Source organism: Scaptodrosophila lebanonensis, unplaced genomic scaffold, assembly GCF_003285725.1.
Source record: "Scaptodrosophila lebanonensis strain 11010-0011.00,11010-0021.00 unplaced genomic scaffold, SlebRS2 tig00001410-arrow-pilon, whole genome shotgun sequence".
Classification (NCBI taxonomy): Eukaryota; Metazoa; Arthropoda; class Insecta; order Diptera; family Drosophilidae; genus Scaptodrosophila; species Scaptodrosophila lebanonensis.
This window is the reverse complement of record NW_022060738.1, coordinates 3,724,424-3,785,371: the sequence shown is the minus strand read 5'-3', so window position 1 is coordinate 3,785,371 and position 60,948 is coordinate 3,724,424. Positions and strand designations below refer to the sequence as shown.

General features: G+C 40.7%; 6 protein-coding genes across 8 annotated transcripts; 3 read left to right on the top strand and 3 right to left on the bottom strand.

Moving 5' to 3' along the window:
• Window positions 1-543: 543 nt before the first annotated feature.
• Window positions 544-7,260, bottom strand: LOC115630564 (transmembrane protein 94). Of its 3 annotated transcripts, XM_030527180.1 has the most exons (10): window positions 6,970-7,260; window positions 6,279-6,912; window positions 5,507-6,218; window positions 5,278-5,437; window positions 3,908-4,004; window positions 3,041-3,854; window positions 1,617-2,824; window positions 1,375-1,534; window positions 1,060-1,306; window positions 544-989 (listed from the first exon to the last, which is right to left on the bottom strand). In XM_030527180.1, exons 1-10 carry the CDS (start codon window positions 7,146-7,148, stop codon window positions 917-919), a joined length of 4,284 nt encoding a protein of 1,427 aa, XP_030383040.1. In that variant the 5' UTR covers window positions 7,149-7,260; the 3' UTR covers window positions 544-916. The 3 variants fall into 3 exon arrangements, with proteins under 3 accessions (XP_030383040.1, XP_030383038.1, XP_030383039.1); XM_030527178.1 differs by having other exon boundaries at window positions 1,617-3,854; XM_030527179.1 differs by having other exon boundaries at window positions 1,617-3,854; window positions 5,320-5,437.
• Window positions 7,261-7,956: 696 nt separating this feature from the next.
• LOC115630663 (protein YIPF6) lies at window positions 7,957-9,075 on the top strand. Its single transcript, XM_030527305.1, has 5 exons — window positions 7,957-8,061; window positions 8,116-8,314; window positions 8,378-8,549; window positions 8,606-8,763; window positions 8,826-9,075. The coding sequence occupies exons 1-5, from the start codon at window positions 8,044-8,046 to the stop codon at window positions 8,936-8,938; spliced, it is 660 nt and encodes a 219-aa protein (XP_030383165.1). The 5' UTR covers window positions 7,957-8,043; the 3' UTR covers window positions 8,939-9,075.
• LOC115630661 (alpha,alpha-trehalose-phosphate synthase [UDP-forming]) lies at window positions 9,056-13,485 on the bottom strand. Its single transcript, XM_030527303.1, has 5 exons — window positions 12,842-13,485; window positions 10,716-11,655; window positions 10,169-10,662; window positions 9,478-10,099; window positions 9,056-9,416 (listed from the first exon to the last, which is right to left on the bottom strand). The coding sequence occupies exons 1-5, from the start codon at window positions 12,973-12,975 to the stop codon at window positions 9,177-9,179; spliced, it is 2,430 nt and encodes an 809-aa protein (XP_030383163.1). The 5' UTR covers window positions 12,976-13,485; the 3' UTR covers window positions 9,056-9,176.
• A 1,280-nt stretch (window positions 13,486-14,765) lies between these two features.
• LOC115630664 (probable DNA replication complex GINS protein PSF2) lies at window positions 14,766-15,973 on the top strand. The gene is made up of 2 exons (XM_030527306.1): window positions 14,766-15,361; window positions 15,417-15,973. Exons 1-2 carry the CDS (start codon window positions 15,117-15,119, stop codon window positions 15,793-15,795), a joined length of 624 nt encoding a protein of 207 aa, XP_030383166.1. The 5' UTR covers window positions 14,766-15,116; the 3' UTR covers window positions 15,796-15,973.
• On the top strand, window positions 15,856-19,288 carry LOC115630660 (vacuolar protein sorting-associated protein 53 homolog). Its single transcript, XM_030527302.1, has 5 exons — window positions 15,856-16,094; window positions 16,158-16,448; window positions 16,692-16,907; window positions 16,969-18,140; window positions 18,198-19,288. The coding sequence occupies exons 1-5, from the start codon at window positions 15,990-15,992 to the stop codon at window positions 19,129-19,131; spliced, it is 2,718 nt and encodes a 905-aa protein (XP_030383162.1). The 5' UTR covers window positions 15,856-15,989; the 3' UTR covers window positions 19,132-19,288.
• Window positions 19,289-19,372: 84 nt separating this feature from the next.
• Window positions 19,373-30,992, bottom strand: LOC115630662 (TNF receptor-associated factor 4). The gene is made up of 2 exons (XM_030527304.1): window positions 30,597-30,992; window positions 19,373-21,131 (listed from the first exon to the last, which is right to left on the bottom strand). The coding sequence occupies exons 1-2, from the start codon at window positions 30,855-30,857 to the stop codon at window positions 19,935-19,937; spliced, it is 1,458 nt and encodes a 485-aa protein (XP_030383164.1). The 5' UTR covers window positions 30,858-30,992; the 3' UTR covers window positions 19,373-19,934.
• Window positions 30,993-60,948: the final 29,956 nt, after the last annotated feature.

Sequence of the window (60,948 nt, the reverse complement as noted above, 5' to 3'; positions counted from 1 at the left end):
GGAAGTTCGGGTTAAGGCCGAAAGCTCTGCAGCTTGCAGGAATTTCCATTTAAGCCACCCATTTATTCATGCATCGTAGAAACCAATGGCGAAGGTGATTCTTTAATTCCCTGCACATTCACGCACCCCGAAAGTGCTAATTGATGGTACTGCGCAGCCCAAATTAATACATTTCTAGTCTAAGATAAAGACATAAATATTTGTCAAGCAACTCGAACGGCTAGGCAAGGTTTAGTAGGTCAAGAAGTACATACCTACGATTAAGTTTGTAGATATTGTCGCATGGTCGTGTTGCAGCGTGTCTGCCTTGATTAACAACCTAAAGTAAGTAAAGCGTGCTATATGATGTAGACGCTGTCCATTATCACATCAAAATCCAACTGTATATTGTAGAGGAATAATATCCAAAGATTAGAGCCAGAGCTAGAACCCGAAACCAAACCTGTTCCACGTTAAATTGGTGCCATCTTGCACACTCGCATTCCTAATAGCTAATAACTTTTACTTATTTACACATCGTAAACAGTGGGTTTGTATATTTATATAGGTATATATATATTTTTTTTACCACAAATATAAGTACATATTTCATATAATAATTGCAAGTCTTTTAAATGTTAGTACATAATGTTGTTGCCATTAAAACAAAGAACACAGAATCGAACGTTTTAAAAACTAGAATAAACCACATTTATGTTGGTGTATACAAAATTCATCAGGCGTGATCGTAAATAATAAAAAATGTGTAAAAAGTAAGTTGTAAACAAAAGCGATTGACAAATTAACTTATTTACAGCCTTGGCACTAAGTACATATATGTAACTCTTATGTATGTCATATGTATTGAATAAGTACTCTTCTCCATCTTCAGTTTGGTATTCAAGTCGCGTGGTGTGCCTTGATCTCAAGAAATGCTTTAAAAGGGAGAATTCATGCCCAGCTTGGTTCCAAAGTCTAGGCGTGCACGTCTCTGATAGCGCGCATTTACCCTGCAAATGTTTAAAGATTCACATTTTAGTAAATTTAGACAAAAATAATTACGTATAAGGGTGTCATTACTTATTCTCCTGGTACTTGGCTAGCTCACACCCAGCTAGACTTAGTAAACTGCCACCAAATACGATAATAATGGCAATGTAAACCTCTGATAGATGCTTAAAAACGGATTCAGGCATAAGATCAAATAGACAGATGCAGAGATGTATGAGCAAAATTCCCAAACAGGTTAACGCCCAAATGCGGTTGCGAAAGGGATTACGCTGCCACAGCGAATGGTCCCGATGCACAAATGTTATGGAGACCAAAACTGTAAGAATACAAGGGGATACTAAAGATTAAGCATGTTGAACACCTCAAATAAATGTTCGGCTTTACCAAAGTGTAGCAATAAGCCCAGCAAAGAGCAGCTGCGTGCTATGTCTATAAATTTATACAATTTTGAATTATCTGGTGCACACAGACCATTTGTCTCGATCTTTTCCCCGAGAATTTGGTCAGAGAAGGATTGTGGTATGAACATCCAGTAGGCCACCAGCTGCGATTAGGAATATAATAATTTAGATTGTAAATAGAATGATAATGTATTGATTGTAACCCTTAATTGGCTTGATCCTCACCAATATCAGCACTGGGAGCAAAAATTTGCAGCCATAGCACCATAGAACAAAGGCGAATGCGCGCGAATCGTAGTCAGTCTGCTTCTTGCTGGTCGCGCGATTCATTATCTTCGGATCGACGTCGATATGCGCTAACGATATCGCAATCAATGGCACGGGCACGCACATCAGATAGATGACCACCAGAGGGGTGAGCAGCGGCGGCAGCGTGAGACATGCACAAAGCACATTTAATATGGATATGGCGCCCGCACAGCAGGCCCAATACTGTATACAGTTCCAGAGGCCCAACGAGAAGCGGCGTGAAAGCTCAATTATGGCCACCAGTGAAAGCGGGTCGTCGCGACAAACGGCAATCGAGCAGGGCAGCGAGTTAAGCAGGCGACTGAGATAAATGGGTGAAATGGTGTGGGCAGGCGACTGCATGGCACGCGCATCGGAAGAAAAGAGGCCGCTCTCGAGCAACTCCTGGCTGGCCCAGGTATCGTCAGGTGGTGCGGCAGTGGGGGGAATTTTGTCAGACTGCTGCATTCGTCGCTGTAGGTGCACCTTGTTGTTGTGTATGTTCTTTTCTGTAAAGGCGGCCACATCTTGGCACACCTGCGGATGCAGTGGTTCCACGGCTATGCTGCAGTCAGCCTGCAGAAAAATCTCTGCATTCGAGCTGTTCGCCGAGGAGCCGAGGCAAACGACAATCTCACCATAAGATTGCATAATATCCAGCATTTGGCGGGTCGCCTCTGCCGAGCAGTCCGTGAAGAGCGACACCTGAAGCGGCACATTATCGACCTGTTCCAGATGCGGGCGTATGTTCTCAATGCCTCGCGGCAACTTGGCCCGATTGGACATATCAAAATTAATAGGTGCACTTTGATCTGTGCTTTCGGTTAGCGTGCTCATCGAACGGCAGTTCTCGTCCATTGCCGAGTCAAGGGAGTGTCGCTGCTTATGGCGATCCGGATCTGGCTCGGCGGGTATTTTTATCTCGCCATTTTCATCGCGTGCAGTGTCGTTCTTATCGACTTCGTCAGAATCAATTCCATTGGATTCCCCGCTGCTTGGTGTCTCATTCAGGGCACTGCATTCGTCGGGATTGGAAATGGCTCCGGGAGCAGAGGAACTGAGTGTTTTTGACGACTCCAGGTTGTTGGGCGGACCCAGTAAATAGTTTAGGTCGGGCCCATCGCCAGCGCCACCAGCTTCGTCACCTACAAAATCGATATGATCGTGATCAGTTGGCTGATCTCCAGCCTTTACTTCCAGGGGCTGTATGTTCATGATTTTGGCACTTGAATTATGAATATTACTAGTGTTATCGAGATGATCGTTTGTATCGGTAATTGTGGTGGTGATTGTGGTTGTCGTGCAGGCAGTGGCTGTATTGATTGTTGAGGTTGTGTTCGGTTGTTGTTGTTGTTGTTTACCCGGACATTTTGGTGATTTGATGCCATCAGATGTTGTATCCTTGCCTTTAGCAGTCGCAATGCTATTCGTCTTCGTCTCCTCAGGTTCGCTGAGCAGCGATATGTGACAGTTCCACCCCGATTCAAGGCCCATTTTCTCTGAGAAAACACGCGAGCGCAGCTCGTTTTCCTTGCTGAAATGTACGAAGCGTATGCAGGCACGTTCCAGTCTCTCCACCAACCGCACAATATCGTTCTGGGCCTGGTACTGCATGGTTACCATGCCAATGAATACTTGATGGCATTGCATCTCAAAACAGCCCTCCACATCGTTGCAATCCTCGTCCTTGCTCTCCGAAAACAACAGCGAATCAGTGCTAATGCTGTGGCTCAGCTTCACATGATGACCCCCCTCGAAGTCGCAGTGTCTTTTATCCACGTGCTGCATGCGTAGCTTCGACTCAGGTGGCAACTCAAGATACGCTATCGGTCCGCCATTGTGCTGTGGATTTGGGCCACTTAGGGCCCCGTGTATACCATGGCGCAATGGTCGATATGCAAAGGCGGTGCAGTAGGAGGTCAAAGCGCTGCGTTGATAAAAATCCAAGGCTCGTTTCCGATCCTGCGGGGAGAGTGGACGTAAGTCCTTTCCATCCCAAAAGTCATCACAGCAGTCCAATATAATGTCCGCAGTACCTTGGGTGAATAGGGACAAGTAACCACCAGGATTTTCCCGCATCACTACCGAAAGAGAGTGTGGGAAAGGCACCTTCACCTTCGATGAAAGCTGCAGCTGGCGAGCAAAGCGAATATCACGCCGCACCACGTCCGGTTGCTAAAAACACAAATAAATACTACAAGACTAATATTTTGTTTATTTATGCTCACCAGATGCCGGTACGATGCAAGTTGTCCCTCCAAGGCGAAACGATCTGTCGCATGATCAGTGAAGCCAATCTGCTTGGCCAGTTCGCACAGACAGCGTCTGGTTAGAAATCGAAATAACCGATTAGTACTGCCTCGAACTGGAGGAGTGGACGAAGTGGTTGTGCGTGAGCATGCAGTCAGGCGTAGCGTTTGCGTGCGCGTAAGACTATGACTATATTTATGTGAACGATCTTCGCAACAAAAGTCTTGTTACTTAAAATAGCATGCCAATTACAAATTTAAAAATACAGGGTGCGTCACGCGTATTTGCTTAATGAATGGATAGTTGGATTTTACGAAAAGGACAGCGCAAGGAATGTTGTTTTAAATTTCTGAATTATTGAATTTTTTATTTTACATATACATATATGATCAGCATGACGAGGTGAATCGTTATGGACAGGTTTGTCTGTCAGTTAGTGCGAGCGTATAAATCGCGAGAGCTTTTTTACACTCCAACTTTGAAACCTATTCTTAAATTACTACGATATTAAATATGGTTTCGCTTAAATTTGGCAATCGTTCACGATCCTCGTTTCTCAATCATCGTACTGGGTACAGACATAAATAGGCATTTAATTAATAATAAGAGCGTACTCTTTTGTGTTGGTTATTTTGTTAGTAATACTTTACAATTATTGGTTACTTTTAAAAAATCGCACTATCAAAATCAAAATATTTTTCTTAAAGGCATAAGGATTGGTGACGCACCCTGTTTTAATGTTCAGTTAAAAGTGCATGGGCGGTGGACACAACAATTATTAGTTGCATATGTATATGAAAGATAACTATATACTATATAGACATATAACAAAGGAAATGCCAATAGCAATTTGCATGGGCGATGTCCTGGATGAAGACATGGATGTCATGAGTTAACAAAAAAAAAAAAAAAAACTCAAATGGAATTACTTTCAAGTTGATTTAAAATAATGATTCGTTATTTTTTTCACAACAAAAAACTTTTAATTGCTGCCTTATATGGTGAAGCTGCGCTTCCAATTGTTGAGAATTACTGAAAATCAAAATAAAAGATAATTTTTTTATAATTTCAAAATGTTTTACCAATAGCTTGTGTGCATGGAGTGTGGTAGGGATCGTCCAATTCGAGAGTCTTATTAAAAATCAAACAGGTACGGAAAAAACTCAACCAATTTCGCATTGGTTGCATATTCTTTGTAATATCTTTGGTAACATACATATGTATGTACTTATGTATACCGTTATTGGGCGAAATCATAAGACATTAGTCTAGATATTTATATACTCGTTTATAAGTTAATATGCAATTAAAGAAATGTTAACGATGAGTATGGCAATGAACTACGTACCCATGCAAAAAGCTTTTCATACTGGATTCAATAATCGCATACCGATTTGTCACGGGTACAAGGTCTTTATCAAGCATGGCTACAGCCGTAACATGACTGCAAAATTGTGCGTAATGCTCGTGTGTCAGTGGGGAGCAGGTATTCAGCAAAATAGCGAGGCCTGTGGGCAAACATAAATTATAATGTAATCTATGGAAGTAGCAATTAAAATTGGAGCATATATATTTACCCAGAGGCTTAAGTGACTTGATGTGCGCCTTCCATTCGTGATCATCAAACTCCAACCGGAATGGGCAGTGCTGATCGTGGGTTAAATCCAAAACTTCCGCAACAATGCCCCGTCCCTTGTGATCTTCGTCAACATCGGGTCCATCCTCGCTTTCCGTTTCCATAGACAACTGGCTATTACTACGCGCACCATCATCGTTCTGTTCATCGTCTGTATTGTGTAGGAAAAAAACCTTTTCGGCCGTCGGATTGGGCCACGATAATATGCCCTTTTTGTCAACACAACAGAGCGCTGAAATAGAGCCCAGAACCTGCACTAAGTTTGCCGAGCGCGGCAACAACTCACAATTGCCCCGCCAAAGATCTATCCAAGTGCGCAGCACATTGGATCGTAGCAGCGATATGTTATCATAGTCATAGGAGGGAGTATCCAGATCCTCCTCAAACGATTTCGTTGCAGTCTTTTCTAGTATGGCTTGCGGTGTCTTTAAAAAACATTGCAAGCGCGCCACGCCCCATAGATTCATGGATATCCACATGAGGGGAAAAATTAATGGCAGCAAAGGAATAACCGCAGCGGCTGGCGATTCAACAAGCACAGAAACCCAATTGCGAGTGGGCAGTCCATATCCGTGCACACGCAGAAGGCCAGCAAACACTGTGATGATCAGCGCGCTAATGAAACCCCATTGTTGTATATACTTGGTGACCAGCTTAAATGTGAAGGAGTTTTATTAAACGTTTACCAAAAATTATGCACTCATTGCACTCACCAGATATCGCTGCTGATTGTAAATAGTAGGTGGGCGTTTTAACGAGTTTCTCAGACAAATACGCAAGTTGTCCAAATACGGAGTGCGCTCTAGACAACAGATGAGATCAGGCAGCGGAGCACGTGCAACCGGCTTTACCGGGGGATCACCCATTTGTGAAGCGCCGTAAATCTCATTGGTGTTGAAAAACTTCTTGGTTTCTACTTCATGACAAGGGCCGGGAGAAATGTGTCCTGGTCGTAAAATAATGTAGTCTCCCCGCACTAGCAATGCCCAGGGCAGATTAACTATAACGCCATCGCGATATGTCCATTGCAGGGACACCGACGGCGACATCGGATTATTAAGATGCGGATAATTTGATGGTTTCCATTCCTCGCAGAGATATTGCTCAGCCATCTGCAGTTCTGTCAAGACATTCCGCGTTTTTCGATATATCTCCGTTCGTCGCAAATTGTTCTCTCTTATTACCATGAACAAGTCTAACAATAAGATAATCAGCAAACAAAGTGATGGTATTCCATATGAAGTGATAAAGAGAGCAAAACTAGTCAGCAATGTAGTTCCAATGGAGAGCCAGCCCAGTGGGCTGTCGTAGCGTTTCACAAATGCGGCACGCAACTTGCGGTAGCAGCTGAGAGGCACATTGTTATTATTTACAAGGTCAACTTTTAGATATTTTGAAAACTACCTTTCGGCGCCATACTGGCCCTCGCACTCAAGCAGCACCTTCTCAATCTCATCGTGGAGGCGAGATAGTGCTACTTTCGTGCTAAGACCGAGCTGTACATTTGCCTCTACCTGTGGGGAGGCAGGGTGCTCCAAGGTCGACTCTCTGTAGCAACCATCGTCGTGCTTATTGGTTGGCATTTTTCGTTGATTTCCTTAATTTAGAGTGCCCGCGAGCATTATACTGAACTGAAAGTAAGTTCGCCGGTCTAATGCATTGTCTTAATTATGAATTTTCACGCTCGTCGACGAGTTTGTCGCGATTCAAATAATGAGATGAGAATGAAAGAGCAACGCTCACAGCTGATAACGGCAAAGAAGTATCATTGGTTTCGATAACTTATCGATACCAGGAGGATTGGTATTAAAACGTATTAATAATTTGATTTTGATTTACAAAACTGCCAATGTTACCAGTAAATCTGGGGAACTATACAAGGGAAACAGGGGTCAGATTTTAAGATATACTCATATATCTAGTTTGGTTGAATCACTACTTTAATTGAAGTACAAAATTTTGCAATTTAACGCTTTTTTTGCATTAAACCGATTGCGAGCTCAATCTTATCGTTGTTATATTTCTCTTCAGCAACGCATGAGCAACTAGACGTAAGAAAGTTTTGTAGTGAGCTGCTTAATCCACCAATTTTCTGTGATTCGCGTTAAGCGATATTTATGTAAATAATAATGTAATTCCAATGCTTTAACATAAATGTGTATTATTATAAATAGATGCATAAATGCGCAATCTGCATTTTACAACGGCGTCTATTAAATCGGTTCGTAAAAGTACATAGAAATCAAATTCCGGTTTAGTATCTCATTTGTTATTTATTTAAAGTTGCCGCCGTGGGGTATTTCAGTTATAAATGAAAAAATAGTATTGGCAAGCCGAATGGTTTCCTCAATACATCGTGTATTTGTTTTTAAATATCGATATATCGATATGTTGCAGTAACCCTCCACTAAACACAAATAAAGTCGACCACGTCCAACTAGCTTTGTTGGGAATTTCTGCCTATTTACTACATTCACGATGGACGCCAGATTGGATGTGAGTAGTCCTTCATTCATTTGCAGCATCTAGGAAATTATGTTTTCTTCACAGATGTTCGATGGCGATATGCTGGAGGGCGACATGTCGATTCCAGGAGCACCCAAACGCACCACTACTCAGAATGGTGTGCCGGATTACAATACGCTGGACGAGCCCATCAAAGAGACCGTACTAAGGGACATGCGGGCCGTAGGCGTTAAGTTCTACCATGTCCTCTATCCCAAAGAGAAGTCAAGCCTGCTCCGCGATTGTGCGTCATTATGCATAAACTTGTAGTCGTAAGCAGTTTTTGATGTCTTTATTTACATTACAGGGGATTTATGGGGGCCTTTAGTTCTGTGTACGTTTATGGCCACCATACTACAGGGCTCCTCGTCGGCGGATAGCATGGCCGACAACGGTCCAGAATTTGCCCAAGTTTTTGTGATTGTTTGGATAGGCGCCGCCATTGTAACGCTCAACTCGAAGCTGCTAGGCGGAAACATGTACGTATACAACATAATAAAAAAAAAACACATATTTATTGCATTTCTCTTTATAGCTCATTTTTTCAATCTGTCTGTGTTTTGGGCTATTGCCTCACGCCAGTTGCACTTGCCTTAATCGTCTGTCGCGTTATATTGCTGGCTACTCAGACACGTTTGCTGTTTTTCCTGCGGTTTGTAACCACAACAATGGGCTTCGCATGGGCTACGTACGGTATGTTGGAGACTTATAGGATATTAACACAACAGATATCTAACTTTATTGTCCACTTGCAGCTTCTTTCATATTTCTTGGCCAAAGTCAGCCGCCACATCGCAAACCGCTCGCCGTTTACCCCATCTTCCTATTCTTCTTCATAATTTCGTGGCTGGTTTTATCGCATAATTAGCCATGTTCGTGACGTTCCGTTAATGTTTAGTGTCGTTCAATAGCATAACCAAAAAATCGGAAATCAAATGTATATTAAGCTTAAAAACTGTGACCGTTCCACATAAAGGCAACCCAATTTGTTTAAGGTACAATTTATTCTTACAGTCATAAAAATTCATTACAAAACTAGGAGTATATTTTGCTGGTTTTCTGCCATTGTCGTCGTCATCCAACGGTCTTTCTGCGAATTTCTTCAGCTACACTTCTAGGTTGTTTGGGGATGAGGCGATTTCTAGCGACATTTGCGATTTCACACCATCACCCTTCGGCGGCCGATACGTCAGCGAATTAGCACGAGCCTTTCGACCCATAAAATGCCGCTCCACCCACTTCAGAAGAGTATAAACCGAGTCGGTTGAAGGCAACCGATGATCGGCAGCAGTTTTCACAATGTCCGAGGAGGTCACACGGAATGTGCGTGCCATACCTTTCAATGCCTATTCAAGAAAAAGCGATAGAGCCGACAAGATAACACCGTAAAGTTTGTTATATACTTACCACCATAGCATCCTCATCCGTCAGATCGTCACCAACGTAGATAATCTTAATGCGTTCGTTCCAATCGACACCAAAAGAAGTTCGCAAAATGTAAATTGAAGCCCGACCCTTGTTCCACTGAACTGGGGGACGTGCTTCCAGCGCACAATTCACCTCCGTCGCCTTAAAGCCGTATTTCACTATAAGACCGCGTGCCTTTTCTACCATCGCTGGACGCAACTGATTGGGCGTCTCGCGATAGTGGAAAGTGAGCAGCGCACCTTTGTTCTCAACCCAGGCACCGTCGCGACAGACTGAATCTTGCAGTGCTTTCAGCAAATGACTGACTTTGTCTTCGTACTCAATTGGCATGGGATGCACAAATTTGCTGCCATCAGGATGCAGAATTTCTAGACCGTGATTACCGGCATAAGTGATGCCCTCGATACCAACCATTTTTTTCACATTGTCCACATTTCGGCCCGAGATAACGGCCACATAGACGTCCGAGTGATTGGACAGCTTGAAGAGCACATTTTTTATCTCTGGCGAGAGTGTGGCAAGATCTGGATGGGGCGCAATAGGTGCCAAGGTACCATCGTAGTCCAAAAGCAGTGCCAATTTGTGGTTGTAGCCGATGTATCTGCGAAAACAAGAATTTCAAAGCTTCAGAATAATGTGTCAGTGGGAGCAACAGGCTACGTCCACTTACTTGAGTAAGTAGTCGTCAAAGTCATCCACACTCACTGGCTGCATTATGGTAGTGCCTACATCGTCCATTTCCAGCGTGCCCATGGCTTTCAGGAAGCACCGCATCCAGTGGCTAACATCGCACTCGGCCTCGCGTCGTCGCAGACGAGCCATTCGAAGTGCACGCTCATCCTCGGGCATAGTCAGAGCGCGATGTATGACCTCGGCAGCCTCGTGGACTTCATATGGATTGCATATCAGTGCCTCGTGCATCATTTCGCCTGCGCCAGCAAACGGTGAAATGACTAAAACGCCGGGCACATCGTTTATTTGACATGCCACGAACTCCTTAGCCACTAAGTTCATGCCATCGCGCAATGGAGTGACCAAGCAAACGGCAGCGTCGCGATACAATGCTGCCAGTTCATCCTGACCCACATAGTCGTAGATGTACCGTATTGGGGCCCAGTTTGCTGTGGTGAAGCGCCCGTTAATACGACCCACTAACTGATCGACCTGCAAACCAAATTAATTCAATGTCTTAATACCAATCAAATGTTTCTTCTTACCTCCTCTTTTAGCTCGCGGTATTCCTTTACATCAGTGCGCGAGGGGACCGAAATTTGTAGCAGACTGACCTTTTCCTTGTGCTGTGGATACTTTAAGAGTAGAGCTTCGAAAGCCATCAGTCGATGGACCAAACCCTTAGTGTAGTCGAGACGATCCACACCCAGAATTATCTGCTGTTTTGTTGTTTTGAGCACCTTGGCCGCGTTGAGCGCCAAATTGACAAAACGCTCGTAGGGAATTCCAATGGGTAGGGGCCTAACACGCACAGTTCGACCGCCGTGCTCCACAAGCAAGTTGTTTCGATCGACACGACAGCCCAAATTGCGCTGACAGCAGTCGATGAAGTTTAAACAATAGTCTTGTATGTGGAAGCCCACGAGGTCGCAGCCCAACATGCCCTGCACTATTTCATCGGACCAGGGGAGCAATCGGAACATATCCCATGGTGGGAAGGGAATGTGTAGAAAGAAGGCCAAACGGCAGGGCAGATTTTTTTCCTCGGCCTGCTCCCTCACCCAGTTGGCAGCCAGCATTAGATGGTAATCGTGTATCCAAATAATGGGAGGGTTCTTGTCATGTCCATTTCCTTTCGACAGACATTTCTTCAGCGCTTCAATGGTGCGCACCGCAAAATGCTTGTTCACCGTCACATAGTCGTTCCAGTGCTCAGCGCCGAAATTGGCGCGACCAGGCATTGAGTGGAACAGGGGCCAGAAGATCTTGTTGCAGCATCCATTGTAGTAGCTGTCAAAGATCTTGGCATCAATGTTCACAGAAACCACCTGCTCAGACTTGAGGCCGGCTGTAGGCGTTTGATCATTGGGGTTCGACTCCGGAATGGGCTCGTTCGGATCCTCCAAGTGTATGCCAGACCAACCAACCCACAGGCCACTACCCTTGATCACCACAGGACACACGGCCGTAACAAGACCACCGGCGCTGAAAGAAGCAATACACACATACATATGTATAGTATAGAACGACCTAGAAATGTTTTTACAGTGTGCTAGGTGTATAACGTGGATTCCAGCCTATTTCACGTACAGTGCATGACACTACAGTGCTGATAATGTAGCCGATAGCACCAACAGCATCAGTGATGCCCATAAAAACAGCGGCCAAAACAACAACCACAATAAGCACAACAAGCCCTGATATGGTAAAGTGTAAACAACCTCGACTCAGGGGCAAAATCACACCAACATACTTGTACTATACATATAGCCGCGATCTCATCTCTCGACAATTCAGAATCATTTTCAACAATTCTACTTTTGGGTAGGTTAAGCATGTAGGCTGAGAGCTATACCAGCACGTGATATTTTCAGTGTCAGGTTCGCTTTCGACGTATCCAAGGCCTCTCCAATTGACCCCTTTTTCAGGACTACTGTGGTCGCCAGCCAACGCAATAGCAAGGGGTCAAGCCGCAAAATGGACCTCGCTGATAACGTTCGCCGCCAGCTATATATGCATTGTGTTTCAATTCGCTTTATTATTCAAAATCTATTCCATTCTGCGCTACCCTACACCTAGAAGCATATAGTTTGCTCATCCCACTGGCTCTGATGTCTGTTTGTCTTTAGCTGATAAGCCGCCCAATCACAATAAATATGTGGAAATGGCTACGAATACAGCTAAGGTAATAGAAAACTATGGAGGGGTGATGAAGGAGGTTGGGCTTATCTTTGTGCTCAAATGCAAATTGTCTTATTTGGTTGATTTTGGATTGGAATAGTGTTAAAGTGTGTCTGATTATAGGCTCAAAGTTTGACTGGGACATTTTCTACTGAGGCTTTGATAAGAATAATGGTATTAAAATATTTATTTTTGAGACTATTTTGTATTGGATTTACAAGTACATTGCCTTCTAGTTTCTTTGTTTGGTTAATTTTGAGATAATACTTTGAGTTTTAGTACAAAACAAAAAACTCCAATTTCTCAGCACAGCACAAGAAAAATTTAATCTTCAAATGATAATATATGTATGTATTTATATCACTACTGACAAATTGTTACTCGATATTCTGTTTGGGCCATTTGTAATGTTTTCCTTTTTTAAATAATAGAGTAAATAAAGCCTTAACTCAGTTACTATCACACCGTTCACTATTCACTTTTGTCTCACCTGGCCTTTCGCTCCAGCTCCTTTGTTACGGGATTACGCGTCAGCACGAATGGTAAACGGTTAGAGACAACTATTAAGCTGGCCTTAGTCGAAGGCTCGCCGGCGTTTGTCACAATAATCTCTGTGTCGGCCATTTCGTATCCTGCTTTTCAGCTATTACGATCTTCTATTAAATGCAAGCTGATAAATGTTTCTTTCAAACCGCAAGATAGGGCTTAGCACATAATTCCGAAAGTTGGAGTGCTTATATAAGAGCTGGTCTTTGGCAGGATACAGACGATGACACGTGCCAAACGCCTGGACCGGGTCTTCACTTGTGATTACTGCGCCGTGCGGTGAGCTACTAAATGCGAAGATGGAATGCACTGAAAGCAATCTTTGTCTGTTGTCTATGCAATATTTATATAGACAGACAAAAACGTGTTCAGATTGGAGAATAGGTTCTAGACATACGATGCAATCGTACCGGTGACTACTTGGCAGGCTGACTGCTTTCTGGCTTATCTGCCAAATGCAATTCGTGTTTTATATGACAATCGTTTCCCAGCGGGTGTGCGGGTTGTGCGTGTGTATTTTAGTTTTAGAGTGTATTTAGTTTTCCTGACTTTATAGACTCTCAGACTTGTCGCGGGAGCAAACACCACCGTACCGTGCCGAAAATAGACAAGCACTAATCGCAAATGTGGGCTCAAGTCGTACTTAATGCTAAAAATTATTGTGGTGGCGGTTCGCTCTCTATAACATCAATATCATCGTCACAGCCACTGCCCCCTGCCCAGACCGAGACACTTGAATTCCACAGTCCACTTGTGCACTAGACTCGGGGCCTTATCTCCCCGAGCACAGAGCGAATTAAGGAGCTTACAAAAATCGACCGACACATGCTCGACTACTATGGGTGCGAATGACGCGCGCTTGAACATAATGGGCCTTAAAGTGAGTTTTCTATGACAGCGGGACAGAGTTCTGTTCTTTTGCACGTGCTCCCGACCCGTGACATGTGAGCGAGAGGTAATTCAAGACTGGGTTAAGGTCATCGAACGCCGATTGTATAGAAACCCCAAGCATACTTGGAGCTTAGTTTCTAGTATTAACTGGCTTAGCCTGGTTTTATCAGCTTGAATCATTCTCGAAAGCAGCTGAATGCTCCATCGTAAAGAAGTACAGTCGTCAATGTTGGTGGTCCTTAGCCATGTTTACGTTTGCGGAAAATCAATTGTAATTTTGCAGATCTTGAAGATCTAAAGAAATCATTCTGGGGGAAAAAAAAATAAGAATGGTATCATTTGAACATAATGAAAACGTTTTTTAGACATCGGTTTTAATAATGTACCTAGTCGATTATAACTATTTAGTATGGAGCTTTGTGCGTTTGAATAACTTAACCCCAGAGCCTTAACCTTGTGTTGACCTCGATACCAACTTATTTCGTTTGTTTTCATAATGCTGTAAGCCGAAGCATTTCTCACTTGTTTTAGTTGGCAGTTAGTTTAGTCAACAAAGACAACTGATAAGGAGGCGGCACACTGTGCAATATCTGCGCTTTGCTGCGACAAACGCTTTTTAGGCGGGCACCTGATTTGGCTAATTGCACTCAAGTGGCGGAGGGATTAAGGGTTTTATCTTGGCTAGCCCCAAAGACCCAACAACAACATCATTCTAATGCCTGTAAGTACATTTGGTGGGCGATGGGAAAGATTGCAATTGTGCATATCTGTGCAGCGTCTTAGAATTGGAAAGCTTTGTTTTTGCTGAACTTGATTGTTAGATCATGTATAGCATTCACGCGGTTATCACGTCGCTTGGTTTACTTTTTACGTGATTGTGATAGTTGGGACATTTATATTAAGTCAACAGTGAAAACCATTTACCAAAACAAAACAACAGCAAATTAGCGAGTACAGCTTAGTCACATGTAACAAATGCACTTTACAGGTTTTGATGCTGATAACGATAACCCACCAAAGGGTCATCCTTTTATTTTTAGCTGCAGCCGTTCAGTTTAATTACCGCGATTTGACGTAAGCCGTCATTTGCTGAGATTGCAAAAATTCGTATTTGTTGGGCGACTAGAGGTTAGCACTTGGCCGCTCCGTGTTACACTATTGGCTGGGAGCCTGGCTTAGTAACGGTTTTGTTTTGTGCTCGGCGTTGCCATATGACGTTTCGTAGCAGTCGGCTTTTAAAGAGCTTCTTGAGCAGCTGATAGGCTATTTTTGGCGCAAAAAATTGCCAATTTTGTGTTTATGTTTGGATTGCAATTTAGTTGCTCGACATGGATCCCTGTATCATCGAGTTCATTGGAGAGAAGTCTATAATAGGCATCATTCCGAACTTTTCTAACGACCCATTACATTTGATATACGGGACAGTAGGACCGTTTCGGGCTGGCCTGCCCGTGCATGTGCCTCTCTGGTTGGGAATACATCTTCGCAAGCAGCAAAAGTGTCGCATAGTCCCGCCGGAATGGATGGACATGGACGTGCTGGAGGAGATCAAGGAGGAGGAGAAAAAGTCCAAGTGAGTGACAAAACATTAAACCTAGAATCGGGTTATAGCTCGCAGAATTTTGCAGGTTCTTTACAAAGATGCCTAGCGAGCATTATATGGTTGTCGCACAATTAGTTATGAGCACTGCACCGGACGATGTGCCGCGCTGTGAGGAGCTCCGTACCATTATCAAAGATATATTTGACATACGCGAGTCCAAGCTGCGCACCTCCATCGACGCCTTCATAAAGGGTGAAGGAACCTATGCTAAGTTGGACAATCTAACTCTGCTAGAGATTCACAGTGTTCGTCCAATCTTGCCCCATTCGCTGGATCACATTGCACGTTATCAGCGCATGGCGGAGGTGACGCAACGCGACACATCAATTCTTGGCCTCAGCCGGACGACTGGAACAGGAACGGGAACGGGAACGATGAGCAACAGCTCTCTTTACACGCAATGATGCGATTTTTAAATTCATATGTATATTATGTATGTATGTAAGTTGAAATGTATGTTATTATTGTGTTGGCGTCGCGCTGTGAATGGCAACAAAGTGTTAAACAGCTGTTTGTGCGTGACGTCGTCTTGCATTTTGAGTGTACCTTAGGATTATAATAAAAAGTATTAATTGCTAGAAATATTAACGCAATCATCATGAGTGAGGTTGGTGTGGCTTTGGAAGTAGACGGCGCGGCCGATAAAACGCTGGGCAGCAACAAAATACACTTTTCAAAAGAGGTGAAGCAGGTTATCGACAAGGTGAGGGTGGAGTCTTAAATTAAACAATATGCGAGCACTTTTACAGGTAATTATCATTTCTAGGTGCTCAAAACGGATGATCCCATGGATGCGACAGACTTCAACACCGTTGACTACATCAACCAGCTGTTTCCCAATGAGCAATCACTGGTCGGTATCGATGAAACTATTCAGCGGATGCAGTGTGAGGTCTCGCTTATTGATGATAACATACGCGCCGTGGTGCGTGGTCAGACGAATACTGGCCAGGACGGACAGCTAGCCTTGTGTGAGGCGCAGAAGGTCATTAGCTCGCTCTATAGCCACATAATCGATGTGAAGGCGCGTGCCGAACGCACCGAAGAAATGGTCAAGGTATTTATAGTGTAATATAAACATTATATTTATATTTATTTGTAAATGAGAGGCAAAACTTAAAGTTACGAAGACAGTTTCATTTTATGAATATGTAGATGATATAGTTTATGTATATACATACATATGTATGTATATGTCATACATACAAAGCTTGAGCCGCATGTTAGAAGCTTTTAATTGAAAACATCATATGTTTCTCAATTTCTACATAATCCTCTATATGTTATATATATTCATTAGGAAATCACCAGAGACATCAAACAGTTGGACTGTGCCAAGCGTAACCTTACTTCGGCCATAACAACGCTAAATCATCTGCACATGCTAGTTGGTGGCATTGAGAGCTTAAACAAACTAATTGAGCGACGTTCGTATGGCGAGATTCTAAATCCGCTGCAGGCCATTACCGAAGTGAATCAACATTTCCAGCAGTACTCAGACATAGAAGAAATCAAGGTGAATACCTGGTTAAACACCGTGTTCCTTAGATGTAGTAACAATTGCATTCCCTTCACAGAATCTTTCGCAAAGCGTCGACAAAATTCAAGTTACACTCGCGCAACAAATCACGGAGGACTTCAAAGAAGCCTTTGCCGCGAAGCCTTCTGCCCAACATCATCGGTTAGGACTAAACCAACTATCCGATGCCTGCAAGGTTATGTCAGTGCTGGATCCAAAAGTCAAAAAAGATCTTCTCAAGTGGTTCATAGCTCAACAATTAGAGGAGTATATGCATCTGTTTCACGAAAACCAGGACATTGCCTGGTTGGATAAAATTGATAAAAGATACGCTTGGCTTAAACGCCATTTACTCGACTTCGAAGACAAATACGGAGCCGTGTTTCCACTAGATTGGGAGGTTTCCGAGCGCATAACAGTGGAGTTTTGTCGGCAGACACGTGAACAGCTGGCAAAGATCATGGCCAAGCGGACTAATGAGATAGATGTACGCCTGCTGCTATTTGCCATCAACAAGACGCAAGCATTTGAGCAGCTACTTTCCAAGCGCTTCACTGGCGTCACTCTTGGCGGAACGGTCGCTGAGCAAACACGTGTGCTCACAGACCTGAATATCGCGGATGCGAATGCGGCACCTGGCATTGTCATCTTTCATGACCAAATCGGCCAGTGCTTCAAGGTTCACTTGGACATTTACATACGTAGCATTGATCGCAATTTGTCCGAGCTGATGGAGAAGTTTGTCGAAATGTCCAAGGAGCCGTATAAGTTTGCTGAGGCCAAGACCACTGTCTACCCGAGCTCGGGCGATCTGTTCGTCTTTTACAAAAAATGTATGGTGCAATGCAATCAGTTAAGCAATGAACAGCCCATGTACGATCTGGCCTTGGTCTTCAAGAAGTATCTGCGCGAGTATGCCTCCAAAGTGCTGGAAGGCAGCACTCCCAAGCTAATTACCCCAACTACTTCCATAGGCAAGAGCGTTTCATTACTGACGCGCGACATGCAAAATTTATCGACGGCCGCTGGACAAGTGTTCCACAATTTTCTCAAGGAGGGCGACATCCAGCGTTTCGGTCGAGATGACTTGGTGCGCATCTGCTGTGTACTGACCACCGCCGAGTATTGTCTGGAGACTGTGCAACAGCTTGAGGACAAGCTAAAGGAGAAGGTCACTTCTGCGTATGTAAATAAAATTGATATGTCCGAGGAGAAGGATGTGTTTCATCGGTGAGAAAACTAATGAATACTATATGTATTCTTCATTGCTAACATTTTTATTTCCAGTATCATATCCAACTGCATTCAACTGCTTGTTCAAGATCTAGAAGCAGGCTGCGAACCGTCTTTGCAAGCCATGGCAAAGGTGCAGTGGCAGCAAATCAGCAATGTGGGTGACCAGAGTGCGTTCATCAGCAATATTTGCTCCAATTTCAAACAGACAGTGCCTATAATACGAGACACTTTGGCCTCCTCTCGAAAATATTTCACACAATTCTGCCACAAGTTTGTGGCTGCCTTTATTCCAAAGTTCATCAACGTATTGTACAAATGCAAGCTCACGCTGTCGGATGGATCCAACAATGTGCTGGGCTGTGAGCAGCTGCTTCTCGACACGCACTCACTGAAAACGGCCCTCTTAGATTTGCCCTCGGTGGGCTCGAGTGTTAATCGCAAGGCACCCACCAGTTACACCAAAGTGGTGGTCAAGGACATGACGCGTGCCGAGATGATCATTAAGGTCGTAATGACGCCCGTTCAACCGCCAGCCCACTTTACACAGCAGGTCCTGAAACTACTGCCCGATATTACCATAGCGGAATATCAAAAGATTCTGGACATGAAGGCGGTTAAGCGTGTGGATCAATTGCAACTAATCGATTTGTTTAAGCACACAGCTTCGGCGGCAGCAGTTAGCGGACTCATGGAGGTAACTCGCGAAGAAAGCGACGCACCAGCAGCGTCCATACAAGTGATACCTGATGTTCAAATTGCCAACATCGAAGCCGACACTTCCAACAGCAATAGCCTAGCCACGGGAGCAGCAGGAGAGTCGACAACACCAGCGACGCCGGTAACGGCAGCAGCCACGTCGACACCCAAACGCGCTTTCATTTTTAGTGTGGGAAGCTTTACGGGTAGCGCGGACAAGAACGCTGATGGCAGCTCACAGACAGGCATACGCAAACTGGAGAGTCTGTTAAAGAAGCGCTTCCCCTAGTCACTGAATCCGCAAAATTACTTACAACATTCCTTTACTTAAGCATTATAGCATTAAAAATACAATTGTATTAATTTTTATGGAGTACTTCATTCTAATGTAGACGTAGACATATGATTGACTTCTTACCGTCTGAATACAAACTTATGTGACTATATTGAAAGTGCGATATATGTGTGTTTGCGTATATAATGTTACTAATGACTAATGCCTTGGCGCTTAAGGCTGCTTCTGCTTCTGCTGCTACGAGCTTATGAATTTATGTATTGATGTCTCTAGAGCTATGATTTGTTTTCTATATACATGCAACTTACGAGCGACTACTAAACAACTACCAGAGTTTTATCTCTAAACCTAAACACATTAACATTTGAAGATCTTTTGAAAGTTTTCGCATTGCGCGCAAAAAGTACAAATTTTTTAAACAAAAGACTTAAGACACGAACTACCATAAGGCAAAAATATAAGTATGTATGTAGGTATTATCCACTATATACTATATGGTAGGTATGAATATATGGATTCTTGCTTTGGTTTAATTCCAGCACTAATAACATAAACTGATATATGACTACAAACGTGGATGTGGGCGATGACCTGGGCAATTGGCATTCGGAGCAAGTTAGTTCTCTGGGACTAACGATGCCCGAAGCTACCGAAGCTGCAGCGTCCAAAACACTTCTTATACGAGTATGTACACGCTACGATTTACTCGTAAATTTAAATACACAGTATTTACATAAGTCGAGTAAATGTCTAAGACTATGCTTACTTATACATACATATGTACATATAGCTTAACCCTAGACTGCCACAGTTTTGCTGGGATCCACCTTGACGCGCAGAAAGACTGTGTCTTCTTTGATAAAGGGGCGACGATGTAGTAGCTCGTGTGAAATAAACCGGGGAAACCCGAAGCCGAGCTGATCCGGTTCATTCGATGGGCGTTGGAAGTTCTCCCAGGTGGGGTCGGGCACAAATGACTCGGCCACGCCGCCCTGTCCGCTCTGTGCGCCTTGCTCGAACAGCGTGAAGGTGATGGAGTGCGAGAAGGGCCACTTCAAGAGTGCATCGTATTCTCCTGGCAGCACTTTGATGTATACCGAGACGTGTGTGTTCTCACCCGGTCCATTGCCATTGAGAAACATGGAGGCCTGCAGCTTGTATCCGTACTGCGAAGTATAGAAAGGCGGAGAGACCAACTCCAATCCGTCCTTGCCGCGTGCCTCCGACATTTTGGCCGACCAGTCTGTAATCTTCCAGAGTAGAGTGCCAGTATAGTTGATCGATAGCTTGGACACGGCCGACTTCAGCATTTGTATTTGCTGGCCCTGTCGCGTGGACAGCGACACCATTAGCGATAGATGTGCGGCTGCATTCGCCTCCAAATGGGCGTCCAGCAAATGGCGCGGCCCCTTGAAACGACAGCCAGCCTCCTTGAATGAGCAGGCCACGGCAAGCGATTTGCAGTCATCGCGTAAATGCGCGTCCATGTCGGCACGTGCTATCGGCCCAACATCGCAGCGTTGCGGGCACACAATGGGCGCCCTGGGACACTGGGCCACATGGAGCGGCAAAGTGTCGGCTGAGAACTCGCGCTGACAGTGCAGACAACGGCGGAGTCGCTTCACGCAATCCTTCGACTTGTGCAGCGTCATGCGACCACGGAGTACGCGCTGTCCGCACTTTGCCTCGCAATAGATGGGCTCCTGGCCACAGGTGCCGTTGTGCTCCTCCAGGCCAGCGCCAGAGAACTCGCTCTGGCAGAATTCGCATTTGGTGCGCCGCATGGTGCATGTGTACTGTAGATGATCGGTCATCATTATGCGTGGAATCTGGGCGCCGCATTTATTGGGACACTGGGTGGCATCGTGCTTGCAAGTATTGAGGTGGGCCTTTAGCTTGCGCAGCTCATCGGACCACTTGCATCCCTGCTTGTGGTGTATACAAAAGACCAGGGAGCCCATAATGGCTTGCTTCGGATCGGGACCGGGATAGATCTGTAATGGAAGCGAGATGAAGAAATGCGGGATTAGTGAAAATTATTCATTAAAAATGTCCTTAGAAAAGCTAAATAATATGCGTATGTTCTTTTCGATTTGTACTTTGCTTTTTGCTTTCTTGATTCCTTGCCAAAAACCCATTAGAGTGCGTGCGCTCTACTGTTGAGCCTGCGTAAATGAGCAGCTCATTTATAGGCACTTGTTCTGCCGATAAGCGTTTCAGCCTAACTGCCTTAACTGTTTTATCTGCTGCTTATCTGCTGGTTAACCCTCTTTCTATTGTCTGTGCTGGGTCTTCATTGTTCATTTTTCTAGTTCCTTTGGGTTACCTGCCTGCTTGCCTAGGCCGTCAACATTTCACACACGACTGGTCATGTTCTTAGACACACCCTGGGCAAAGACTTCCTGTCTTAGATGCAGGCCATGCTTCACTGCATTTTGCCTATAAAAAATAAGAAGAAAACTGCAGCTCCAACTTGTGACACACCCGCTACCAACTGACTGACTGAATGACTGACTGGTTGACTCTCCGTTCCCCTGCATTTCTGTATTCATTATTTTGCACTCGGGTGCACTTCATTTCTTTGCCCCTTTTGTGCTTTTAATTGCAGCTCTTGTTGGCTCTTGGGGCGGCGACATACTGAGTGCAGCTTCACATCCGGTAGATTAAAATAATAAATTGCGTTTCGAGTGCGAAAATATTTATGGGTCGCATGCCTCGTAATATAGTAGGTCGAACACCTACTATCTACAGGCATATTGCGTGTACACTTAGAAAAAATTAAGAATTTTTTAAAATATTTAATTACTAATTTATAGACCAATTTAGGCACGCTGTGTTCTATCTGAAAAAGTGTTATTGTTACACGAAAACTTAACATTTTTAATAAGGGTATATTGTTTTTGTTTAGTAAGGTGTAGAAAACAGAATGGAATACTCATACAACAAATACTTGGATTTTTGCTGAGTGTATGTAAAGAGTATGTACGTATGTGTTAAGCAATATCTAATTACGCACAGCTATGCATAAACATATAAAATACTCATAAATGGCACACCCTCATATATTTCATTTGTATTTTTCATAAAAATTACAAAATCTATTGAATATGCGAGGGCTATTTCACATACACATATGTATGTACATATGTCTATACGAGTAGATTGATATGTGTGTGAGTGTGTCGCCCCCAACCCTAGTGAGCCCGTCTCGACATTTCCGGTTGACTCTTTTAATTGACCTTATCTGCAGTTGCTTCTTAACTGTCGCTTGCCTGCCGCTGCCGCTGCCGCTGCCTTCCTGGAGCTACAGAGCGTGGCTTGGGTTTTGATAAATGAACATGTCGCTTTGGGTACCGATGATGCCTTCGTTCTGACTCCCAGACAACTGGTGGAAATGAAATAAAACGAAGATACAACTATAATAAGCAATTAACACATGCCTCATGTGTGCTTTTACGAGTACGTTTTCGGTTCTGTCTGTGCGTATGAATGAAGTGCAAATGGGCGTAGAGCTCGAATATAAACGAATAAAAGCTAAAAGCCTTAACCAAAATTTGAAGATATCATTTCTGTAGAACTGCCTTTGGGGCTCGTTGGTAATTTAATTTAACAAGAAAAACAAGTTATGCTCTTTTATGTCAACCTAAAATGACAAAATGCCACGCATTTTGAACTGTTTGCGGCAATTTGAACTCCACGGCTGCCGCCGCCTTTAAGGTCCACAGCCATGCACCAGTCTAAGACTAATTAGCAGTTAAGCACCAGCACTGGCCCCCAAGCCAACCAATTTAGAGTAAACTTGAACTTGCAGAGTACAGACGATTGTAATTGCCTGAGAATATTGTCCGCAGCGTCTAATGGTCTGCCGAATGATTCCATATGAGTTTTGTTGTTTGTGTTTCAGGAAGGAAAGTGCAGCATTCACATTTCATCATCAGCATAAACAAATAATGAAATGTTTACACAAATATTATTTCCACTGATGTTTTAATAAAGAGAAAGAAAAAGATATGAGCCGAATGTCAGGAAAGACAAAGATCAAAAGCTGGAGCCTGCATGCCAGCTATCTGCTTGTTTGTTAAAACCGAAGATTCCTTCCCCACTTGTTGTTTACAAGGAAATCAAACAATTATGGAGCCCAAAACATAACACATGTGGACTGAACAGATAGAAAAAAGAACATAGAGACCTTCGCGGACCTTCATTTGAAATGTTGACTTTTTAGTGGCAATTATTTGCCGCCTTTTCGACGTTAATTTGCTTTGACTTCCAGCTCCGTTTTTATCTCCCCTACTCCCCTCAGCAGACCACACGCGCTATTATATAATTATTTATACACTGTGGTGGAAACTTTTGCTTTTTGCCAAGTGCTTTGAAGTAACTGCAGGAAATGATGTTGTTAGTGGGAAGCAAAGCTAGCTTTTGGTGAAAGTAATGTGGATTTTAACTCCAGGGTGGTTCGAATTGGTCCGGTCGGTAAGCCAGAAATTAGAAGGCACATTTTAGATGCGCATGGCCCATTATTGGATTATCGCAACAGAAATCTAAACCTTATAATCTATATCGCGTACAGAGGCATGCAGGTACATATGTACATATCTACAAATTATGACGAATCGGCATCTGAATGAAACAAATCAAATCAAGCGTGTGTGTGTGTATGGCGCGAAAGCGTAGCTAAAACTTCAAATATCCAGAGATTGCAATTAAGAATTTACTCAAATCGAAATCAATCTAAGAGTTGGGCAACCACATGGCGCCCAGTGGAGTCGGGACCGACGCAAAGATAGCAAATGAGTATTGCTAGTGGTGGTGGTATTTGTAGCCAAACGACAACGCATTGGATTTTTTAATGGCCGCTACCAACAACTGCCACTTTGCTGTACAAGAACAAAAATAACTATAATGATAGCAACAACAACTGCAACGACAGATCATAAAAATTGAGTTAGAAAAAGTGGAGAAGAGGAGGAAAACATTTTTATAATTTTACGCATAAAAATCATTCGATTTTCCGTAAAGGAACGAAATGTAGCTTGGCATGGGTCTCGGTGCCGTCGACACTTCTACAGTCCCAATAATAAAGTTCAAGGCATCCATAGATGTTACCCCAACTCCAAACAACTATGCACATGTGCTTGATTTATTTTTAAGGCTTTTATGGCATGCCTGCATGCTTTTGGAGCTGTTGGGTGGGGAGTTCGGAATGGCATGTGGTCTGTAGTTTTGTTTCTGTTTCAATCAGCCGGGCCGATCGAAAACACCAACGCATTGTTTATTATTGTGTTGAAAGTTTTGGGAAGCACTTATTTGAAATTTGTATACTATACTTTATTAATAGACATTGGTAGCTAACAACTTTACAATGTCATGGCTTCTGTTTTCACTCATGCTGAGATAAATATTTCCTTGAAGATGAACATAATTTTCTATCGATTGTGTTGTACATTTTGTCAAGTGCATAAATTCATACTTACTTGTATATACATAGTATGAATATATAGTACATACATATACCCATGACTACTACTTTATACTATTCAAATAGCTACTGAAACAGATTTCATATTTTATGAGTAGTGTTGGATTGAACTCTGCTTTGTTTTAAAAAGTTTTAAAAAGTGATCTTTTGTCTGTGTCGAAGCTACTCACGTATACTACTTCAAGCCACTTTGGTAACACTTTTCATTGAAAGGAGTACTAATATTTATATTACATAAAAAGAAATAAATTATGTTTAATAATTGTGAATTACAAAATGAAGAGTTCAATATATTCTGCTGAATTAACAAATCTTAGGCTCTATAGGTCTGAAGCTTGCCTGCCAATACGCTCATCATGAAGCCTGCCTTAAAAGGTCATCAAATTCGACCTGCTAGGCTCGTTACGTTCGGGCTCAATGGACCACTTAGCATCTACATGCACACTTCCGCCTAGGCTGTTTAACAAATGCTCTTTTACCAAATCATGTACGTGTATGTTGACGTTCATTTGTCCGGCAGACAATGACACCGCACGCTGTCAGTCGGCAGAGTATAACTTATAAATAGCTGAGCACAAAAAATGGAGTGAACAAACCAGCGAACAAACCAGCGAACAAACCAAACAAACCAAACTTGGCATGGGTCTGGGCTCGGCACTGAGTTGTGCTGTTGTTCTCTCTCCCTCCCTTTTATTTGCTTATTTATATACTTTATTATATTTTTTGGTACGTGAGCATTGCACTTTGCGTTAGCTGGTTGTGTTTGCCTAAACAATTTTTGTGAGACCGTTAATCAACAATTATAAACTGCATTATAAGCTCAATGAAAACTGCGCTAAATGCTGTGACATATTTACAAACATCCACATGAAGTATGTATGTATGAATACATATATGTACATATGTATTTATGTATTAAATGTGTGTATGGTCGAAAGTTAGCTATCTGGAAATTTAATTAGAGCGTTTTTGGTTTTTGGCTGCGTGTTGTTTGCCCGATCGCAAAACTTCCCACGTTTGCAGCTAACAACAGGTTCCAGTTGTTTGTTTTGACGATTAATGCGACGCCCACTTGCCAGCTGACCCACAAAATGGTAAAACCCAAGTACAACCAGACAAAGAAAATACAAAACAAATTGCATCTACAATGGTTAGACGAGCGCTGAAAGTGCTGGGCTGGCAAATTTCTGTAGTTTGAAGGAACAGCTGATGTGCAGTTTTGTGAATTTCACAAGGAAATGCAACGTTGGCTGTAATTTCAGTGACGACAACAACAAATGAGCGAGCAAGCTAAGTCAGTTGCTGAATGGAAGCAGCAGCAGCAGCAGCAACAACAAATGAAAACAAAACATGGCCAAACGTGTTTCTCAGCCGCGCCAGCTGATTTTTTCATTATGTTTTTTGAGCAGGTAACAGAAAACAACAACAAGAACAGCGACAGCGACAACAGGTAAGCCAACTCTGCACCTGCACACACACACACACACATACTATCCACAGCTTACACATACAGACACTCATACAAGTTACAAACATTTTTTGTAATTGTAGCCGTTGCTGTCCATTTTGCATAGGTTTTTGCGCTTGAATGGCATTGCTGAATTATGAGTGTTCGGCAAAATGCACGTCTGTCGTTGTTCTACATCTACTGCATGCTAGCTGCAGTGTTGCCATACTTCACAACAGAAGCTGCAGAGGCGTCATTGCCACATCTGATTTGGAGTTGCAGCATCGTGTATCTAAATTTCAAACTGTGCCGTTGTATGTTGCAATTTTGTTTGTTGTTGCTGTTGCTGCTGTTATTGTTGTTGCTTATCTGTGAAGTACAACAACAAGCAGGTGAACTTTGCTGCATTGTGTTTTCTTTTTTTTTTGTATTGGCTGTCCGTCTGCTTTTTTTTTTTTGGGGTAGCAGCTGCTCGACTGCTTAACTGTTTTTGTGATACGAAAATTGTAGTTTTTAACTGCGGGCTTGGCCTTTATATGCACGAGTCTATGTATGTGTGTGCAGCAGCTGCCCCTGACGAGCTATGTAGCTGGCTGATGCCCGCTGCTCCTTCCTAACATGACGTCGCAGGTTTGCAGACAACTGACAGGAAGCGCTGGCCCTGTAGTTGATTGCATAGGTATTACTTATGGTATAAAAATGTTGCTAAATTCTGGCTAGGGCCAATACCTTACAAAGCATTTCTTATATTTTTTCGTTCTTGGCAAGGTCTCCGAGGTGAAAACAGTTGACTCAGCGAACGGCCATTTCTTTAAGCTTCAACATTGAAAAAAAAGAAAAACAACAGTCAAATGTGTCGTTAACACCAACCCGCTAAGTGCAGACAGTGGGCTAACTAAGTGATAAGCCGGAGGGGGGATGTGTGATGGGCCGGGGCAAATTAACAATGCTTTGGCAGAAACCAACGGTCACAAGATACATTCAAAGACAGGCGCTAATTGAAGGCAGAAATTGTAGCACGTACCTAGTAGTAGGCCGGAGTGTGTGGGAAAAAGTGTAAGCGCAGACATTGAAATAGTTTAAAACGTGGAGAGGTTATCGACGGCGGTAAGGCAAGGGAAGGTAAGGGCAATGCCCAGCAGAGTGGCGCTGTCTCGCGTGACAAACGCCACAGTATTCAATAAGTGTCAATGATAAAACAAATACGAGTACAAGAGCGGGAAGCTATCTCACTCCAATATGAGTTTCAGCTTTGAGTTTCCGTATAACCGATTATATGCAGATCGATTTTTAAAGAATAATTCCAGAATTCAAAGCACTCTATCTATTGTACTTAAAATATTTCCAACAATTACAAGAGTTATTAGAAATCACCAACTAAAGAAAGAAAACTTGCGCTTTTTCTGAAAATGAATGAAACATTTTTTTTTTTACTTTAGCTCTTCCATTGAAATTTCTATCAAAGGTTAATTGAATCAAAATCTATTGGTAAACATGTTTTTAAGTCATACGTTGTGTGCCTACCGATTCCTAAAATATTAATTTTACTTTTACATATTTTCAAGACACAGTCGTTCGCCCACATTGGAATGCACTTTCCTTTCTCTAGAAGCAATTCGTTGTAAAAAGGGAAAAATGTTTCTATAATATAGTTGCGATTGTCGCGTCACCGGAAATTGTCAGCAGTAGCTATCGTGGCACATTTCAAATCGGCCCACAGATAGGATCAGGGACTTCTCATTCCAAATGCACAGCGAACTTTGTCACACTGTGCGTGCGTGAGCATTTAACAGTTACCCGAGTACGAGCTATTTGTATTCACGTGGAATATGCCTGGCATGCACAACCGGCAGACGCCCCCGTCGGCATCGGCCATGTGCAAAGTGCTTGGCAAGTTGGCCACAACTGGTTTACCTTTGACCAAGGATGTCTGTACTTCGGGCCACTGTCGCCGTCGCCGTCCCAGTCTCAGTGGCAGGCAAAGCTGCTGGACAACTTTTCCAATTGCAAACTCTGATTTCTGCTTAGCCGCTGGGAGGTGTAGTGGCCGCTAACGGATTGCTTCGTTAGTCGCAGCAACAACAACAAACTTGTTTTCGTGCATATGACAAAAAAAAAGTTGGCCGTCTTTTTGTGACTTACATAAGCGCATTTTTCTAATGGTTGCAGCAGGCGGCTTGGCAGACGCCTTTCAACTTTGCCATTTTTATTCGCTAGATGCGCACCGCGTGGTCGGTATAGTTTTTGCTCACGATTTCGATTCCAACCATTGTGCAGGCAAGTGCAACACGTTGGAAGTGGCTTGCGGCGGTTTGTGGCACGTTTTGCGCCACTTAGATGCTGCTGATGACTATGGCGCTAGAGCTTTAGGTGTGGCTGCCACATATGAATATGAATACCCCCACTCGGACCCAACTATAGTATGTGTATGTATAGAAAATCGAGCTCACTGCTAAATAGTACAATGGATTGTGAAATGTATTTGAAAACAAGTTTTTGTGTTCGTTACGCCTGCAGCAAACAAATAAATTCGATGCTACGTCTTGCTGCCTAATTTCGCATCGTTTCCCATTTGATTTCTGCAAACTCAAATGTATAAATTAAAAAGGCGCATATTTTAAATGATTATCATCCGTTAAAAAGTACTGCAAGTTGTTTGGCAATAAGAAAAGAATAAACAAAAAACTGTATAAGCGTGTGAAATGTCCGGTCTATTGTTTGCTAATTTCATTTCATTTCTAAACAATGTTTTACATGTATTGATGAATTTTTTGCTGCTTTCATTTTTGCATTCATGTTATTCTATTAAAAAATAACAAATATGAAAATAAGGCGGTTGAAAATATATTGAAATTTAAGCATTTTAGTAACTAAACTCGAAACATTTATCAGCAAAATTTAAAACATCAATTTAAAAACTCAAATAAACTGCTAACTGTTCATATACAATATAATTTGGCGAATGCGAAAGTTAAATACAACAAAAAGTGGATTATTGGTTTTGAAAAAGTTATACCAACTTGTTAATATCTTTCGTTAAGGTTTACTGATTTTAATTTCTATTTTGTTTTTAAGAAATGGAATTATTCAGCAATTTCCTAATTTTCAAATAACGACATCAGTAGTAAATTTTTTAACTTCAATTTAAATTTGGATCAAAAAACTTAAGAAATTCAATTCACTGTCGTATTGTAAAATGGAATTGTGAAATACATACTTATATTGAACATAAAAAAAAACCATATTTTAAATTGTGGTTGTTAGAAAGAAAATAAAAAGTTAACTAAAAATATTTATAACTACGGCTATTAACAGATATGTACTCGTGATTTGGATAATGTTATAATTTACTCATTATAACAGACATCTGGTGAGTTGAACGCGACAAATTAATACCATATCGTTCAAATTTTCCCTTCCAACTACCAAGTATTGCTTGCTAGTCGCCGAACCCTTTGCTTGTGACCCTGTCTGCAGTGCCTTTCCTGCCTCCCTGCCTCCCTGCCTGCTACTGGGCCCATGTGTTTGGTTGGTTAGTTCTGGCTTGGCACGTTGTACACATGTGTCGCGCGGTCTTTGTCCGTCCCCTATACTTCCCCGATTCGACGCACATTGCTCGAACTTCTTGCCAGATCGGCAGCGTCGCTGGAGCGGTGCTATTCAAGCGTGGCGACATCCTGTTTGCTTTGGATTTTTAATGTCTATCTTTTCCGTTTGTTCGGCCACATGTGTGTGCGTGTGTGGGGTTATCAATTAGATTTTTTCCGCATTTTAATGTGGCGCAAATTTTCACATACGCATTTATGCGAGCGGCTTTTTGATAAAGTACCTGGCAAATTACTTTTAACTTGGCCATCATAAACAAATGTACTTAGACGGTTGAAATTAAAGCACGATTTCAATTTTTTAATGACTTGTTTTGAAAATTGTGAAAAAATTGTATTTATTTGCTTTCAACGGCAGTCAATAATAACAAATAAAGGCAAATATAACACATATACAAGTATCATATATGGTATAGTAAAGAGAGTTTTTTCCCTATCTAGGTAGGAAATCGTCAAAGAGATAGCAAACTCAAAGTCTCTATTTTACTTTCCCAGCGCATAGTTGTTGCTGTTGTTGTTTGCCACCAAGTGTTGGCTTCAATATTTTGATAGGCATTTATGCTATTTGCTTAACAAAATTGATTGATTGATAATGATAAGTGGTGGTGGATTTAAGTGCAACAGAGCGGAGTTGTGCAAGGCTTGGGCATTTGATAGGCTGCATATGACTGAGGGCAGCAGAAGCAGTCCCCAACAACAGCAACAACAACCGCACATTTAAATGGGTCAATGAGCTTTATCAAAACACACACATATTATGTATGTGTAAGTATATATGTACATATGCCCGGCAATCAAAAGATAAGAGCCTAACAATCAGAATTTGTGCGCATCTGTAAATTCTTTTGTAGCCTTGCTGTTTGTGCAGCTGTGATGATTCTTTTTATTAAGTATTTTAGACAAACAGGAAGCTAAGGACACTTACAATCTGTTCCAGTTCCGTTATGGGCATATTGTTGTTATTGCCAGGTGTAGGCGAACTATTCGATGCGGCCGATGAATGCGAAGAGGAGACTGTCGATGAGGAAGAACGCGAAGTAGCGCAGTTGTTGTGCGTCTTGTTGCGGGGCGGAGTGGGCGGCGGTACGGGATTGGCGAGTGTGGAGCAATCCTTGGAATTGCGATTGGGTGAGAGGCGTGAAGGAAAACTCAAGGTTTTCGTCCACTGAGCCAAACTGCGCACCATCTTTGCTTCTCGTTATACGTCTTTGGCTTCGCGAAAGTTCAGCTTACAACTAATCCACAATTGTATCAAAAATGTACGAGTATTCACAAACACACACTTTATATTTTCGATTGTCTCGATGAAAGTAGTTTTAATTTGGAACTCTTGTTACGCACTCATCATAGGTTTACGGATATTAGTTTTATTTTCGCTAAGCAACCGTTTAATTTTTGCTTTTTATTGTTTTCTCACTGCCGAAGAATTTCACAAGATTTTGTCCTATTTCAAAACATGACTCAAAACTTTACGCACGCGCGTTTCGCTTTTATCTCAGAGTAGATTAGATCCGTCAAAACGAACTGTTTGCGTCGCTCGCTCGTAAGCAACTAAAATGACGCAGTCGCTGGTCGCAGCAACCAAGCGCAAGAGAGGCCCGTAAGCACACACACAACTACGCAGCCAAACTCACACTCATCGCCTTGAAGCTGGTTGTGCAAGTGAGCGCGATGTATAAAATTATTACTGCATTGCACTTTAGAGTGAGACCGCAACAGCCAGCCAGGCTATGGCCTGTGTGGGTATGTATTTGTGTGTGTGTGTCGATTTCAACATTGTGGTTGAAATTGAATGAAAAATATAGCAATCAATGTTTTGGTTGAAAGAGCTTCACAGGCCATTGAAAGAAGAGATGTTCGCAATGCAGTCGCAAAATCAGAATATTCGATGAAAACAAGCTCCCTAAAATATAAATTATCGATACAGCAAAGTCTGAAAGTTATATTTTTTATTTTTATTATATTAAACTTGTTACCACCTTGTTATGTTATACAGGATTCCGAAATGTTTTCCTAGCCACATATTAACTAGAGTTGAAGTAATGTTATACCACATTTTTCTACAATTTTTGAAATAATGACTAAGCAACCCTTCAGGCTCTGGAGTTGTCAACTCCACCCTTGACACTTTCCGCACAATTTGGCAACAGGACACTGGGTCCTGCGGAAATAATAATTGCTATATTTACGCCAAACACAAAACGTCAAACATGGTCTAATGATGGCAACAAACAATTTGGGCTGCAATTACGCGAGCTGCTCGATAAACAGCTGCTGGCAATGGCCAAAAGGGACAACAACAACAAATAGAATGTCAATTAAAAAGAACGCACTTCCGTTTGCCACATACCAAGCAAATAAACCCCCACACATACGAGTACAAGCACTCAATGCATGAACCGCTTTTCAAATTGAAAGCCGAAAACAGCTACAGCTCTAGCTATGGCAACATAAAAAACCGGCAACAACGGCCTTGCCAAGGTTGAGTGAGCAAGTAGCCAAAAAAAAAAAAACACAGAGAAAAGAGCTATAACACAAAGCGGCCACAACAAGCAATGTTGCTTCTTGTGCCAAGAAAGAGCGCCACAGTTGGAGTAAAAGAGCGGGAGAGAGCACGGCTAACTTCTCCGAAACAGCTGCTGCGGTTAATAGCACAAAAGCCGCTTAGAAGCTCAACGGGCTCTCAGGTAGCGACGCATGCGTTCGAAATGGGCTCAGCTTTTCTGCTAAAAGATACGTCTAGGGTGACCAGGCTGCGCACAGATTTGCTCCATTTACATTGTAGGCTGCAGCGACAGCTGCTAATTAGTTGTCGCTTTTCTATTTTACCACCAAATTCCATGACTATTTTCCCTCTCCCTGTTCCCACTCCTCTGGACAGCATCTTGCCATCATATGTCGGCCATGACAGTTGCAGATTGGCTTCAGTTTCTCTTTATTCTTACCAATAAGTTGTGAGTCGTTTGTTATTTGTGCGTGTGTGTGCCCTTTGCCCATTGTCTGGAATTGGGAAATGTGTGGATTTTTTTTTTGTTTCCTTGCTAAAGGAAATGGCGAATAGCAGCTGTTCAAGGAACAATGCGCCTATTGACAGTTTTGGGAAAGAGTGGATTTTTTTGCGTTTGGTGTGAAAGTTGGTAACACTTGGAAGGCAGAATAAAAGACCAGGAATATATTATACTATATTATGACGACAAAAAACCAAATTACGATGTCTGGCTGTCCGTTCTGAAAGTAGGGGTGTAGTACAGGTTTGAAGCAAATTTGGCTAAATAAATTTTCAATCAAGCATTAATTTGCCTAATTAGTAGTTCAAGATCAAAAGCCCAGCGCTGATGTAACTTTACGACGAATTAACTTTTACCTGAGCCATAAACGATTCCCCTCTCTTTTTCAACAGACTTGAAGGCGTGCGCTGGTCCATTAATCTTGCACAAACATTAAACACTAAATATTTAAGCAGCAACACAAACAAGACGACAGTATTTAATATTTGTGGCTTTCGTTGATTGCTTGGCTGGCTTATCAAACGCCAGTTGCAAGATGCAGACCCGCAATCTTCTTGTCAGTTGGCGGCTAGTCAGTCAGTCAATCAGTATGTCAGTCACTCGTATGGACCCACATCATAGCCCCGGCTGCTGAGAGTAGCTGAAAAGCCTCTGCTGTGGGTCAAATGCAGTAGTCGAAGGCAGTAAGAGTTTATAAGTATACACATACATATACATATATTGATGATTTGCATTCTAAGGGTGTGTCTCGAATGCAGCATGAGGCAGAATTTTTTGTATTTTTTTTTAAATTTTCTCTGCCTTTGCTGTTTCATTTGAAAACATTCTTATCTAAATTCTTGTAAACCAAGTTGCTTGTTGTCGTTTGTTGTTGTTGTGGCCCAGCGAGGTACATAACAACAGTTTTTGTTTATAAGCAAACACTTTTTTGTTTTACAAATCAACACCTCGGGTATCAATTACTGAACTCTGGCCAAGCATGTAGAAGACAGAGAGAGAGGGAGAGAGACAGAAACTGCAACTGAAGCAGCATGAATCATGGACCTGGGTTCAGATCCGCTTAGAGTCGCTTTATCTACACTAATTAAAGTGTGACCGAGCAAAAGAGCGACCGAGCGACTGGCAGGCGGACGGACTTACGAGTATGTACGGGTCTGGCCACAGCATGCCTGCACAAATGTGAATTCTCTACGCTATTTATTTATGATCTTTTTTTATTTTTCTGTTGCCAAAGGAGCGCACACTCTGGGCAACCGCACACGCCGAGTCTCAGCTCTTGCATTAGGCATCTTGGCCTTGTTTCGCATTAGATGCGCATGGTTAGCAGTTACGAGTAGCTATGTGAATAGTTGATGGTTTGCTAAAAATTCCAATAGTCCTGGGAAGAGTTTATGTATTTGTTGAACTCAAAGCTGCCGAACCACTTCATAATTGAATTAACCCAACATATTACTAACAGCTCTGGATGGCCTTAAGACGTACACGATTTAGTAGTTATGAAGAGGTAGGTAGGAACTTAAGAGGATGGAGCAAATGAAGGGGAAAACGAGTTAAAGAGTTATGTGCAAAGAGAAATAAAGTGTGTAGCATCTAGAAATGATTTCCTTAATGTCCATGCAAAGAAATATAAACCGAGGCTGAAAACACATTCTGCCACTGACACATTTTACAATCGCATTCCAATCAATTTAAAATCAAAAGAAATATTCAATTCTTAAACTCTATGTATGTATGTATATTGAATAGAAATCTGATTTTAAAATAAAATCCATGTTCATTGAGGAAAAGTCTTCATTTGATCAAACACTTGCTTTTAAAACATTGAAAATTCAAATAATAACAATGTGTCCGTAGAAATAATATAATATTTGTTGACGCGATTAATAATAAATTGTAATATCATGTACTTAAGAGCTAAGAAGATATTTTAGTGTTGTGACATGGTAGAAGAAGCATGGCAGCCCCAATAAGTATATCTCCATGAATTCATGATCTGTTTGTCCGTGTGAGTGAACGCAAGGATCTCAAATATAAAACTTGGAAGCTTATATTCTTGTAGGTCCAAGAAAGGGCAAGATTAAGTTGTTTCCAAATACAGCTCCTGTCCCGCGCGATTCGTGATTTTGCATAGCTTGGACTTTTGTATTTGTATTTAGAAATTTCATACTGTTAATCTTAGGGGCTTTTAGGACAAGTTACATCTAAAAGGAGTTGTATGTAGTCTTAACGAGATTGTCTTTAAATAGCAATGAAGATGATATCATTGTTCGCTTCATTATTGCCATCATTTTTGACTGCAAGGCCTGTGGCCTAAAGCGACGAGGCGTGACTTCATTCTTAGACACCATTCCAAGATCTATGAGTATTCTAATGCCAAGACAAACACCTGCCACGTTTCCCGGCCACAAAATTTGACAAAGAGCTGAAGGTATGTAAATAAGTTGTGTTTTTGGTATTTCGGGCCAGAGTGAGTTACGTTCCAGGCGGGTTCTACACGCAAGCGCCGTCGGGAAATTATGCAACGGAAACAGGTGCAGGACACAAGGAGGGCAAAGAATAAGCAAACATTGAGGCAAGTGGCTCTAATTAAACACGAGAAACGCGAGCTGCACGCGTAAATATTTCGTAGAGCGTGGAAAATTGAGGCATGAACTCGTACGTTTGTGGAGCATTTCTGAGCGGGTGCCTATCTAGGTTTCATTTACGCATTGGCGTGACTCAATAGGCCACTGAATGAAATGTATGTTTTAGTTTTGGTGTCATACCCGTACTGCAGTGACTAATCGCCCATGACACGTAAAAAGTGTGGTAATACTTGTATGTAAAATTCTTGCAACTGCTCGCTGCTCGATTTAGTTGGCAGCAATTACAAAATGTAAGACATTTATTACAAGTGCGACTGCTACCCAAGACCCCGCGGGAACTCGGTTTGGAGCAACTAGTATGCTCCAAATGGCTCCGAACGTGCTGCAATGCGCGGCGCATGCGCAACGGCTGGGCATTAAATTGGAGTCCGAATTCTCGGTATGAAAAGTTCAGGCAATGAGTGTGAGAAAATTGTTTGTCGAGTTGGTTTGGATTGCGTCGAGCCATATGCCGCCGCCTCTACACCAAGTTGCACCAAATTCAGTCAAGCCAAGTGCTGAATTGTGTGCGAGTTTTCCAGTAAAGAAAATACTGCACAGTTGCCGAGGAAAAACAATTTTCTGCACAATTGTTAAAGCGCTCAGCTCTTTAGTTTTCTTTTTGCCCAATGTCTGGTTTTTATTTCTCATTTTTCAACTTCGTTGCTTCTTTCTTTTTGCAACACTTTCACCTGCTCATCGCTGATTTGGCACGCAAATAAGCTGATAAATGAATACAAAAAAGATTAAAAAAACACCAGCTAGCGGCAGTTGAACATTTTTTTCTTTGCACAGTCTGGGAAATACTCATAATTTAAAAGCAAAATTAATGTTGCTTAGTCGAATAGTCTTTGTCCAATTCTACGCATCCGAGCAGTTGTCAACTTTTTGTGTTTCTGTTTGGTAAGCCATCAGTTAGGGCCATGTTCGTTGACCTCAATTGCTTTTGGTGTGTGGTTGGCGCTCTTTGTTTATGTTTTTTAAGATCTTATGCTCACAGATAATTCACTTTCATTGCAACAAGTGGAGATGTTGTTGTGGCTGTTGTTGTTGCTGTTGCTGTTGCTGCTAGTGCTGATGGCACAACTCAGTTTTGATTAAGTTGTGTCATGCAACGTTGATTTAATTATCAGCTTATTTCCATTGTGGCCAACTGGCCTATGAGGAAGTGCTGTGCATTTTTTCGTAAGTATTTTTAGTTCACTTTGTTTTGGCTGCTGAGCAAAGGAAAAGTTGAGATAGAAAGTTTCGCTAAGCTGCTTAGCTTGTGTGGGATGCCATAGGGGAAGAATTAAGTTGTTGCCTTACAGACAAAGCCCTGCACGTCGCTTTAAAAGACGCTTACGACAGGCTAAGATATTTTTAAATAATAACATATAAATACAGAAGAACAGATGTACATACATATGTATGTACATAAATATATTTATGTATAAATATATGTAATGAAATATAGAAAAAATATGATCTCTTATCTCTTATAGAAGATAGCAAGCAAACCATGCAAACGTTCTAGCAAGGCGTCTGCTGAAGTGGCGCATAAGTGGAGGATTTATAATAAGAAGGAGGCTGAAAATGTCACTCCCCATTGACCTTGCCAATAACTTCATATACATTATAAATAATATGAAATTTAAAAAAGACTAAGCTCCTAGTTTTAGTTGAAATTGTATTTTGCCAAACGTTTAATTTAAGTTATTGAAAAGTATAATTAAAGTGTATACACAAAGTGTATATAAAGTGTATATACAAAAAAAAAAGAAACATATCAAGGCAGTAATAAATATAGAAAACATTTTATATTTATTTTACATAATAATGATTTATAAACGATTAGAATGCTGAAGTCGTGTTATCCCGACTCTTCTATATCCAGTGCCCGCCCCTTCTCTGCCGCATCGGTTTTATAATATTCCAGATTATAGTGATGCTGCATTAATAACTATGGAATGCAAAATAACATCACGATCTCTTAATAAATAGAATTATTATTAATGACGTTACTATATATGGTTTGTTAAAAACTTGTTGCTCTGCTCTGTAAGAATGCCAAGTTTTGTGTCTCTAACTATTCTGATTCATAAGTTCACTTGGACAGATGGACGGACACACACACATGTCTATGCACATATCGATTCATCTCGTCAAGATATTAGGTTTTGGGTGCCAGGAATAATAAAGTTTAATGGCAAAGCTATTAATAAAAGAAAGGAAATATGTTCATAAGTGCACCACTTAAGAAAGGCAAAGGGTGTTTTATAGTCGCTCTGGCAAGCAAAGCGAACTAATAATGTAAAAATTTGAGTCAATACAAGAATATACTCTTGGGAATAAATACTAAAACAAAGAAACAGAAATAGAGATGTAGTGAAAATTATAAGATATATTTTAGGACAAGTAAGGCTACTTTGAGCTGATCTAATCTACATACATATATACGAGTATTTGGGACTGTCATAAAGCAGAAATATCTTTTAAAATTTGGCAAAATATTTTCCGATATAATGAACCATGCCATTATGTTATTAGATACCAGATTCAGCACTCTGCAAACTATAGAAAAAATTGAAACATGGAAACCAAATGTCTTTTCTAGGGAGGCAGAAAGACGTACAGATATACAAACAATAAACATATGCAATTTAGCGACGGTTTAGACAATTTCAATCATCACCCTAAATATAAATCGGTTTATTTAAATGTTTAGTTTTTTTTTTACTTAAAGCAGGCACTACACAGTTCTTGTTCAGCCCTTATTAGGTTTATCATATATTTTTTGCTTAATGGCGCCATAAACATGTCCCATTTCGATGGATCCCAAATAAATGTCACGCTCAAATAAATAACTGTCTAAATGCGACAAATGACAATGTACCTGAAAATATGTCAGCATAATATGTTGGGAAACTTTGAAGTCGGGTCCCCCTTCCCCCCCTTCCCCTCAACCCCATCCACCCACAGGCCAAGTGAGACAAATGTGTTGAAGCAACAGTTCGCTTCAAACTTGTGGAGGCTAGACGCCCTCATTGAAATGCAAACAGTTGCAGTGCCGAATTGAATTGAATTGATGGATCCCCCCTCCCAAATAAACCGAAACATAACTCGCTGAGACTTCTTCATGTTATTATTAAAAACACCTAAATGGGTCGCGTATACGAGTTCTCGTAGGGGCGGGGTAGGCCGCACGTTACAGCTGCGTGTCTTGGAGCGAGTGTGTGTTTCTGTTTGTGTTTTGTAGTGCAGCACGTACAATAAATTAGTGATATTATAAAAAAATTAAAACGTGAGCTCCTATAGCTAAACATATTTTGAAAATAATAAGCACTTTGTTTTGTATACTCGTATTGAGTGAGAACCCACAGCGCATGGAAGGAAAATATTCGAGACAATCAACGTGACAGTGCTCTGAGAGTCCAAGACACGATCCGGGAGGAGTTCAACGTTTCCAATTGTTTGCTTTGCTTTATGCGTTTTATGTTTTATAGAGCTCCGTGTCTCTGTCCCTCTGGCTGTCACTGCTCATTAGCATGCCGGGCACAGCAAGCTTATAATTTCCAGCTACATGTATTGCTGCTGTTGTTGTTGTTGTTGTTGTTGTTGTGGCTGAGGAGGCCGCACAATTGTCAATAAAATTGTTTGGTTTGTTGTTTGGCAAAAAGCTGAAAACACTTTGAGACAATTTAGGCGCGACTCGAAATCTGAACAGAAAAATCAAAATGTTTTGAAACAATTAAAATAACAGCAGTTGGCAGTGAAACCTGCCAAAAGATCCCACGCTTTTGTGTTGCTCGATTCCCAACAACAGCAACAACAATAACGACAATAACAACAACAAAACCAAAACATAGCCAAAGGAAATGTGCGGCATTTAAATAATTTTACAAAGCCAGCCCACACAACAGCCTTGTGTACGAGTCTGCCCATTATATGATTTGTATAGGTTTTATGATTTAATTTATATGCGAAAATTGCATTTTAAATGGGCAAGCACACACACACACACACATTAACACACATTAACACACATTAACACACATTAACACGCATACACACACACGCATTGAATACATCTTCATTCGAGTTCCACCAAAAATGTTAACAAAAGTGTTCCGTTGGCGTAAAGATCTGCGCATTTCTCTATCTCTCGTCTCTGCCTCTACTGTTTATCATAATCGTATACAGCGGAAATCCTAAAACACAGACCGACTAATGAAATCTACCTGCATATCATCATTGAGGCAAAAAAAAAAAGACAGAAGAGTGCCGAACGAAAATATTTGACGATGGGTCCGGTGAATGAACGATGTCCACGTGTCTGTCATACTCGTATCTGGGTTTTTCCGTGCCCCGAAGTGCCAGCGAGAGTGCCAAATTTCTTGGCAATTAGCAGCTTTTTAGTTGGAATTAAGAGACGAGTGCACTTGACTCTAACGCAGCAGGAAGTGGCGGAAGTCCCCGGGCAGTCTGGCACATGTTCTGGAAACGTTTTGGGCAAACCCTAGGCAGTGGATTTGTGGCCGAGATGTGCGGGACGCGGCATGTGGTCGAAATGTGGCATTTGGAAAATTTCAAAATGACTCGGATATTGCTTTTAGAAAACGAGAGTTTTTACAAAAGAACAAAAGAGGTTAATCTCTAACATATTACTTATATATAAACATACTACAAGTAGGTCTGTAAAGGTGAAAGTTTTGCTCACTGTTTTCTTCGATTACAATGGCGTGCTGCATCATGAGTTCTTGCCAACAGGTCGTACGGTTAATAAGGAATACTACAAGGAAGTTATGAAACGGTATGCCATGGCTCCTTGCGACTTTTTCCTATTCCCAAAACTGAAGAGACCAATGAAAGGAGAGTCAGAATCGAACAACGAGCTGAAGGCCATACCGAAAAGTGTATTTCAGAAGTGCTTCGAGGATTGGAAGAAGCAATGGCATAAGTGCATTATATCTGAGGGGGAATACTTTAAAGGGAACAAAATGGACATTGAAAATAAATAAATACTTTTCAAAAAAAAAATTCAAAATTGCCCTTTCTTTTGAACAGACCAAGTATTTATTTTTATTTTTTTCAGCATTTTAGTTTTGTGAAGTTTTAAAAACGTGTAGTAAACAGAAGGGACGCATACAACTTTCGAGTTCAACGAATCAAATTTTGAAATGGCTGAATGCTCACACATTATACTTGTAAGTACTATCTGTCCGAACTTTCCCACCCATAAATTAAATAATTAAGCACGAATTAAAATTATCCCGACAGCTCTGCCACAACCTTACAATAACCAGCAAGTGCCCATGTAAGTGGAGACCCGAAACATATTTATGAGTCCCATAAAGGGCGGGCAAACCAGTGCGCTGATTAGAACTTATCGGCCAGAAATACTCGTAGTGCTCGAATCGCTGGGAGAAGCAGCCAGGCGCGCACACAAGTTTAAAGTTTGTCAAATATTTGAGTGCATCCAATCAATCCGGGCGAATGAACCGAAACGGGTGCTACAGCAGTGCATTGTAAAATCAGGAAGCCTTACAAAAATATTTGATTACTGATTAGGCAGTCGCAATAAAATGAAGAAAGAAAACAATCGCAGACGACTGGACAGACAGACAGACAGACAGACAGACAGACAGACAGTGTTTGACTTGAGTGCACACTCACTTGCACTTTCCACATGCGATCGGCACTAGGGGTAGGGTGGGACGAGGGTCGGTGTGGTGGCGGGTTCACTAACTTCTGCCTCACTTGCCGCAGAGTCAATTGCAACACAAAACCAACTGTCAATGCTGCTGTGGCACCCATTAGAAGGGCTAAACAAAGCATCGCCTGCCTGCCACACGCTGAACTCTCCTCTCTCCCCAGCTCACCGCAGCGCAGTCTGCCTTGGCTTGGGTATGGGCTTTGGATTGGATTGGATTGGTTTGTTTGGTTGGGCTGGGTTGGGTTGGGTTTGTCTCGTAGATCAGTTGCTGGCGGCACCGGCGGCTGCTGCTGCGGTTTTTGCAAATGAAATCGAAGCACAGCTCGAGGCAAGCGGCCAGCGAGTCGTTGATGCCGTTGTCGCTCATATGAAACGCATTCAAGCGAAATAATTTGCAATTTTATGCGTTTTACGCGCTGCATACATATGTACGTACATACAAGTATATGTATGTGTATGTGCGCATATGTTTGTATCTATAAAACAAGCGCGTCTTGTATCTGCGAGTTCGTTTTGCGACGCCATGCCCCGAGAAGCGCCGCACAGTGGCCCCCTTTCGACTGCCTCCAATGTAAATATTTTACATGTGAACGAGAGAGCATTGAAAAAGTTAAAAGAACGTTGAAATTGCGCTTGTGCGACTATTACATACCCTGTACCAGCCTCTGTCCCTGCGCTAGTCTTTTAACTAAAATAAACTTTGAAGCCACATTCGTTTGTATAATGCACCCATTTCGATTGAACTTGAAAATAAAGAAATATTAAACGCCTATATATATTTCATATTTTGTGGTTTGTAGTACATTGATTCGTTATATATGCACCTATAATATGAAGTATGCCACGTCTCCTTCCGCCTGATACATACATTTTTCGATAAGACTCTTAAGTACACGCTTAAAAATAAATACAAAATATTTCAATATGGCTCAGCTATTACATATTCATTTTTTTAATTCCATATTTTGATACAATTTAAACTAAATTAAATTAATCGTTTCCTGTATAATCTTCTTGGTTTAATTAGTTAATTTCTTCCCATCATAAATTGTAATATATATAAAACAAACAAAAACATTCTTGTTTCTTATATGAAACTATTTTAAAAAATATCAAACTTTCCAGTGTTCAAAAGAAATACTTCATAAGCTACAAGTATAACATTTTCTAACGAATTGGTTGGGAATTACCAAAAAGTACGGCACAGAAATAAACAATACATTAAAATTATGATAGGGCTGGAATATAGTTTTGAATTAGAGTAGACATGGTAAAGAACTTTCATTAGTATTAACAAGAGAGAACGCTACAGTCGAGCAAGCCCGACAGTGTAATACCCTGTACCCAGGTAAACTTCCGTCACTGAGTTATATGCGCCCAAAGCAGCAGCAAAAAGAGGAAGAAGAAGAGCGAACTTGTTGCTGCAGTTTGGAGGGGTTGTACTGGCGAGAATTTGTTTTTTTCCTTAGAATTGTTAACTTTCCTTAGAATTGACCGAATTGAATAAAATTTTGAACAACAATCGATAAATATATAAATTATGTGTGCATAGTTTGGTTTAGACAGCTTTTGAATTGTGGACGCTATTGACGAAATTCTGCAGCGGGGGAAGGGGGGGGAAATTAAAAAAAAAAAAAATAAACTCGTCCTTTCTCGGACCTAGGAGAATCTGGATGCCAACTTTGGTTATTCTAGCTTTTATAGTTTCTGAGATCCTTGCGTTCATCCAGACGGACAGACGGAAGGACATATCTAGATCGATTTCTCTCGTCATGCTGATTCAGAATATATATACTTTATGGGGTCGGAGATGCTTCCTTCTGCTTCCTTCTTTTACCCTACGGGTACAGGGTATAAAAACGTATTTCAATTCCAATATCATCTAGGTTTTTGCTTAAAAATACATATGTAATTAATCATTTCATGCGTGAGATTGATTGATTTTTTAAACAACAAATAATTGTGTTGCTTTCCACGAAATCGCCTAAATGGACCACTGTGCATCCTGCCTTCGTCTGGTGGTGGCCAATGCATGGAATAGAATCTGCGCAGCGACCAAACAGCAAGACGGCATATCTTTGCTTTTGCGGTTGCTCCGATCATGTGTGAGTGTATCAAATGAACTCCCCTCTCCCCCCCTCCCCCCTCACTTCGACGACTGCTACGCAGTTGCCTTACCACTTTTGCTTTGATTGTCTATTACTGTGCTGAAGAAATGCGTTGCAAGTACTTTTTTGGTAAATGGCATGGGGATGTGAAAGGTTCGTAAGCGTGATTCGAATTTGTTGAAAACTGTACACATTTATTCTCTATACTGAGGAATTCCGCATCAAAGTGGATTTAAAGGCAGGCTCTGACTTATACGATACTTGGCTAAATTTACAATTAAGTAGTTAATTATCTATTGAAAGGTTAGGATTCCGATAGGCAACTCAATAATGGTCTCTTGTTAAGTGCTCGGCAGTGGAACAGGAATGTTTCATACACTCTTTCACGAATTTCTATTTAGCGTTTCAAGTATTGTGTTCAATGAATATGTTGTAAGGGGTGCCAATAGAATAAGTCAAGCAGCTTCGGCTTATGACAGATTCATTTTCTTGAGATGATATCCTAAGTAGAATAGTCCTTTTAAAAATTTGGGGTAAGTTTCTGATGTATTGCTTTGGCTCAAAAGGAATAGGTATGGATGTACTTGAAGACATACTGCCTCTTAAAGGGTCTTCTTCCATTTCCATAGAAGCTCTAGTATATTTTATATTCATATTTAGGAAAAAAAAAATAAATAAGGATTTCAATTCTGAACACATTAATATAAGAAATTAGTCCTAATCTATTTCAATTGTCTAACACCAATGAATACTATTTGAGCATAAGGAACCGATGCTGCTGATAAAATACTATTTGAGCAAAGACTGACATAAATAGAAATTCAAGAAATGACTTTAAATTCCATATTAGAAGTATTAAGATAGAGTGGCAAGATTTTTAAGTCTACTAGGTAGACTAATGGGTAAAAGAAATGAATTGAAAGTTAGCCTTTCATTACACATGACTCGTATCCTACATTCTAGTGTTCAACGATCTGTAAAGTAGAATCCGCATTGCACTTTGTGTCACTTCCTTTGGACCGGAAACTCTTTAACTCCTACTCTTATACTTGTATGTAAGTAACCTTACAAGATACCAATGCAATCTACCCGCTTACTACGTTGTCCTTACGAATGAAAACTACTTTCAATTAATGGCAGTTCCATCAAAAGAACTCGCCCATAAAAGCAACCGCGGCAGATGTTTTGAGAAAACCTGTGCCGGCTCCAAAGAGACAAAAAGGAGCGCGGCAACAGGCTGACTGCCTGCCTGCCTGCCTGCCTGCCAAACTACTTTAGGAACACAGGCAACTGCGTCTTAGAGAAAGGGCGCCAAATGTAGGACGACGCCTGTAATAACAACTACAACAACGACAACGACAACAACAACAACGAAAAGGACGCCGTGCATAGAGACAGACGCGTTGCCAATATCCTTAACGATCTGCGGGTTGTCTCTACCCAACCGACAGATGTTTCCATACACATTCCGAAGCAGGTCATTGCATGTCCCAACATTTCAGCGTCGTCTTCGAATGCGCTGCGTTGGTCCTGCCGCAGCAGCAGCAGAAGCAGCGTTTTCCTTCAATAAGAAATGTATCTTAAAGATACAGACGGCAGCTGTTGCCATTCACCCCGACACACTTGAAACGCGCTGCAGCATTTCATGTTTACAAATCGAGCATCGAGCATCGTCCTCATCGCCTGCTGCTGGGTGCCTCTGCCCTGCCACTGATCCTGCCTTTAGTGTTTGGTCTCGGGCGAGCGCATTTGCTGAAAGTGGTAGGCACAAGCTCGAATTTCAGAATAGAGAGATATTTATGCATGTCTATACTCGTTTGTAGGTAGACTGCGTGAAAACACCCCTGTCTCTACTATCCCCGTATGTACATATATCTGCCGCTGCCTCTGTTTAGTTTATAAATAGTTGGCCCTGGATTGTTTTCCTTTGACGCATGCAGTACTTATGGATGTTTGTTCAATGGGCATGCTAAAAGATTTTATTGTCGTCGCACGATTTGGAAAATATGAAAAGCAAATCAATATCGCCTGGTAATTTGAGAAATTTCGGAGTAACGGAAATTCTGCGCTACACCCAGAAATGTGTCGCCCTTCATCAATGAGTTGTGTTCTCGGGATAATTTCCAAATGGATTTTTATTAAATATTAATTATCTGCATTTTAATGAGCCTCCTATTCATTGTAAAAGCAGGTAGTGATGCTTCATTTGACACAGGGGTTGATTTCTTTGAATTTTTTGTAATTCTTCACTAATTAAATTTCCACATTTCCATTATTCTCGCGATGCACTTACCTCCTCGTATGTGTTCTCCCTGGAACTCGACTGGATGCTACTGGCAATGGAACGTCGAAACATTTCGCTGTTGATAATAAAACAGAAATTAACTTTAAAGTGTGTGAAAATAATTGTATTTGTTTCTTCTCTGCTGCATAAACTGGCTTAAAATTATTTGCATATTCTTGACTATAGCTTGAAAGAAACCAGTAAACACCCAAGTAATAGATAGATATACAAGTATTTATATCTATATTCGAATGTCTGTTAGCTCAACGTTACCGCGGGCTTAAATAGTTTTATTGGCACATTGAACTACTTTTTCGATGCATTGAAAAAATATGGCATTATTAAGTTAAAAGAAACTTTTTTTAAATTTGGTAGTTCGGCTCCAAAACAAAAGTGTCAAAGATGGGAAATAAATGCATTTATTTAATTTGGTATAATTTGCAAGCTTATTTAATCCTTAAGATTCGATAAAAAGTGTATAAATGCAATAAACTTTAAGTAGGCAGAGATATTTTCTTAATTTTAATTTAAATATTAATGTTTTCTAGGCGCTAATCAATTTTTTAGGTGTCAGCGCTGCTTTAGAAGCCCTTAAAGTGACTTTAAGCAACAATACACTAGAGTTGGTCAGCAAAATTAATATAAGAGGGCTCACTAGGTTAATCCGAAAGTATGTAACACCCAGAAGGAGACGTCGTAGACCACACAAACTAAGTATATACATACATACATACATATAGCATATTCAAAATTTTCAGCGCTCATCCATGCTTCTATATTAACGCTTTCCTACTTGTATTTGTTTCCCCCCCACTTTATTAATGGACCTATTGGCTTTGTTTTTTGCACATACATTTTGACGTGACATATATATACATATATCTATACATTTAGATCAATAGAATGTTTGAGATTTTTAATTTAAGTCGAAAATAAAGCAAATAATTTGCTAATTGAAAAACATTAATAATACATTAGAATTGTTTTTTTTTTTTTTTTGGCTACATTGATGCCAATTTCTTTATCATGTAACGAAAGTGTAAATTGTATACTACTATGCCCGACATATATACTATACATATGTAATTAATGAAGTATGTATAAATAATGTACGTACTTAGAATATAAAGAATGCCACTCTTTATAATTTCAAATTGAATTAAAATTTTAAAAAATAAGGAAATTGTGTTTTTAAAATAATCAAAATTTAAGTTCTCGGGTCTTTTATTTTAAAGCGGGTACAGGATTTTAAGAGTTGAGCTCGCGCCACTCGCATTGTTCTATTTTTTCAGATCCGCATTTTTTCCAAAACTAAACATAAAATTGGAAATACAAGTATTTACCAGAAAGAAGAAGCTGAAGAACAACTAAACGGACCGATTATATAATAGAGCTTGAATATGGAAATATAAAGTTGAGCGTGCTGTGATTGTTTTTAAAAATCTGTAATCTCCAAAGCAAGCTGATTATGCATTTCATCTAACCCAATAAAAATAGGGGCAAAGGTGTTGAAATTTTAAGCGATTACTTGTATGTTGTGGCTGAGAGAGGTTCGATAGCTATTGTGAGCGAATCCCTATTAACTGCCCATCAATCTAATTGCTGTACGACTGGAAGCTTTTCGACTCCATCCACCATGTACAATAGCAACAACAACAACAACAACACAAATTTACGTCACGTTAAATTCACATAAACACCAATTAGTTCCCGGTCAGATAGACTTACAGATAGCCATCAAAAGCAGGGAAGGCCCAAGCCGAGCCCACGCACTCCACAGACAAACACACGCAGGCAATTAGCATAATTTATTAATATGGCCAGCAACAACGCCCAATTTGTACAAAAAGCATTTACAAGCGATTGCAAACTTTTGATTTCGACCGTAAGAAGAATAGCCCGATAGTCGAACGATAAAAAAAATCAAATTAAAAATGAGCTGTAAAATTTCTTACCTTAAACGTTGGCAGGTTGTGGGCGCGTTGACAGTGAGCTTGGTCCTTGAATCGCTGAGATGGGCGATTGAATTGCACAAGCTAATGTTGCTGTTGTTGTTGTTGTTGCTGTTGCTGTTGTTTAGCATAATGTGGCTTTTGTTGCTGTTGTTGTTAGCGGTCGTGTGACTTGCGACGGTTTTCTGTTTCAGAAGCGCGGAGGCAGAGGCAGTCATTAGAGTGCCGGGCCCGGGCATCTCTGCTTTTCGAGTTAGCCAAATATGGAGGCTTTCATTAGCGAACATACACAACGGAATAGTCACAGCTAGACGTGGCTTTAATATATTATCAAATGGTTAGTGTTATTTGGCTTGTTGCTAGCTGTTTGGTTCTGATCGACCCACACTTGTTGCGCGCTGTGGCGCGGCACACGAACGCGCTTCCAAATTTGGTGCGTCTAGCAACGAGTCGTGTGTTGCCCAAAAACCACTCTGATGATAAATTTATGTGCATTAACTAAATGTTGCTAATTTTCGATTATTGCTCAGCTGCGCCTTCTATGGAGGCAACAAAAACAACAACACCAGCAGCAACAGCAACAGTTGCGTGTAGATAAATTAAAATCCAAATCAAAAACTCACAATTGCGCATTGTGTCGTTTAATGAACTCGTTTCAGAATGCCCCGAAAGTGGTACGGCCTTTTAAGGCTTCGCAACGCTAGTTGCCAATTATTACGCAACCCAGAACACACGCGAATGCTTTTTTTTTCAAGTTCACTTAAAATCTGAGTTCTCACATCCATTGATAAAGGTGCTCGTAAGGTGTTGGTCGCATGCAGCGCTCGCCGTTGACTTGTTGCGCCGATTACTAAAACAAAACTGATTTATGTCTGTCACAAGGCATGTGGCACAGCCAGTTGCGCGGCGTCCCAGTCGCAGTCTCAGCTTCAGCCCAACTGAAGTTGCCCGACAGCCCAGAGAGTGGACGACAATTAGTTCTACATGTCGTCACACGTCGTAAGCTGCAGGAAACCGCAGTTGAAGTCCAAGTCGCAGCAGAACTCGAAGTCGGAGTCAAACGCTCAGCTTGGGGATGGGGGACCCAAGCATCGCTTTGCCTCCACTTTCATCTTTCATCTTTCTGCTAGTGCGTTTAGCTTCAGGTTTCTCCATCTTTTCTTCTCGCTTTATCGCACTGTCACTGCAACTGCCACCTCTTGTGGTTGTGTTACAAAAAGCGATCATATGTCCTTCTACGGATGTGCACTTCGCTCTTAATGATCTGCAGGGCAGCTCCGGACAGCGAACGAAGAAGGGGCTTTGGTGTTATAGCCTCTGGGGATTTGTGTTATGCTTGCTCACAGAGATTATACATTTATAGAGACGGTTGGGAACACTATACCTATAGAGTTAGTGTTTTCAAAAACTACAAGTATATCCCAGTAGCTTTGTTTTTCAACACTTCATAATCCAAGAATTGCAATTTCAGAAATATTACAATATTACAAATAAAGACAGATTTACATATTTAATAAGTACCTATAGCTCAGAAATGTTCACGCTACAGTTGCTTAAACTAAAATACAATTGTTTTCTATCAATTACTTAACATGACAGCTATATGATATAGTTTACTCTTTATTATCAACTAATTATAGATACACACTAGGGCGTAGGCAGCTTTTACCAAAAGGGGGGACCAAAAAAATTAAAATTTTTATTAAATAATGCACGATGCATTTAAAAAACAAGATAGAACGCTACAGTCGAGCAAGCCCGACAGTAAAATAGCCTGTACTCTCCACAAAAATGAAAAAATTAAACAAACAAAAAAAATTTTTTAAAAAATTAAATTATGAATGAATGAATTAATTAAAATTAATTAATTAAATTAAATTAGAATACACGTTTATGTTCAGTTTTAACAGCATACATTTACATCACGTACCTATGCGTGTTCATATGCGTGTATGTATGCAGCACAAAGTTGAACAAAAGCAGCAACAACAACAACAGCTGCGGGCAGCGCTGCCGACAGAGCTGCAGGCAGCGCATGAGCAGCGATTTTACTTATGGCTATAACTTTCTTCAGAATTGACCTATCATGATGAAATTGGCACACGGACACATTAGTACTAACTGGATGTACATACCAAAATTGATTTCAAAATTCCGAGAATTACGGAAGTTATAAGAAAAAACACGAATTGCGGGGGAGTGGGGGGGTGCATCGAAAAAAAACTCAAACTCGTACTTTCTCGGTCTTAGGAGAATATGGAAACCAAGTTTGGTTATTCTAGCTCTTATACTTTCTGAGATCCTTGCGTTCATACGGACAGACAGACGGACAGACGGACGGACGGACAAGGCTATATCGACTCGGCTTCTCATCCTGATCAATAATATATATACTTTGTGGGGTCTGCCACGCCTCCTTCTGTGTGTTACATACATGCGCACAAAACTAGTATAGCCTTTCACCCTTTGGGTACAGGCTATAAAAATTGTGTGCATATACTCAGTTCCATTCTAAGGCGAAATAGTGCGTCATAATAATGAACGTGTGGTCGTCTTTCTATGGAAAAATTTTTTGTCGAGGGGCAACGGCCCCCCCTACCTCACTGCCTACGCCCTTGGATACACACCAATTTGTGAGCCAATTGTGAATAAAGGAAATGAAATGTAGTCTCAGCCGTTTCCGAAATTTAGACTTTCAACCAGACAAACGGGTGGACGGATGGTGGGACATGTCCAGATGGATTTGTCTCACCATGCTATCATTATATTATATGATTTTTTTTTTGTTTGTTACATATATTGAATATAGCCTATTAGCCTTCGGGTACAAGGTATTAGAAGTTCTCGGTTTCCACATAAATCGTTCTTATGATATAGTGACCCGATTTTGAAAAGATAGACTTTATACAACTCTTAAATACTAAATAAGCGTAGGAGATCATCATAAATGAAAAACGTATACTAGTAATTGTGCTTTTTCCTCTTACAGCAGCTATTTAATAACTGTTAACTATAAATAAATAAATATAAAATAATGACGCTTTATCTATATGGCTTGTGATAAACATGCTCTGCATAGGACAAGACAAATCTACATAATTTTGTGATGAGTGTAAATAATTTTTTCGACATTAAATTGATATCAGAGATTGTGTGAGTAGCAGTGTTGAAATCAGAAACTCTGGAGTAGAACTTTTAATTTCGACATGAAGTTTTTATGTTGATTATTAGTTACCTATAAGATCGCACATCTGTTCGAAGGAGTAGACCCGTAAGTCAACAATTGGTAAGTATTTGGAGAGAAGAACTCGTGGGTTAACCACATTAGTGCTTCTCAATGCTTACCATATACTTGTATAAATAAGTACATATGCCAATTTGGCGTTGACTCTGAACAAGTATAAAGGGCTTTTGCTTCGACTTCGGCTACTGCATCCATCAGTGCGCGGCCAGTTGTTGATGAAACCACAGCTGAGGCAACAACTGGGACTGCAATGAGAGCTGGCATCTGGCTGCTTGATGACTACTTATGACAATTTTCATGCTTCTGGCCACATAATTGTACATGGTAGTTGCTCACGCGGCCATTTACCATTCGTAGCTCCCTTTTTGCAGCTAAACTATCATCAGATACTCGTATGTGTGCATGTCTGCCATTGTCAGTTCCATAGATAGAGCGAGATTTGCGGGCCAAGCTCCACGGACAAAAACTGGCGCGGCCGGTTGGACCTCAAGCCGTCGCGCTTCGGAGTGGAGTGTTTGTCTGGCGCATTTCTATGGTTTCTGTGCCAGCAAATTGTAAAGGTCATTGCTGATAGACGATCGTACCTGCCTCTGCGCAGTCGTTGCCGCCTTCCTCTGATCTTTTTTGTTTTGATCATTATACTTGTATGCTGCTCTCTAGACACTTCCGTTTCCACTTTGCGGTTGGCGCGCAAAGCGCAGTCTTGTCCTGAAACACGATAGTTTATTGGACACGATCGAGAAAAAGATGACTTGGCTTGTGCAGTCCTGTTCTTGGCTTAAAGGAAGTCACATTTTTTATTCTGATAGTTTTTTTTTATTAATACCAAATTAACTGAGAAACACCAAGATATTAAACTTTATACCCGTGTGATGCATCTATCGCACTAATTATCTACCTATCATAATTCTTATGTACCGTGTGTTTGGTGGAAATGGTTTTAAGAAACACCCTAATTAAATAATTTCAATCTGTCAATGAGAATTCGATGGGTAATTCGAATTGAGAACTTCTTTGAACTTCTTTTACTTTACAACTTAACCAAAAAGATTTTTTTTTATTTAAAAAACTGAACTCATAAAATAATGATTATTCTTCGAGTTTTTGTTTTTAATAAAAAATAAAACTCAAGCTGTATTTTTGTATGATAATATTTTTTAATGACGTTTTCTTTGCCTAAAACGGAACTATAGGCGTTCGTCTTGGCCTATTTTTTAAGGATATATAAATTTTACAATTACAACTTGATGTTTTTTTTTTGATAACAAAATAATAAAACATAAGAATAATCATTATTTAATGAGTTTTTTTTTGCTCAAAAAACAATGATTATTAGATAAGTTGAAAAGTAAAACTCAGAATTAAGTATTATTATTGTGTCGCTCACAAATAAAATGAATAACATTAAAAAAATAAACATTATTGTGTAATTTCTATAATAACACTTATAATTATTACAGTCCCTAATTATTATACCCTGTACCCGTAGGGTAAAAAGGGTATATTAGGTTTGTGCAAAGTATGTAACATACAGAAGGAAGCATCTCCGACCCCATAAAGTATATATATTCTTGATCAGCATGACGAGAGAAATCGATCTAGACATGTCCGTCCGTCTGTCCGTCCGTCTGTCCGTCTGTCCGTCTGTCCGTCTGTCCGTCTGTCCGTCCGTCTGGATGAACGCGAGGATCTCAGAAACTATAAAAGCTAGAATAACCAAAGTTGGCATCCAGGTTCTCCTAGGTCCGAGTAAGGACGAGTTTATTTTATTTTTTGGAATTTTCCCCCCCTTCCCCCGCTACAGAATTTCGTCAATAGCGTCCACATTTCAAATGCTACATTTACCAAACTTTGCACACATAATTTATATATAATTGTCTACTGTTGTATAAAATTTTATTCAATTCGGTCAATTCTAAGAAAAGTTATTAGCAAAACAAATTCTCGCCAGTACAACCCCCACAAACTGCAGCAACAAGTTCGCTCGTCTTCTTCCTCTTTTTGCTGCTGCTATGGGCGCATATAACTCAGTGACGGAAGTTTACCTGGGTACAGGGTATTACACTGTCGGGCTTGCTCGACTGTAGCGTTCTCTCTTGTTTGTATATGCAACAACTTAAATCGTCTGCTTTTAAAGTGAATATAATTTACTATACGGACTATGTTATGCTTCGAATAAGCCTGCTATTAATAGGTCTAATATCTCGATTATAATCCTCGGCTTAAAAATAAAATATAATATTTTGCTTACTTCTCTTCTACAAAAGTTGAAGATTTGAAAAGGCGAAATAATTGTAGCAACTATCGTCTATTAGCGAATCAAAATCTAGTGTTGAGATAATTGTGCGTATACTTTTCGCCCCACCATTCCTTCATGCCTGCTAAATATAGAGTTTTTGTTTATTGTATTTCATTGCACTGTGCTTGTATCTGGCTTGTATCTGTATAAGATGCTTATTCACTCATAAAATTTGCATGAAATTAAAAGCTGCAGCCCGGTGACAAGCTGAGGTGCGGCCTCTGGAAGTTGTTGCTGCCAAATAAAGACTTTTCTATAGCGAGAAAACAGCAGGTTGTTGGCTAAACTTAGTCATTGAGCCGACCAGTCACTGCACTTGGCACAGCCACTGGTCAACTACAGTGAGTACAAATAGTTAGCTGCCTGGTAAGTCACTATGCGGCGCTTAAGTCAAATTAGAAGCTATGTAAGCGATGCCAATGACTTTCTATATAATTTTTTCTTTCTCTCCCCCATTCTTTGCTCTCACTCTGGTGCTTCCTTTTTGGATCGTACCTTCGGCGAGACACGCATGGTTGCATGTTTGCTTATTGTTTGGAGTTGTGAGCTGTAAGTCCATTGCCAGAGACGCCTGCTAGTTACGAGATACGAGTGGAGATATGGAAATCAGGGTGCCAGGTTGCCAGGTTGCCAGGTTGCCAGTTTTCCAGGCTGTGACACGTGTTGGCCACTGCGGGTTCAAATGAGTTCAGGCCATTAATCGATATTTAAAATGCACTCCCCACAACACATTCTCTGAATGAGGAAGACCAAGACCTATTCGTTTGTAGCCGAGTGCAACTTTTTGCAAGCTGCTGCGCTGCGTCTGCGCACAAACAACACATTTTTGAGCTTGTCATGCCGGTAATGACTGCAACAACAACAGCAATGGCAACAGCAACGGCAACTACAAAACAAAACATGCTACAGGTTTGGAGCTAGGCCAACTGCTCCAACTGAGCCATGAAACTCAACCGTGCGCGTCCAAGTTCTACTTGGCCGACGACGACGGCGACGGCGATGGCGATGGCGAATGGCAACGAAGTTTTTGTTATGCTTTTCAAATTCTTTCGTGGCATTAAATGTAATGAAAAGCGGGTTGGAAAATGCTAGAAGATAGACAAAATATGCACCTTATAATTATAATGGTTGGCAGACATGAAAGCAAGAGTGTGTGTGTATGTGAGGCGGTGGTGCTTATAATAATTTTAAATGAGGGCTTTGGGTGGCGGCGGTGGTCAGGAGACTAAGCTGGACAGTGAGGCGATTAATTATTCGAATTATGACTAAATCAAATAAATTCACTTTAGATAAGTTTATATACCTAGTGTAATTATGAGTCATAAAGATCTGTTACCAACCGTTGAGACAATGGCGATAAGAGTGAAAATATGGCTTAAATTAGTAATTAAAATAAGTAGAGCAATTGATATATTTTCATTAAATTTGAGCAGCAATTGAGCAGATTTAGCTACTAATTAGGAAGCATTATTGTCGAATTTCTCAGCGCTAGACATATTTTCGGATCAACAGCTACTTATGCCAATTCCTTAATCTGTTGATTCAGATGCAGAATTCTTTATTATTTGAGGCTGCGACTCTCTAACCTGCACTCTCTAAATTTTAGAGTCCGCTTTATATTACTGAATTATTCTATTAAAACAATAGATAAGTATATTGAGTGATTGGTATTGGAAAAGATACATACATATTGCTAATCAAAGGCGCATGTTTTTAAAATAATAATAATGGGGGGTCCATCAGGAAAAATGAACAAACTCGTCCATTCTCGTGCTTAGGAGAATCTGGATACCAAGTTTGGTTATTCTACCTCTTGTACTTTCTGAGATCCTTGCGTTCATACAGACAGACGGACAGACAGACGGACATGGCTATATCGACTCGGCTAGTCATCCTGATCAAGAATATATATACTTTGTGGGGTCTGCCACACTAAAAATCTTAATTTTTTACAAATCTCCAAACTGTTTTATAATTGTGTTAATTATTCAAATCTAAAATTAATACCAATAATATAACAAAGAGGTTCGTTTTGGAATAAAGGACGTTGACGATTCACTTTTGGTAGGTATTACGTATTTTATAAGTATAACGCTATCGTTTTCAATGGAGCTCTATTGCCAAATATCTAACGAAAGTTGTGGAAGATAATCCCATAGAAATGTTTCAATGTGTTTCAATTAGATTTAGGAAAGATTTTAAAGTGATATTTAGAAAAACGTAAAGCGTGTGTCATATTTTATATCAAAACCCCAGAATTGATAATTCTCGAAATATAAAAGGCAAGCAAGGCACTCAGTTCATGTTTTCTTTTCTTTTTGTGTTACCACTATAGTCATCTGGATATCTTGGTGTATGGTCTTATTGTTATGCGATTGTTTCCTCGAGTTCACCTGCTGTTCAATCTTTGCATTCCCAATTGTCACGTCATTCTACCTCGGACATTCCTTTGATTGATTTGCAAGGTGACGCCTAAATCAGCTTATAATTACAACAGATCATTGAATTTAATAAGTCAGCTAGTCAGCTAAAGACTTACACACATATATATTTATATATACTATATAGTTTACTATGTACATTGTTGTGTTACATAAGACCTCAGACAGCTGTTCCCACGCTGCTCTCAGAATACTGCTGGAGGTGACGGGTTATTCATAATTTTATTAAACGCACATGAAATCGGCTACTGGTATTTTGATGTGTAAACAAACAATATTTTACCTAAGCTTCTTCCTCGCCCTCAGCGGAAAAATAGACACAATACGTCGGCGAGCTATGCGGAGTCTAACCAAATAAGTGAGTTGAAAATACACACACACGTACACTGCTATATAAGCGAGTATAGTGGTGATGTTTGGATATGGATGGGGCTGCTATTTTTGCTGCTTCATCGTAATTATCAACTTGAAGAAGTGCTCATTACTAAGTGGGGAAGAAAGAAGCATGTTAGAAAGTGAAGCTGGGTTTTTTATAATACATAGTTTCAGCTTCTGCTGAAAAACGAGTTACTCAAGCTACCAGGTACGCGTACACACATAGGTACGAATATAGAAGTACATAAAGCCAAAGTCCGAATTATATGATGATGGTATCTCTTCGTGTGAACTTGACTGTGTGTGATCAGTTGTTCGTTTTCTTTTTTGGCAAATTTGACTTTGAAGAAAATGCTCTTCATGCAAAATTGTTTTCACCCCGCATGCTCAAAAGCCACCCCACAAATTTCAATATAAATTTCAACTAAGCCCTGTTAATATTTTTGAGAGCCACAAGCACTTGTCTGCCATAAATCAAAATCAATTTAATGCGCTGGTAAATTTATAGCTTTAAATAAACAATTTAATTTGGCAAGCCAACCCCCACTATCTACGCTGTCGTCGCGAACAGGACAAAATTTGATAATCCAGATAAGACCACTTTAAAAATCAATTGAAGCCCGCAGACTTGCTCTCGCAGGCTGGCTGGATGGCATAAATCAGTGGAATTTAAGGCTCCCGGCTGTGGCTCAAGCGGAAAATGGTTGTCAAAGTCGCGGTCGCTCCCACGCTCGGCAGAAACGGGCGGTCATGTCAGAAGGCCAACTCACGGAGCAATGCCCCAGGGAGAGGAAGCGTCGAGTAGTAAATAAAAAATAAATAGAAAGGCGTGTGCGCAGCCAAAATAAAGAGGATACAAAACCGTGGCTATGTGTCTGGGCGCCACGTGCGGCTTTAATTGATTTTTTCATTAGTCGATTTGGATGGGAACTGGAATCTTGGCCGATCAACACGCAATTGACGAGTTTTCCAAGTAAAATGGGCTCGGCAAGGGCAGATAGCACCAAATACTCTTCCCTCGAATATCTATAAATTCTTTCTGGCTAAACTTTAACCCTTTGCTGCCATTACATTTGCATAGAATGTATTTTGCCTGACGCTGTGAAGCAAAACCGCCCCATTGTCTCCGTTTTCGACATACCTTGCGAGCACTTGAGCGGAACCCGACCGGTCAAAGCCGAGTCGTAGCTCGAGCTCGAGCTCGAGCCCGAGCCCGAAGTCGAGCCCAGGCCACGTTTTCCCTCAATGTATGGTAAATAAAAATGTATTTATTTTTATTTAGTTGGACGCGTTAATTTATGCCTCAAACAAATACTTGTAAGAAGAACAAGAAGAGAAAAATACGATGAGACGACTTGAAGTCTCCGCTCAGTCCCTTCCCAGTGGCTGCCTCTCCTATAAAACCACATCCGAAAATTATACAATAAAATGTAAAATAAACTCGTTGTTGGCAATTGAAAATTGATGTTGATGTTGTTATTTTTATTGTTGAACGAGTGGTTATTGTTGTTGTTGTTGCTGCTGGTATTGTTATTGTTGAAAATTTATACAACAGCTGCGCTGATGGCAAACCGCAAGAAAGTGCAGCGCAAGCCTCGTACTGTTTGGCTTTGCGGCAACAGAATGCCGTCAAGCTGCCAGCCAATAACAAAATCAAGCAGTGTCCATACTCGTAGACGGACCGGACGGACGTAAGGACGGACAACCAGAAGAAAGAGGCACAGAGAGACGCACTGGAACTGACAGTCCGCAAGATACAGACACTCACTCAAAACGGAAGCAGTTAAGCTCTGAATAATTTATGAAAATCACATCGATTCTTGGATAGTGCAAAAGTTGCATATCAATTCGAGGCGTACCTCCGATGATATCCCTTCACAGAAGGAGCTATCAATGTGTCGGACTCGGCTTTCACACTTCACGTTCTGTGTCGTGAATAATGGGCTCTTGCGTAGGTTTTGAAAGGACAGTGAACTCGGAGTGGAATCAATTAGGAAAAATCACTTCGTATCTGGGAATATTTTAAAGCCTAAATCAAAATAAACAAGACTCCAAGGTATACAGCAAAGTTATAGCAGTGCCATGAGTGCCTGGATATTTTGTAGACAACATATTCAACATATTTTTCTTCACTGAATCAAAAACCGATGTTTTAAATTGATAGTAATTTTTTATTAAACTTTTTAAAATGACAGTTTAAATTCAGTTTATAATTATTTAAGAAATTATAAGAAACTTTTTTGAAAATTAAATGCAATTTACCTGATCAAAGTAAAAATAAAAAAAACTACATTTTAATATATTTTCTAGGTACATATCTCCTTTATTACTATTAATTACTCTTAATATGCAATCTCAGATTAAATTAACCATGTTTTGAAGAAGTGATCCGTCCAATTTGGCTTACTCTGTTGCGATTGTTTCTTTCAATGCTTTCAAGGATCCAAATTGTCTGCCATGCATGTAAACTTTACTGGAAAGGGGAACCAAAGGTTACCTATTGGTTTAAGATCTGGACTCTTTGCAGGCCAAAGTGGTATTTTTCTATCCTCAAAAAGTAGTTTTGTGCGATGTCCAATAAACTCCACACATTTCTTCTCCAAAATTAATGACGTTTTCGTCCAATAGCTCCACAGGATCTGCAATAGCCACCTATTTTCCCTGGTACTTATTATTTTTTTGTGATATAATCTTTACTTTTTCGATATACAACAATAAATTAGTAATTGCCACATAATTAGTGGATATATTTAGTTGATAGTTTTAGAGAATTGTTGCTTTTTATTTTAAAATGTTCATGAGTCGGTTAAGTAGGTAGTCTCCCATAATTAATTTCTTAATTGCAATCTCACACTAATAGCTCGTGTAAGCTGTATTAAGTTACTGATAGTTAAGTATTTAAACAGCTAGGAGGTAGCTATGTAGCTATCTAGCTAGTGTTTATACAATGTCCCTGTCACAAAACACAATACAAGTATATGTGTCTGACTTGGTAATGTTTTCAACGCGATTAGAAACTGAAAAATAGACGAAACTAAACTGAATTAATTTATGAAAGATCTGAAAATGTTGGAAAAGAAACTTCCTCACTGATTGATGCAAAAATATTGAAAGAGTTTTTACAAAACACACAATTTTAAGTGCTTGTACGCTCAATAAATATTGAACAACACTTTCTTGGACGATTAGACTTAAATTCAGGCCGTTTTGTGCTTAAAATTTATAATAATATTTGTTACTTTATCTTAATTGAATATAATTACTGTAGTATCAATCAGCATCAAATGTAAATTGAGAAGAATTTTGGTTGTTTCGTATAATTGATACTACTTGTATAAAAAATTTGGAATACTTATGGAAAACTATCAATATTAATACCAACAAAAAGTCGAAGAAAAGCGTTTCCAATGATTATATATTTACGTACATATGCAATATTTCATAAAGTATAATGGCTGTACGTATGTACTAATAAGAAGGGAAACCTTTAGTGATAGGAAATTCCAAGTCAGTCCTGTTAAATTCACAATTTTCGCCAAGAATACAACGCTTAGAATGTTTGTTAAAAGTAAAGCCAACTTAAATTTGGGATTTTCAAATATAAGTACTATAAATTAATATTTTTCCATTAAATTGTTAGTACTTTGTTTAGAACGAACATTTTTCTTTTTCCTGAATGTCTATTTCAAGAATTGGAGATAATTTCGTAGTCTTTATTAACTGAAAAGTGCATTTAAGTTTGGATTCTTTTACAAACAAAATTAGCAAAAATGGCAGGATTGCTGATAATGAGAGCTGAACATTTTGACCGAAAATACTAGAATGTTTTCTAACTTGACATGTTTCTCATTTGTGGGTCTTAGGCACACAAGCTGCTCGTATCGTGCGACAGTCATTTACGTATAGTATATTCACACCTCGAAACCTTAAAGATTCCATCATAATTAATATGCCAATGACAACGTTTTTATGCTGTTAACCGCACAAAGACCCACTTGGCGCAATCGTCAAGTCGCTGCCTGTGGCACTGCTGTCCAAATATGGACAGACAATTGGTCAGCTGAGGTCTTTGTGGTGTGGCCACTTCCCAATTTGGTTCCGCTATTTATTGTCACATGCTTTTTATTTATTTATTATTTAATTTACTGTCGCTTGTGTGGAATTCTAAATGCAGTCAGAGGCCAGTGGGCAGTGGGCAGTGGGAAGTGTTTTGTATGCCAAATGCAAATGTTAGGGGAAGTGGCTAGCTACACTATCCCAGCTTGATAATAGTCGGCCAGCTGGGCATAAAGCCCAAGTGGATATCCATATTAAGAGGCGCCGTAAAAGAAAATGAAATTGACATGCATAACTATAACGGAAGTGGAGTCGACAATGGCATGCGGCAGGCTGCCTTCTAAGGCACTGCTTCTCCTTAGACGGATGGGTGTTTAACAATATTTTTACGCGCCTCTGCCTGACCTTCATGCAAAATATTTTGGGTCCGCTCAGGTCGGCTTTCTAATTTTAGATCCAGCACTTATTTACTTGTTAGGCACGACTCTAAAGTATGCAGTCACTCGACTACAAGAAAGAAAAATATACCAAAAGCCTAAACTAAAGCTAAGCACTAAATTAGTGCGTCTAAGCTGCTATAAATTCCGAGCTGAATGGTTGAAAAAAAAAAAATGCCCCGCATACCAAAGAGGCACGACTTCCGGCAGGCTTTGGGAAAGAATGCGGCCAGCATTGCCTGTAACTAGTGACAAAGACTTGGGCCTTCTTTTCGCTGCACACACATGTATCTATGTATCTGCGGCTGTGAGAGATTCTTGAGGTTCTGCCAGTGTGAGTGGATCATGTCGTTAATGGGTGCATTCCAGAGCAGCAACAGCAACAGCAAAAACAGCAGAGACAGTGGCAACTTGAAGTGGGTTAGTTGTGGGTGCCACAAAGGCCACAGCATTGGCCATTCAAATGGGGGCATGCCAGTCGAAGCAGTTGTGTGAACTTGTCATTTTCCAAAGCCACCTAACAAGTTAAATGTAGTATAGCTCTTTGATGGAATTCACCTCAATTGTAAGATAATACTTGTATTTAGAATTTCTGAGTTACAAGCCAATGATAATTCGTCATCTTGAGCTTCACTTCACTTATTTCTGGCCATTCAAATGGGGGCATGCCAGTCGAAGCAGTTGTGTGAACTTGTCATTTTCCAAAGCCATCTAACAAGTTAAAATGTAGTATAGCTCTTTGATAGAATTCTCC

What these genes read in the sequence shown, in the direction of transcription:
- LOC115630663 (XM_030527305.1), top strand. An exon ending in GTCAAGCCTGCTCCGCGATT is followed by an intron (nt 8,315 to 8,377) that starts GTGCGTCATTAT and finishes TTTACATTACAG; the next exon opens with GGGATTTATGGGGGCCTTTA. An exon ending in AAGCTGCTAGGCGGAAACAT is followed by an intron (nt 8,550 to 8,605) that starts GTACGTATACAA and finishes TTCTCTTTATAG; the next exon opens with CTCATTTTTTCAATCTGTCT.
- LOC115630660 (XM_030527302.1), top strand. Translation starts at nt 15,990, where the DNA reads ATGAGTGAGGTTGGTGTGGCTTTGGAAGTAGACGGCGCGGCCGATAAA. An exon ending in GCACCGAAGAAATGGTCAAG is followed by an intron (nt 16,449 to 16,691) that starts GTATTTATAGTG and finishes TATATTCATTAG; the next exon opens with GAAATCACCAGAGACATCAA. An exon ending in CAGACATAGAAGAAATCAAG is followed by an intron (nt 16,908 to 16,968) that starts GTGAATACCTGG and finishes TTCCCTTCACAG; the next exon opens with AATCTTTCGCAAAGCGTCGA.
- LOC115630661 (XM_030527303.1), bottom strand. Translation starts at nt 12,975, where the DNA reads ATGGCCGACACAGAGATTATTGTGACAAACGCCGGCGAGCCTTCGACT. An exon ending in ACCGCGAGCTAAAAGAGGAG is followed by an intron (nt 10,663 to 10,715) that starts GTAAGAAGAAAC and finishes TTTGGTTTGCAG; the next exon opens with GTCGATCAGTTAGTGGGTCG. An exon ending in CGGATGAGGATGCTATGGTG is followed by an intron (nt 9,417 to 9,477) that starts GTAAGTATATAA and finishes TTTCTTGAATAG; the next exon opens with GCATTGAAAGGTATGGCACG.
- LOC115630664 (XM_030527306.1), top strand. Translation starts at nt 15,117, where the DNA reads ATGGATCCCTGTATCATCGAGTTCATTGGAGAGAAGTCTATAATAGGC. An exon ending in GAGGAGGAGAAAAAGTCCAA is followed by an intron (nt 15,362 to 15,416) that starts GTGAGTGACAAA and finishes AGAATTTTGCAG; the next exon opens with GTTCTTTACAAAGATGCCTA.
- LOC115630662 (XM_030527304.1), bottom strand. Translation starts at nt 30,857, where the DNA reads ATGGTGCGCAGTTTGGCTCAGTGGACGAAAACCTTGAGTTTTCCTTCA. An exon ending in TAACGGAACTGGAACAGATT is followed by an intron (nt 21,132 to 30,596) that starts GTAAGTGTCCTT and finishes CTTCCATTACAG; the next exon opens with ATCTATCCCGGTCCCGATCC.
- LOC115630564 (XM_030527178.1), bottom strand. Translation starts at nt 7,148, where the DNA reads ATGCCAACCAATAAGCACGACGATGGTTGCTACAGAGAGTCGACCTTG. An exon ending in TGCTCCCAGTGCTGATATTG is followed by an intron (nt 1,535 to 1,616) that starts GTGAGGATCAAG and finishes TCCTAATCGCAG; the next exon opens with CTGGTGGCCTACTGGATGTT. An exon ending in GCCAAGTACCAGGAGAATAA is followed by an intron (nt 990 to 1,059) that starts GTAATGACACCC and finishes AAACATTTGCAG; the next exon opens with GGTAAATGCGCGCTATCAGA.